We start from the raw sequence: 72,089 nt of genomic DNA, 5'->3' as shown, positions 1-72,089 counted from the left end.
GGAAAACCATTGCAGATCTTGTTAGAGGAGCTAGAGACGGAAATTTCAAAAGGGGATGTAACAAAAATTAGTAAACTCTATGTTCAAGCAATGGGAAAATTTCAGGAAAAATATATGCAATCCGCGTCAAAGAGGAGTAAGTTTGATTCAGAAATTGTTGCTTTAGAAAAAGAAGTTGATGAAATCGAAAAGGAAATGCGTGAACTTGAGCGCGAATTTAATGAATTAGCTTCTGCACCCCTTACAAGAGATTCAGCGTGATTTCTTGGCTTTAAAATATTGTTAGAAGCATGTCCTATTTGCAGTTGTCTTCTTTTTCTTTTCTTCATATTTCCTTCTTGTAATGGTAGAGCCAGCGTTTGCTTTGAAAGTTTTATATTGATCAGTTTCTTTGTTGTTTCCTGCTTGTTCTAACCTGCTTGAGCACATCTTATTTGTTGTCCCGTTAATGTTTGAACACCAATAAATCGATCTATTTGATGACTAAACTGAAGTTTTATTAATAATTAGGGAAAAGATAAAGGTGAGTACAAGCCAAAATGAACTGCTTGATTACATGGATGGTAATGATTTTGTCATGTTTGTCATTGTTGTAATCGTTACCAATCCTAATTCTAATTTAACAAAATTCAAACCATGACTACATATACATGGTCTTACTCATGATCTCTTTCATTTGGATTAATATATGGTAAATGAAATAAGGTATTTTTGCTTAAAGAAAAATCAGCACTTATAATATAGAAAACCTCCTCAAAACATTTTTGTTTGCTTCTGTGCTGCTATGTAGTTCCTTTTTCAAGATTTTGGTATGGTTTCTCTAAGTAGTACGTTTATGCTTCAAAGAATATGTTGACAAGTATTTTGTCTAGCGGCTTAACGCAATACGATCACTAATATGATATCAGATAATATGATATCATAAATGTAACGTAATATAATTGATGCAATATGATGTAATACTATATAATATGATGATGTAATATTATATAATATGATGTAATATGATATAATTTAATATAAAATAAAATAATATAGTATAATATATAGCCAACTATAATATATGATAATTTAATAAAAAGTTTATTAATTACTAATTAATCAACCACTTCTAACACATATTTAATTTACATGATAATCCATCTATATGTAGAATTTAATAATATTAAAGAATTTAATTATGACCATTTAAACAAAGCCCAAAATAGTATTAGTGTAAATTATATAATATTCATTTTAAGAGAACATTAACGTTGATTAATAAATATAGTCCACATATTCATGGAACTTAATAGTATTGAAGTTATTTTAAATTCTACACATATATGATACATTTTAAATTTTAAATATTACATTACACACAGATACACATACACACACACATATATATATATATATATATATATATATATATATATATATATATATATATATATATATATATATATATATATATATATATATATATATATATAGGGTAAGGTTCATGCGAGAACCACTCTTATTGCGAGAACCGCGAGAATCAATGTGAACACAAAATAAAATCTAAAAAACTAAAAAAAGCACTCAAAATTTCTTTTAATATTTTTTTAAAAAAAATCGCTATATTTCGTTACCATAAAAAAAACTTTTTTTTTTCGAGTAACACTTATCCATGCACATGTGCATATGTATCATTACTTCGACAAATTCGGTAATACGTTATCAGGAATAGACAATTGTACTTTAATTTACAATACCATTCATAATACACTACTTTTTACATTACCAATATTCAAAATGGACATGTGCATCATTAGGTATAACCATGATATAACGTATTTTTGGTACAAAAAGTTTGTGATTTTCAATGGAGAAGTAGGCCCATATACATGTTTTTTTGGTTAGTTATATCTAGTGGTTGATGGTTTGGTTATAGTTATCAATTTATGATGTAATATGTTGATTGGATGGTATAAATGGTGTTTACCTATATGTAATAAAGTGAAAATATTGGTAATGGTATTGTATTATGGATGGTAGGAGGTAATGGTATTGTATTATGGATGGTAGGAGGTAATGGTAGTGTATTATGGATGGTTTGATAGATGAAAGAGAAAGTGTATTCAAAGTAGTGTACCAAAACACCTTATTTCATGTTGATACATATAGATATAAATGCACATGTGCATTTCTAATATTGGTAATGTAAAAAGTATTGTATTACACATGGTAGTGTAAATGAAAGTGCAATTGTCTAATAGTTGTAATGAATTACGGAATTTGTCAAAGAAATGACAAAATGCACATGTGCATGTTTGTGTATTATGGATGGAATAATAGATGAAAGAGAAAGTAGTGTACCAACACACCTTATTTCATGTTGATACATATAGATGCACATGTGCATTTCTAATATTGTTAACGTAAAAAGTAGTGTATTACACGTGGTAGTGTAACTGAAAGTGTAATTGTCTAATATTTGTAATGAATTATGGAATTTGTCAAAGAAATGATACAAATTCACATGTGCATGGATAACTGTGACTCGAAATTTATTTTGTTAATTTTTTATTGTAAACGAAATATAGCAATTTTTACAAAAAAAAAATAGTAAAAAAATATTTTTGGTGTTTTTTAGATTTTTTTATGTATTAATCTTTGTGTTCACACTGGTTCTCGCGGTTCTCGCAATAAAAGGTGGTTCCTAACGGATCCTTCTCCTATATACATACATATATATATATATATATACATATATATATATATATATATGTATATATACATATATATGTATATACACATATATATATGTATATATACATATATATATGTATATATACATATATATATATATATATATATACATATATATGTATATATACATATATATATATATATATATATATATATAGTGTGAGGTTCATTGGGGAATACTAAAAAGTGGGGAACCGGAGAACAATTTTAAAAATTTAACTTAACACGTTAAAAATTATTTTTTTGTGTTCGACGCTTCTCCTTATAAATACTTGTAGAAGCATATTTAATAAAAAAAATCAAAACTAAAAATATAAAAAAAACAATTAAAAAAAGGCTAATTTTTTTTACAAAAATTATTTTTATATTTCGAATAGTTTCTACCCATTTTTAGAAGAAAATGCGCCAATTTTTTTTTTTAAAAAAAAGTGCTCTTTAACTTGTTAAGTTAATTTTATAAGATATATATTTTTTAAACATTTTTTTATATTTTTAGTTTTTGATTGTTTATTCAAAATGTTTATACATGTATTTATAAGAAAAAGTGCCAAAAAATTTAGAACAAAATAATTTTTAACATGTTAAATATAATTTTTAAGAGTGTTCTCTGGTTTTCCACTTTTTAGTGTCCTCTAATGAACCCTCCCATATATATATATATATATATATATATATATATATATATATATATATATATATAGATAAAGTATAATGTAAATCAGGGCTTAACCTACATTAACATACATGACAAAAAATATAACGTGCGTTATTATCATAGAACGTGCGTGATTATAGTCCCATGCGTGATTATGTGGTCCCATGCGTGATTATGTGGTCCCATGTGTGATTATGTGGTCCCATGCGTGATTATACCCCTGATCCAACGGTTACCATTGTCTCCTACGTGATGTATGATAAGGCTTTTTGTATGTTAACCTTACTCTCTCTCTATATATATATATATATATATATATATATATATAAACTAATTGCTAAAGATATTAAAATACATGATAAAAAACACAAATCATCGCAAAAACAATATACATATAAAAATTTATTGCTAAAGATGTTAAAATTAAGAGAAAATAATATAAACTTAATGGTAGTTATTATTTCTCACTTCTCTTTCAAAATATATAATAAATTAATTTAAATTGTTGCATATGCCTAACATGGTTCAAACGAATATAACATATAAATTTATGTGTATTAAGAGCAAATTGGTTAATCCCATTAATGTTCCTTCTTTTTGTATTATAAATAGAAGTTAATAATAAAGATATTTTTATTAGTTGTTTATATATATATATATATATATATATATATATATATATATATATAGGGGAAGGTTCAAATGAAAACCAGTAGTTATTGTGAAAACTCGAAAACTAATTAAAAAAAGGCCAAAAAAACATACAATTTTTTTTTGGCAAACCAAATTTCGCAGGTTTTTTTATATAAAAAAAATTTTCAAAAAAAAAAAATTTGTCTAGTGCACATATGTAATACTCCACATGTGTATGTGTACTACACATGTGCACTACACAATTTTTTTTTTTGAAAATTTTTTTTTTTATATATAAAAACCAGCGATTTTTATTAAAAAAATTGAAAAAAAAAATTTTTGTGTGTTTTTTAGGCTTTTTTTAGTTAGTTTTCGAGTTTCACAATAAAAGTGGTTTTCATTTGAACCATCCCCTATATATATATATATATATATATATATATATATATATATATATATATTACCTTTTTACAAACAGTTGTGGATGTTCTATACATAAAAACACATTTGATTAGTTTTTTATTTAAATTTAAACTACACATGTATTAGAGTATGTGTAGGTAATATTTCTACGCATAACTTGAACATGTGTCGGTTGTAAAAATGAACGAATTTTGTAAACAACATGAGTTAGTTATCTTCTTCTAATATTTTCGCATTAATTTGTGTTCTGAATGAAATCTTTCCACAGTTCACTATTAAGGGGGTTGTTCACAAATGTACCTAACCCTATATGTATATAATTTGTTGATTGTTCGTGTATTTTACACATGTAAACAAAAAAAAAAATTAAATACATAATTCTTTCATAAAATTTAGTCAAGTAAGATTTTTTTAATAATTTTGTTTTAGGTGATGGTCCTCACACTCATATGGGGTTAGATCATATACGAAGTGAATTTGAGCACAAAACATACACACAATCTATGATTCGGCACGTGTATTTTTGCGTGGTTAAAGAGTCTTAATATGGCTAATTAAAGTTTTATGTAAACGTAAACTTGACCAGGACCTAAATTGCTAGTTATGATGAATATATATATATATATATATATATATATATATATATATATATATATATATATGTGTGTGTGTGTGTGTGTGTGTGTTGAGAAAATGTGGTCAAACGTATTGAACTAAGTTGTTTTACCATATGTGTAATTGCTCGCAATGTCTCAAGTTATCGCATACCAAATAGGATAGTCAAGAATAATAACCCTAGTATGCTTATATGTAGGGATGCAAATGGGTCTGTATGGGATTGTTTTTGTAATTCGTGTCACATACCCAATTGTTAATCCGCGTCTTGTTAGCTATTGTTCGCACAGGTATCGAGCATACTTTTATATGACCATATTAGCCAAAAAAGAATCATCAAAGATTTTATCTAATGAATTCTATAACAACAATACAATCCAAAACATACTCAATAGGTTTTAAACTTGGAACTTTTGTTGGTGCATGCATCTGTCGACTTCGTCTTGTATCGAGTCTTGTATTAGGAATGTTAGATCAGGGCATGTAGTTCCAGAAAATAGGATGTTTATGTAATTTCGCATGAAGCTATGTAATTCCGCTTGAAAGTGTCATGTGTAATTCCGTGCGGAAATAGATTCCGCTTGGAATCTAATTTCGTTTGGAGCTGCTTCAAGCGGAATTAGAACACTATATATAGGGTTGATGCGAAATCATTTGTAACTTTTGTGATTCCGGTACCGAAGTTGTGACAACCGTCAAATTTGTGTGTATCCGTACAATTAATTAATATTGATTTATGCTTAATGACTGTGCTTAATTATAACTAATGATTTAAACTGTCTTGTGATTTCTGTATCGTACATACATGTGCATCACATTTCATACTGTCACACCATTTATTACATACAAACTTTAGTGACATACTTGATGCACAAAGCACAGTTAGCACAGTGAGCGGATAATTCAGTAACATGCTGACAATGCCAGCACATAGACAGACAATGTTTTGAGGCCCAGTATGAGCCAGAGCAAGGTACTACACTAGTATGGAGTGTAGGGAAGTAAGGGCAATAAAACTGCGTCACTAGGTGATAGTTTAAGTGCCGGAAAGTGTCTAAAACCCACTCAAAGTGTAGAATTCTGCATTAATTAACAAAATTCAGCATTTTTAACATGCTAGTAGTGTGCAAAAATATGGCAAATTGGTCCTGTATGCTTTCCTAAGTGCCGGAAATTAAAAGTGTCACAAAAGGTTACATAAAAGACACTATACGGTATAACATAACACTTTAATATATTGGTCCTGTATGCTTTCCTAACCGAACAACCGCACATTACCCGGAACACTAAAATATTACCAGAAACATTGTTTCACTTTTTTGAGCTAGTTATGGTTCCCAGGCACACTAACATATTACATAATATATGAAACACACAAAACACTAACTTTTACCTTTAAGCTCCACTAATTAAATTAATTAACATCATTTACCATTTAAATTACAATTTACCTTTCCCCCATGCCAATTCACGGCTCCCTTAAGGCCCCACCATAAGATTTCTAAATCTTATTAAAATCTTCCACAATCTTGCATGGGGATTTGTTGTGATCTTGCATGTACTTAAGATGACACAATACCTATTGGATAATAACATATAGTGGGATATAAGGAACTAATCAACTTACCATCTTCAACTCAAAATCACTTTCCTCCTCCCATATAAAGCTACGGCCGAACTACCATCCATACATTACCATTATTCTAATTTCCACTCATCCATTCAAAGCTACATTCAAGGTGCTACAAGGTGTTTTAGAAGGTTTGGTGTGCTCGGATCTTGAAGGACCTCTACCACAAGCTATTATCCACTCATTTTTCTCCATTGATCTTCCCTAGCTTTAAGCTAGTTGCAAGCTTCTTGTTAACCCTTGTTTACTTCATATTTTTGGTGGTTAATAGGTATAATATGTTGAAATCATATGAACACTAAAAGACATGAATCTTGAATCATGAAACATAAGCTTAAAGATGAAGGAACAAGATGAAATAATGATAGTAAGATGTTGTTTGAATGTGTTGATGATTTCTTGATGATTACTAGTAATATGATGGTTAGTCATCATATGAAACTTGTTAAGTTATGATTAAAAACATAGTTTAACAAGTTAAAGATGATTATGAAATAATCATCCACTAGTGAAGACCTGAACTTGAAAGTAGGATGATTTTTCTTGGAAAATAATGAACCAAGTGAACTAGTAATCTTGTAAATCCAAGACTTGAGAATGATTTTTCTAAACAAACCAAGTTAAAAAGACGGGTTTTGAAGAATCGTAACTTTTCTTGCACTTACATTATTTTTTTTTTTTTTGGAAATAAAATGAGTATAAGGATGCAAGTGAAACAAGAAAATGTTGTAAATAGATATTTTTGTAAAATAAGTTCACAAGTTGTGAACATCTAAAAATCCCGAGAATGAGATTTTAACAAAAGTAAACACACTTTGGATGGTAACTAAACCCACTAAACACCCCACTAAGTTACTACGCGTTTTTATAAAACATCAAGTTCATGTTGTATATTAAATAGGAATAGTTTTGCACTTGGTAAGTGTAATATTGCTTAGTGACTTGTTGTTGATTGATTTGAATGATTTTTCGAAAAGAAAAACGATATGCTTATTAGCATGGACACCTCCGTTTACAAAGGAGACTATGGCGAAATTTTCTAAAAATTCCAACACTTAGAAAATATTTTCTAGACAAGTGTTTTCTAGTGCATTTTAAACTATGCTTTTCAAATATAAACCTCGCCATAATTTTTGTAACAAAATACAAGTATCGGAGGTTGGTTTTTGTAAATACAAATGGATAAATATATATATTTAGAATATATATTTTATACTAAGACACTTGTGTGGATATTTGTTTATTTTGTGGAATATTTATATTATTTTTGGGCAAAATAATATAACTTAACAAAATACCATGACATTTACAACTCCAAGATAATACCAAAAATCACAAGGAATGAAATATAAGTTACACACTTAATATTGTAAAGCCGAACGATAAAACGTAACTTATGAAATATTCCGGAAAATACTCTTATAAATATATTTTTGGCAAGTATTATTTTGGAAACCAAAGGAGTGAAAATATGATTTTCGTACATATTACCAAGTATATCATATTTTCGACATAGAGAAAACATATTATTTTTGGGGAGTTAAAAATATATTTTCCTAGGTATATTAAGAAAATATATGATTTTTGGGAAAAATATATTTTCTTGGAATACATTATTTTTGACAAATACGTTATATATATTTTCTAAGTGAGACTTGAAAATATATTGTTTTGGAAATATATATTGGGAATATATTGGTATATTTTTAATTAGGAATAATACACCGGAATACGACGCCAATACAAGGCTAAAGACACACATACAAAAAAATATATGAATACACGTGTATGAGATACCCCTATCCTTGGGAAGGAAATACGTATACAAATACATGAGAAGTATTACTACACAAAAAAAATGTTTAACAAATTATTCCAAAAATTCAAGTTAAAATATTTACTATTTTAACAAATAATTATAACTTGGAATAATATTGGGAACACAAGAAACGTAACTAAAAAACCTTCATACTAAGCAAAGGCATGGCCCGTTCGTTTAATAGACGTTAGTATACTGTAGGTAGTCGTGTTTGCTGAGGAGACTTGGGTTACACATACTGAAGACGCAATACTGTGAGTTCATGTCCCCCTTTTCTTTTAACTGTTTTTAGTTTTACAACTTCGGGGGTGAAATACATGTTACATACTGATTACAAACGTTTTATACATGGTATGATTAGCTAAGGAATGTACTGTTAGATCACGTGAATGGGTAGGCTATTGTCTTAAGACCATTAATCCTTGTATAAGGACCGAGGGACATGAGTGATAGATCTATTGGGTGTTGCGAGCCCCACCCATGGGCCTGCGAGTTGGCTGCATGTGGTGACTATGTCGTTCCGCCGGAGGGGCCGGTACGAAATACGCATACATGTTTGAGTGCTTCCTAGGCCATGTCACTTATTAATGTATTAGCTACACATTAATTGATCTCTTTTTCCTTAATTGCTACATACCAGGGACTTTCATATATACAGACATACTTTAAAGGTTTATACATACTCACAATACACATGAACTCGCTCAACTTTTGTTGATTTTTCAAACTACATGTATTTCAAGAAACTAGTGGATCTGGAAGGGTATGCATGTGTCGTCAAGCTGCGTTTGAATAAAAGATGTTATCCATGGTTGTCGAGTTTAGAGGGTGTATCTTAATCCTGGACGGGATACACGTCTCTAAGCTCAGGTTTTATTTAAGTACTTTTGTTGAGTCTTGTGAACTCGTTTAAACATGTCACGGTTTGTAACTTTATTTGGTATTGATATTTTCAACAATGGTATTGTGGTAGTTCTCTAAACTCTTTTAATGGGTAAGCATCTCATATTTTTATCATATAGCATTGTTGTGATTGATTGCTATGGTATTAAGAAGTAACACCAAATAACCACGCTTCCGCAAAAGTCAGGGTGTGACAGCTTGGTATCAGAGCCTCGATCATAGCGAACTAGGATTCCTTCTCGAGTCTAGACTATGATCATCAGGGCTCTCACGAAAATGTTTTCAAACATTTTTACATTGCATACACTAAACGTCCAGATCCAGGAAACAAACAGTTTTACAAACAAAAGGCACAAATACACATTTCAAAATTTATGTTTATAAATCAGTCTTAGAGACTGAGGGAGGTCAGTCTTAGAGACTGAGGGAGGTCAGTCTTAGAGACCAGGGATTTAGTCTTAAAGACTAGGGAGATTTGGTCTTAGAGACCAGGGATTTAGTCTTGGAGACTGGGGAGATTTGGTCTTAGTGACCAGGGATTTAGTCTTAGAGACTGGGGAGATTTGGTCTTAGAGACCAGGGATTTAGTCTTAGAGACTGAGGAGATATGGTCTTAGAGACCCGGGAGTTAGTCTTAGAGACTGGGGAGATTTGGTCTTAGAGACCAGGGATTTAGTCTTAGAGACCAGGGAGTTAGTCTGAGAGACTAGGGAGTTCAGTCTAAGAGGCTGGGTGGGATAGTCTAGGAAGACCAGGACGAATATGTGGATACATGATTACATTATGACTTGTCTTTATTTGCAATACACAAAGTGTTAAAGATTACTGTGAATATGCATGCTACAACTATTATGTACCGGCACACACGTCACCTTCCTCAGGGAACGAATTGTCAGGTGATGACGACCCTACGGCCACCGCCACAGATGATGCGACTGTACCTGCGCGGGAGATATTTACGTCAGACACTGAGAGTGACCCTGACATGCTGACCAAGGACGCGGACGACTTCCAACCGTCCGCGCTGCCAGACTTTGGCGAACTACCCTTGCTGATGGCTTCCTCAATGAGAATCTTCCTGTCATTCTTGTTTTGGTCCACGACCACCTTACCATTTGGACACTTCGGTGGAGAGCACCTCCTAGCTCCGATCCTCGACGTCGTGCCTCTCGTGGTGATCCCCCCCCCCTAGGATTTGCCTCTTGACAAAGTGTTTAATGACGACATTAATTTGCTTGTTGATGATCCTCCCGTTGACACCCAGTATGATGGAAAGTTAGATGAGAACGTTGTTATTAATCTTACGTTTTGAGATCCCTATTATCAAGCTATCCTCTGATTCTAGTATACAATCGATTTCAGACTCCTTTGAGTCTGCGACATTTACGGCTTTACGGACAGGCAGGTTACCACTTTTGCTACAGACACGGACGACGACACCGCTTTGACTACTGCACTAACACCTGCTCAAGATCACATACCCTCACACAACCCAGAACCTGCCCCTGAGGCAGCTCCAGTTGCTTGTGGGCCAGCTTGATGTTGCACTTACTGATCTTACGCCCTTGCTCAATCATGACCTTATTCCTTTTGGTTTAACAGACATTGCGCCCCTTGTACATGAACCCGTACCCGCACCTGCTGATTCTCCTTTCGTTGAGGCATTTACTGCTACACCTGCACCCGCTAATGTTACTCCTATGAAGACCAACGTCCATTGCACCGACATGCCTACCGCTTTCTTTCAGGACATGCCCGCACCCCGGGAAGGTACTCCAGGTCAGCACCCGCATAACGATTCTTTTGCTACTGCAGCATTTTTCCCGACTTCACAAGTCGCACCATTTCTTCACCTCTACAATGCTGGACGAGCCATTTCGATGGTTCCTATAATACACTATGTTGAGTTTAGACCTTTTCCATCTCTCACATTATGGAGGCTACACACGGAATGAGTGCTCCTGTAACATCAGCTACAGTTTGAGGATATAAGTCGCAAAGTTTTGGAGCTTGAGCTGACACCATAACCTCCACCCTGTTTATTGCCAGCATACTTTGATCCTCCACAATTGTCAAAGACTTCTTTTGCGCTCTCACCTGCTGCTATAACGCCTTTCCCAGGTTTTTGATGCTCACTTCTTTACTATCGAACGGCAGATCAGTTAACTACTTCGATGTATATACGAGCTCGATGAGGAGTTTACGCATGCCAACCGTTTACTTTTCTTTCCTACTCCACCTCAGTCACCGGTGTAGTTGGTTTCTGGATTTATGCGGATTACATTACTCTTGGGTAAAGACACTACAAATGAGTTGGGATTGCGGAGACTTTTTAAAGGACTACTTATGACCACATGATTATGATGCACTGACAGACTTATTGGGCAAGGGTAGGGTGACCTGTGACCCATTTGATGTGATGCAATTCGTAGACAATGTGATTGTGGTTGGTAAATAATGAAGACTCAGTCGCTATATTCTCACTAGACACATTATTGATTTGCATGATTGTACATTAATTGTAATGCTACGTGCTTGCTTGTTGTGTTCTCATTAAATGTGTTCCTACCTACAAGTTGTACTATAATGATGCCGTTATATGATTGCTTATATACGTATGTAAATACACTTCTGGAGTCTTATTCGTTAAGTAGAGGCTTGTGTGCTCGTGTCCTGAATAGGACCTGTCCTAACCAACCTTTTTCTAGGAAGATGTCGACTCAAGGGAACACCGATACCAGCAACCCTCTGCCGACGACAGAGGCGGAATTTCAAGAACGCATCTTACAGGTCATCGCATAGTACGAGGCCCTTCGCTCCAAGCGCAGCGGAGGTACCTCAGGAAATAACCCACCCAACGGTAATGTTAGGTCACTTAAGAAAGATTACAAACCGTATGGACATCTCTACGAGTGCTTTGCTAATGCCTTACGCGAATGATGTTGCTTATGTCACAGGCTGCACCTAAAAGCAGTTCTTGGGCTGCAAGCCCCTGAATTTCGATGGCACTAGGGTGCCGTAGCCTTCGTACGCTGGGTTGAGAAGACGGATTCTGTTTTACGTGTGAGCAAATGCGCCCCAGAGCATCAGGTTAAGTACGTTTCCGGACTATTCCAAGATGGGGCTCTGTCATGGTGGAAACTCCAGGTTCAGACAATGGGCGAGGCTACTGCGTATGCTTTGACATGGGATCAACTGAAAGAACTATTGCATAAGAAATACTATTCGAGAGCAGAAAGCCAGAAGATGGAAACTGAGTTCTGGAACTTGAGGATGGAAGGACCAGAAATAGCTGAATACGTGGAGAAATTCCATGTTCTATTGCGTATTGTCCCCTACATGATAGAACCAGAATTTAAAAAGATTGAGCGTTTTATTTGGGGATTAGCACCCCAAATCATGAGCATGGTGACGACATCAAAGCCTGCAACGATCGCTGAGGCCATTGATCTAAGTGTGACCTTGACTGAAGAGGCAATCAGGTTGAATAAATTTTCAACCTCTGAGGAGAAAAAGGAGATTCATGTAAAGTCATCTGGAGACAACAAGAGGAAGTTCGCAAACTTCAAGTAGGGTACTCAGACAAATAGCAACAACAAGGCCAAAAAGGGAAAAGAGTACATGGGTAAACTACCTCAATGCGACAAGTGTCAACGACATCATACCGGGCGATGTAAAAATGGAAAGTGTGACAACTGTGGTAAAGTGGGGCACAGCAGGGAAACATGTTAGCATGAGACAAAACGTGGAAAGAAAGGTAAGGGATGTTATAACTGCGGTGATATGGGGCACTTTAGGAAAGATTGCCCAAGGGAGATTAAACAAAATCGTGGGAAGAACGTCTAACACCGGAGCTAGGGAAGCACGCCATGCAGGGCTATCGGTACGCCTCATAGTAGTCAATGTTATGCGTCTGTGCTATTTGATATTGTTGTCAAATTTTAGCTTCAGAATATACTTGTTTTAATAGTAAGCAAGATAGATATCCAGTATTCGGTAGAACTAGCTTAAGGGAAGCTTTGATGTGATAATTGGGATGGACTGGCTGTCAAGCAATCAAACGAAATTGTATCCGCATTTCGATTACGAACGGAGAAACGATCATAATTCATAGAGCAGGATATGCCCCTACGGATTATCAGACATTGAAGACACGAAAGTTTTGCGTAAAAGAATGCAACGCCTTCTTGCCTCATGTCGTAGACAGGGAGCCGAAGAACCAAAACTTGAAGATATCCCTGTGATGAGGGGATAACCTGAGGTCTTCCCTGAGGACTTGCCAGAATTATCTCCTCAACGAAAAGTCGAATTTCGCACCGATTTGGTATCATGCGTCGCACCTGCTGTTAATGCACCATAGCGACTTACACCTTTGGAGATGCGAGGAATGACAGTGCAACTTCAGTAGTTGATAGAGAAGGAAGATAACAGACCAGGTTTCCTGTTTTGGGTAACCCCATATTAGCTCGTCAAGAAAAAGGACGATGATTACCAAATGAGCATCAACTACCCGGAGCCGAACGAGCTAACCAACAAGAGTCGGTGACTCTTGCTAAGGATTAACGAATTACTTAACTAACTTTGAGGATTCAACTACTATTACATGACTGATTGATGATTGAGTGCCATTAGCTGTGAATTCAGGAAGGAAGTGTACCGGGGAAATTGTGGGACAATAACTTGTTTTAAACGTACACAAAAATGGTGTTTCCTACACAATGCACACAACCGCCTTACACAGAATTCGAAACTTTGAGAATCTAGGAAACATGTACTTAGGATCTTTGGGAACCTAGGTCCAAACTCGTAAAGATTGTTATTTAGAAACCACACCGGTTAACTCGAGCGAACCCCGTTATCTTGACATTTATGCTATTTCAGTTAACCAAACGGGAGATATTCAAATCTCTTACATTAAAACTTCCATTTTTGCTTTCAGCGAGTAGATGTTTGCATCTCTACTCCCCTCAATGGTAGTTGCATCGCGTTAATTTTTCTTTGCTGAGAGCGAACACGCATTTGCTTCGACATTTGGTCATTTCCTCATACTCATTGTTTTAGTACCCGGAAACTTATATGTCACACATGCACCATTTGCTACGCGGGCGGTTTTGTTTCGAATAAACGCTTCGTTAAAACTCAAATATTATTTTGCTTGCTAATTCGTGATTCGAATGACCTACATCATTGTAATTGTTGGCTCTTTTGTTACCAAGTCAACACACTGTCATGAGACTTCTTTTCTTTCAACTTACATTCATGGTTTATCTGTGTGACCATGCCGAGATTCCTTTGTTGATACATATGTTGGTTGTCGAGTTACGCTGAAAACAAGTTCAATTGCTTGAACTTATCCATTTCACATATTCAGTTAAAAATGCCATATGATATATTGAGAGCATCATATTCGAATTTATTCTTGCAAAGGTTCTCTTGCTTCAAGTCGTAGTAGGTTTGTTTGGTCTACGACTCCACTAAATCGTTGTTGGTTTTGTCACCTTGTGGTGATACCTTCACAAAATTAAAGCTCGCGCTGATTTGGTTACACCTTTCATACACGGATTTAGTTGTTTATTTATTGACTTGCTATAAATCAATTTTGTTTATCACAATTAAAGCAGTCTCAACACAGTTGCGTGTTAAGACAATGGTACCTATATTCATTTCATGACGCGGTGTACCCCCCCCCCCCAACGATACTTTCCTTATTGACTGAATGCCTTGTGGTACTCATTACCTTTTCATCTCCGATCGGAAACTGTGGTTCTTTGATATTCCACGTTTAACTAAAAACTCTGTGACATTGTGTAAATCAAATCTTCAAATTGTGTTAGTGCACTTTCATTTAATTTCAAACACGGTGAACTTGTTCGGTCACCACTATTATTGGAATATGTCAATTACGACACCTTGTGGTGTCATTACAAATTTGTAGCTTGTGCTAATCATGGTCAACCGTTTCACACAAAACTACATATACTTTTGATTTGCTTATCATTCAAACTTTCCGAATGCAACTACGAACTAAGACAAAAAAATATACACCAGATTCGTTTACATTTCATTCGGTGTATCTTCGAAATTCAAGAATGTCAACACACTAATCCTTGCCAGATATCTATTCGAAAGTTGACAAATCATTTTCATATTCAAGTTGTTGATGTTGAGTTCATATAGTGGATGCTATGGTTTGTGAAAACTCGTTTGCATATTGTGACCGATTGTTTGAGAATCCTATTGGTTAAAACTCTTCCTGTGTGGAACCCCTGTAACTAGATTACAATAGACTATGCGTCTATACACCTCATGTCCTTCGACATCAAATGCTTAAAGCACATACCTTCTAACCATTGGACTCGTGTTGTTATATAATCTTGGATTCACCCGATGTGAATAAGGTTTGATTCGGTTTTGTGATTACCTACCTCAATATTAACCATATACATACACGCTTAACGTAACCCTAAAGGGGTAAGGGAGTATAAATTTCGAGGACGAAATTTTCTTAACAGGGGGAGAATGTGACAACCGTCAAATTTGCGTGTATCCGTATAATTAATTAATATTGATTTATGCTTAATGACTATGCTTAATTATAACTGATGATTTAAACTGCCTTGTGATTTCTGTATCATACATACATGTGCATCACATTTCATACTGTCACACCATTTATTACATACAAACTTTAGTGACATACTTGATGCACAAAGCACAGTTAGCACAGTGAGCGGATAATTCAGTAACATGCTGACAATGCCAGCACATAGACAGACAATGTTTTGAGGCCCAGTATGATCCAGAGACAAGGTACTACACTAGTATGGAGTGTAGGGAAGTAAGGGCCATAAAACTGCGTCACTAGGTAATAGTTTAAGTGCCGGAAAGTGCCTAAAACCCACTCAAAGTGCAGAATTCTGCATTAATTAACAAAATTCAGCATTTTTAACATGCTAGTAGTGTGCAAAAATATGGCAAAAAGGTCCTGTATGCTTTCCTAAGTGCCGGAAATTAAAAGTGTCACAAAAGGTTACATAAAAGACACTATACGGTATAACATAGCACTTTAACGGAACGGTATCTAACCGAACAACCGCACAGTACCCGAAACACTAAAATATTACCAGAAACATTGTTTCACTTTTTTTGAGCTAGTTATGGTTCCCAGGCACACTAACATATTACATAATACATGAAACACACAAAACACTAACTTTTACCTTTAACCTCCACTAATTAAATTAATTAACATCATTTACCATTTAAATTACAATTTACCTTTCACCCATGCCAATTAACGGCTCCCTTAAGGCCCCACCATAAGATTTCTAAATCTTATTAAAATCTTCCACAATCTTGCATGGAGATTTGTTGTGATCTTGCATGTACTTAAGATGACACAATACCTATTGGATAATAACATATAGTGGGATATAAGGAACTAATCAACTTACCATCTTCAACTCAAAATCACTTTCCTCCTCCCATATAAAGCTACGACCGAACTACCATCCATACATTACCATTATTTTAATTTCCACTCATCCATTCAAAGCTACATTCAAGGTGCTACAAGGTGATTTAGAAGGTTTGGTGAGCTCGGATCTTGAAGGACCTCTACCACAAGCTATTATCCACTCATTTTTCTCCATTGATCTTCCCTAGCTTTAAGCTAGTTGTAAGCTTGTAGGATCGTTTGCTGACCCAATGAGTCGTTCAGAAGAGAACTTAGACTAGTTCAGAGGCGGAATTCATTGAATTAGTCTTTGTAAAGCTTGATTTCACACTTTAACGTCTCCTTTATTGATTCACTGACTGATTACAAGCTCATGGAGACAAATGGACAGGGCTTCGCCTTTACGCACACTAACTTCTCTACCTGGATCGCTCATATGGACCACTATATATAGACATTGGGGATCGCTTATAAGGCCTGGTCCAATAAGCGACCCATACACTTGCCACATAAGCGGTCCAGCCCAATGACATATTAGCGGTCCAGCTCAAATGCCATATGAGCGATCCTGCCATCTAATTGGGCCACAAAAGCTATCTAAAGCCCAATAAGCAACATGATTTCTCGTTTACTGTTCACTATACAATTTGCCCTATCCTAAGACTCGAACGAAGATGTAGTCGACAGACAACTGCACCAACAGACTCCCCCTTGAATGTTGACGGAATCTTCAGTGAGAGTCTTTGATCATTTCCAGCTCTTCACTCTTGTTCGGTCTTCTTCAGGAACTCAGCCTGGAATCAAATCTTCTTCAAGAATTTCTTCTTGGAATCATATGCCTGGATCTTTCTCTGGTTTTAACTTTCGTCAGACTTCCCCTATCATCAGGCTGGGATCTCTGTCTGGAAATCGTTATCACCATTGAAATCAACTCCTGGCTTTCTCTGTTTAAGCTCTCCTCTGGTTCTGATGTATCTCCTGGCTATTTGTAGCAACAGGATCAGAAACCTGCAAAACTCAACCATACTATTACAAACTAATACAATTTGCAATTCAACTTAATGAATCAGCAAATCATATAAGAAAAATTATGAAGATCAAACTGTAGGTTACCATTCAACTTATTCATCAAGTTAATGAACCAATTTTGCATTTCAAATCTTCACAATTTAACACTCTCAAACCACAAGTTCAACATGTTTAGCACTTGAAATGTCAAATATCAGTTCTTCACACTCTGTTGTCGAAAATCTTTTTGTAGTTTTCAAATATCTAACAAACAAACAATATTTTTGAATTTTTGAATTTAAAGGAAAACAGAAATAAACACTATTTTTGAGAGATTATGCAAGAGGATCATATCGGTTTTTGAGACATATCACCAACACCGTTGATCTTGATTAATCAGCAAATGTTAAAAACAAATTTACTTCTGATTGTCAGTATTGTTGTCCACTTAAACCTCTACACAAATTTTCAATTGATTCAAGATACGTATTTAATGTTTTAGAACTTAGACTTATTTGAGTGTCCCACCTCTTGAATATACTCCCGTATCCAGATCCCAATATTCTGATTTACAGGTAAGTATAACTACAAATGATATCTGTATATAAATTAGGGGAAAAATGCGAGAACTGAGGGATCTCAGGTCAGAACTTCCGTTCAGCAGAGAGATATCAGCTTCGACTTAGCAGTGGGTCCCCTTTAGAGGATCTTTTCAGCTACAACAACTGATCATCAATTTTATTGTCTAATCAGCTGAGGGCTTTATGCTATGTTTCAAGCATATTGAAGCAAGTATTAGCCAGGGACTAGGTCAGAACCACCGTTCAACAGAAGTCCCGGAATAATACCCCAGACATCATTTGAGAATAAGAACCTAGTATTCCAGAATAAGAAACCTTTCAGACGAGATTTCAGGGGTTACCTATATATCCAAGTAGTGTTCCCCACAAAATAAGTAAGTTTGATTTTATGTTTATATCTCGAATACAATTTACTAACTGTGTGAAGCCTACTGACACATCATTAGTAAGACTTGTTTAAAACAATTTTGAATTTACAAATCTCTAGCATGCTGTGATAATCCACCAATGTACTATCATCTCCTCTTTTTGCAACAAAACTCATTTTCATTTTTCACTTTTTTTAAATTTTTCAAAATTTTCTTACTCCCCCTAAAATCAAAATATGTTTCAATTTTGATTTTCCGAGGAAAAAATTGAAAAAAATAAACTATACAAAAATTTGACAACATTATGTAAATTACCTCAATTCACCATTCTTGTGCAAAAACAATCAGAACTCCCCCTCACAACAAACTATTTTCCCATAATGATTTCAAACACTTAAGTTTGTTTTAATCAAAATGGTTTTTCCGGAAAATTAGTTTGTGTTCCAACTATTTGTAGGTTCGGGGTTATCTCATCACCTTGTTTTCTTCAAACCTTTTAAAGATTTAACATTTCCAGTTTTAACATAAACCATTTGTAGAAAATCAAGTACAACTTAATGTCCTTGATTTACCACATTTTAGGCGAAAAATCACCAAAGTGAAATTTCTCAAGAAATGTGCCGATTCATGATCCATGATACCATCTTGGGATCTCCGGCAAGTCAGGTTTTTCTATTTAAACAATTTCACCCAAGCCTGACTGACCTTGGGTGATTTTGAATTCTTGCTCAACAATGGTGGAAAATTTGCATCATCCATTGCTAAACTAGAATTCTCAACTTTTACCTCAACCAATGGCTCCTCTGGTTTTACCATACCAGAATCATTGCCTGCAGGTGGCTTGTCTGACTTTGACCTGTCAGATTCATCGCCGACCATTTTCTTCTTTTTCTCTCTTTTTTCTGTCCTCAGATTTGTATCTGATGAATCTGTCTTGCTTGACTTTGCAATCGAGGAAGTTGATTCATCAGAGCTCTTATTCTTTCCAACAGATGAACCCGAGGACAAAATCTTCTCAAGATACTCTCTTGCCTTCTTCCTCTTTTTTCTCAGTCTGTCTTTCTGCCCCTGTGAAAGTTTTACTTTCTTTTCTTGAGTTGACTGTTCTTGAACTTTAGGTTTCAAAACCTTCTGTTCCTGGGGCTTGACTTTGACTGGAATCTTTGCCATTTTCTGAGAATTAACCCTCAATCTTTCACTAGATTTCCTTGGGCAATCTCTGGCAATGTGACCTTTGATGTTGCAATTAAAGCACCTCCTGGTCTCATAACTCCAATACCGGCAGTTAACAGCAATGTGTCCATGATAGCCGCAGCTGTAGCACACTCTGTTATCGTACCTATCACCATTTTTAGTCCAAACGCTCAGATCAAAGCATTGTTTGGCTTGGTGATATTCTTTTCTCAAACTTGCTGGATTTGGCTTTGAAGCACTGTGGTCCGACCTGCACCACTTATTACCAACAATTTTTGAATTTTCATTTTTTATATTTTTTAATTTTTTCTGTTGATTGGATGATCGATCTGATGAACTTTTATTATCTTTTTGTTTCTGTTCCACTTTCTTCTTCAAAGGTTTCTGTTTAGAACATTCACCTTTTTCAGTCGATTTTAGAACAGTTTTCTGAAATTTTTCTTTCAAATTTAAAAACAATTTTTGTTTTTCTTTTTTAATATTTTCATCATCAGGTGTCTCATCACAATCTTCAACTTTGACAGAGTCAAAGTTTGTGACATCGTCACTTATTGGAACAGAGTTGATTGGTTTTGGACAAGGAATATTCAACTTGTCAGATGAAGTCACAAAACCGATCAACTTCTTTTCAAGTTCATCAATTCTGTTCCTCGAATTCTCAGCTTCACTTTCAAGCTGAGATATTCTCCCAAAATGAGACTTGATTGTATTTTCATTTTCATGTTTCAAATTTTCAAAAACAGATTTTTCATTTTCCAAAACTTTTATCTGTTCCTGAAATTTTGTTTCATTAGCTTTCAGATTTTTGTTTTCCAGCTTAATCCAGAAATCTTCATCTTCTGATGATTTCTGTTTGCATTCAAAAACCTTTACATTTTCTTTCAACTTCTTGTTTTCCAATGTCAAACTGTTCAGATTACTTAACAGTTTGTCATTTTCAATTTTTATTTTCTCACAATCTTCTTGTAACATAAGAATCTGTTTAATATCAGCTTGCTTCTCGTCATCCAACTTCTTGACTTTAGATGTCAAACTTTCCGCATCCTTCAAGAGTTTGTCATTTTCAGTCTTGAAGTTGTCGCATTCAAAGCATACTGTTTCAGAACATGAAGTTTCATTCTTCACAGATTCTTCAACTTTTGGAGCATCCTTCGTTTCCATCTTGTCGATTCCTGCACGAAAGAGTTTAACAAAATCAAAAGGATTCATATTATCATCAATATAACATTTCCTTTTGATATCATATTTCAGAGTACTCTTTGTTGCAAGAAAACCACAAACTCTTTTATCAACTTCAATGAGTACATCCAGCTCCAATTTATTTAAATTCTTTTCCATCTCAGACAAAAATTCCCTCCGTTTCTTTTCTTCCTTATACCACTCTGCTCTAACTTCATTAAAGAACTGATGTGGAAAAAGTTCTGGAAAGAAATCTCTCTGTTTTAGTTCAACCATAAACTTATCCCATTTAGCAGGTAAAGCAGTTGTCAATTTTGATAGATATTCATCATTTGACATCCTAATACCCCTATAACACATATTGTCCGTTAAGATTTTAAACCTATTTTCTATCTCCTTCAACGTTTCCTCCTTTTGGCATATGAATAGTTCAAAACTTTTCGTCCAAATATCCAAGCTCACATTTTTATAATCGGTATCCATAGTTCTCATATACCAATTATTAAAATCCTCAAGCTTATTGTTTTCTTGTTCATCGAATAATATCGTCATTTTTCACAAAATAAACCCAACACGTATTAGTTGACTAATAAGCGAAACAACTGTTGATCAGATAAGCGGCCAAGACAAGTTTGTCGGATAAGCGGTCCAAAGGTTAGTTCGAGCGGTTCACAATACTTTGTCCACTCGAGCGATCCACAAAGTACACAAAAGCGATTCACTAAAAGCGATCTAGATGAGCGATCCAGATGACTTTGGAGCGGTTCAGACACAAAAATTGGAGCGGTCCACAACTTTAAACAACAATTTCGAGCGATCCAGCGAGCTTTCGAGCGATCCAAGATTTTTGAGCAGTCCGATCGAGCGAACCAGCCTAATATGTTCACAAAAGCGGTCCAGAGTGTAATTTTGAGCGATCCAGACCTGTTTCCTTCGCGATTTCGAACCAAAAAACCTCGATATCTTCCAAACGGCTTGGAATTTCGAGCTGAAACTTGGTAGGGTTTTTAATCAACACATTTCGCACAACATGCTCAAAAATCAGCCAAAACGGACCGTGAAATCTTGTCGAACCAGAAAAAGAAGGTGTAGAAGTGAGAATTTCGAGTGAAAATCGAGCTAAACGGCAAGAACTCTTCCTCCTGAGCTCTGATACCACATGTAGGATCGTTTGCTGACCCAATGAGTCGTTCAGAAGAGAACTTAGACTAGTTCAGAGGCGGAATTCATTGAATTAGTCTTTGTAAAGCTTGATTTCACACTTTAACGTCTCCTTTATTGATTCACTGACTGATTACAAGCTCATGGAGACAAATGGACAGGGCTTCGCCTTTACGCACACTAACTTCTCTACCTGGATCGCTCATATGGACCCCTATATATAGACATTGGGGATCGCTTATAAGGTCTGGTCCAATAAGCGACCCATACACTTGCCACATAAGCGGTCCAGCCCAATGACATATTAGCGGTCCAGCTCAAATGCCATATGAGCGATCCTGCCATCTAATTGGGCCACAAAAGCTATCTAAAGCCCAATAAGCAACATGATTTCTCGTTTACTGTTCACTATACAATTTGCCCTATCCTAAGACTCGAACGAAGATGTAGTCGACAGACAACTGCACCAACAAAGCTTCTTGTTAACCCTTGTTTACTTCATATTTTTGGTGGTTAATAGGTATAATATGTTGAAATCATATGAACACTAAAAGACATGAATCTTGAATCATGAAACATAAGCTTAAAGATGAAGGAACAAGATGAAATAATGATAGTATGATGTTGTTTGAATGTGTTGATGATTTCTTGATGATTACTAGTAATATGATGGTTAGTCATCATATGAAACTTGTTAAGTTATGATTAAAAACATAGTTTAACAAGTTAAAGATGATTGTGAAATAATCATCCACCCACTAGTGAAGACATGAACTTGAAAGTAGGATGATTTTTCTTGGAAAATAATGAACCAAGTGAACTAGTAATCTTGTAAATCCAAGACTTGAGAATGATTTTTCTAAACAAACCAAGTTAAAAAGACGGTTTTTGAAGAATCATAACTTTTCTTGCACTTACATTATTTTTTTTTTTTGGAAATAAAATGAGTATAAGGATGCAAGTGAAACAAGAAAATGTTGTAAATAGATATTTTTGTAAAATAAGTTCACAAGTTGTGAACATCTAAAAATCCCGAGAATGAGATTTTAACAAAAGTAAACACACTTTGGATGGTAACTAAACCCACTAAACACCCCACTAAGTTACTACGCGTTTTTATAAAACATCAAGTTCATGTTGTATATTAAATAGGAATAGTTTTGCACTTGGTAAGTGTAATATTGCTTAGTGACTTGTTGTTGATTGATTTGAATGATTTTTCGAAAAGAAAAACGATATGCTTATTAGCATGGACACCTCCGTTTACAAAGGAGACTATGGCGAAATTTTCTAAAAATTCCAACACTTAGAAAATATTTTCTAGACAAGTGTTTTCTAGTGCATTTTAAACTATGCTTTTCAAATATAAACCTCGCCATAATTTTTGTAACAAAATACAAGTATCGGAGGTTGGTTTTTGTAAATACAAATGGATAAATATATATATTTAGAATATATATTTTATACTAAGACACTTGTATGGATATTTGTTTATTTTGTGGAATAGTTATATTATTTTTGGGCAAAATAATATAACTTAACAAAATACCATGACATTTACAACTCCAAGATAATACCAAAAATCACAAGGAATGAAATATAAGTTAAACACTTAATATTGTAAAGCCGAACGATAAAACGTAACTTATGAAATATTCCGGAAAATACTCTTATAAATATATTTGTGGCAAGTAATATTTTGGAAACGAAAGGAGTGAAAATACGATTTTCGTACATATTACCAAGTATATCTTATTTCCGACATAGAGAAAATATATTATTTTTGGGTAGTTAAAAATATATTTTCCTAGGTATATTAAGAAAATATATGATTGTTGGGAAAAATATATTTTCTTGGAATTCATTATTTTTGACAAATACGTTATATATATTTTCTAAGTGAGACTTGAAAATATATTGTTTTGGAAATATATATTGGGAATATATTGGTATATTTTTAATTAGGAATAATACACCGGAATACGACGCCAATACAAGGCTAAAGACACACATACAAAAAAAAATATGAATACACGTGTATGAGATACCCCCATCCTTGGGAAGGAAATACGAATACAAATACATGAGAAGTATTACTACACAAAAAAAATGTTTAACAAATTATTCCAAAAATTCAAGTTAAAATATTTATTATTTTAACAAATAATTATAACTTGGAATAATATTGGGAACACAAGAAACGTAACTCAAAAACCTTCATACTAAGCAAAGGCACGGCCCGTTCGTTTAATAGACGTTAGTACACTGTAGGTAGTCGTGTTGTTTGCTGAGGAGACTTGGGCTACACATACTGAAGACGCAATACTGCGAGTTCATGTCCCCCTTTTCTTTTAACTGTTTTTAGTTTTACAACTTCGGGGGTGAAATACATGTTACATACTGATTACAAACGTTTTATACATGGTATGATTAGCTAAGGAATGTACTGTTAGATCACGTGAATGGGTAGGATATTGTCTTAAGACCATTAATCCTTGTATAAGGACCGAGGGACATGAGTGATAGATCTATTGGGTGTTGCGAGCCCCACCCATGGGCCTGCGAGTTGGCTGTATGTGGTGACTATGTCGTTCCGCCGGAGGGGCCGGTACGAAATACGCATACAGGTTTGAGTGCTTCCTAGGCCATGTCACTTATTAATGTATTAGCTACACATTAATTGATCTCTTTTTCCTTAATTGCTACATACCAGGGACTTTCATACATACAGACATACTTTAAAGGTTTATACATACTCACATACACATGAACTCGCTCAACTTTTGTTGATTTTTCAAACTACATGTATTTCAGGAAACTAGTGGATCTGGAAGGGTATGCATGTGTCGTCAAGCTGAGTTTGAATAAAAGATGTTATCCATGGTTGTCGAGTTTAGAGGGTGTATCTTAATCCTGGACGGGATACACGTCTCTAAGCTCAGGTTTTATTTAAGTACTTTTGTTGAGTCTTGTAAACTCGTTTAAACATGTCACGGTTTGTAACTTTATTTGGTATTGATATTTTCAACAATGGTATTATGGTAGTTTTCTAAACTCTTTTAATGGGTAAGCATCTCATGTTTTTAACATATAGCATTGTTGTGATTGATTGCTATGGTATTAAGAAGTCACACCAAATAACCACGCTTCTGCAAAAGTCAGGGTGTGACAGAAGTGCTGCCGATGTGTCTACTGATCTGAAAAGCTGTGAAATCAATAAACCAAGACAATTAAGTGTGAAACAAGTTGTTTTCCAAGTCTGTTTCATCGTTTCCGCCTTTGAAACAGATTAGAACTCTTCTGATTGACTCGTTTGGGTCACAGATCGATCCTACAAGTGGTATCAGAGCTCAGGAGGAAGAGTTCTTCCAAAACAGCCTTAAAATCTGTCTTCTACACCTTCTTTTTCTAAATTCACAAGATTTAACGGTCTAAATGTCTTGAATTTCACATATTAAGTGCGAAACAGTGTTTTAATGAATCCTTGAGAGAATTGGACCTTAATTCAATCAAAAAGTGTTAAAATTAATAATTCCGTTTGAAAATCATATCGAATTTGATAACGTCAGCATAATTCCGTACGGAATCACAGCTTGATTTCAAACGAAATTACCTAATTCCGCTTGAAATTTCTAATTTCGCATCAAAGTGTAATTTCGTTTGAACCGTTCCACACGAAATTACCTAATTCCGCACGGGATTAACTAATTCCGCTTGAATCTGTAATTTCGTTTGACATTTTCACACAAAAAATTACCTGATTTCTCTTGAAATAGTTTATTTCGTTTCAAAGTATAATTTCGTGTGAGTAATTCCGCGTGGAATTACTAATTCCGTTTGAGAGTGGTATTCCGTTTGAAACTTATAATTTCGTTTGAAGTGTTGTGCAGGTAATTTCGTTTGAGAAGTATTTTCGCTTGGATTGATATTTCGTTTGAACGTGTGATTTTGTGAAAATTTTGCCGAAACATAGAAGAGGAATTTTACAATGCGTTTGCGACACCGATTACTCCTGTTACTGCTGCCAAAACATTGTACAGTGAGAATGAGACAGGAACTTACCAAAAACCACCTAAGCTAATGTTCATTGAAGATTTCAAAGGTTGGCAGAATCGATTTGAGAACTGGGTGCAAGCATATAAGTTTGACGCATGGTGTGCTTTAAACAAAGACTACGAGAAACCGAAAAATGAGCGTGGGCTTGAAAAAGCTTTTTGTGATTTTTCAGAGAGTGATAAATTGAACTATACAAGTGAGAAAATGATGATTAGTCTTCTACAACAAGCGGTAAAGGAAGATATCTTTGTTTTGCTTCAACATGATGGTACAGCCAGGTCAATTTGGAATGCGTTGATTCAGAAGTTCAAAGGAAGTGCGGATATGATTAAAAACAAAAAGGCTTTATTGAAGAAATCATTTGACATGTTTGTAGCTTTTGATCATGAAACAACAAAAATGACGATTGATAGATATTGTCATCTAGTTTTGGAAATGGGGAGGTTGGATATCAAGAAGGATGATGATGAATGGGTTGATAAACTTGCTGATGCATTACCACAGCAGAAATGGGGTACTTATTTGTTAATCATAAAACATATGAGAAAAACTCATGATATGAATCTGGCACAGTTTATTCAAAATATTGAAGAGCATGAGTTGGATATTCAGAAAACGACAATCATGAAGAATCCAAATGCTCAACAAGATGTCAGTTTATATTACAGAGGAAACAAATTTGAAACCACACCAAGTCCAAAGATCCAAACTGGTTTTAGTGCTGACAGCTCATCCGGAACAAAGGGTAGTAATGTAACTCAGAGTGGTGGATCTTCGTCTTCGTATTCAAGCTTTGATCCAAATCATACAACACCAAGTCCTCAACGATAGAATTCGACAAATCTTCAATGCAACGTCACTTTGAACACATCAAAATGGTCAAAATTTGTCTCCAGAAATAGCCAAGCAACACATGGCATCACTCGTTGCTATGTTGGAATCATACGAAAGCTTGATTGCTAGCAAGATTGGAAATCTGATGCTTACAAAAGAAGATTATGACCAGATTGATGCTGAAGAACTTGAGTTGATGGATGTAAAGTGGTGTTTAGCCAGTGCTGTTCGAAGAGCAGAAAAATTCACACAAGTCACTGGAAGAAATGACCTTCATGAATTGTCTAATTCACCGATAGGTTTTGACAAATCAAAGGTTACATGTTTCAAATGTCGAGAAAAAGGTCATTTTAAACGTGAATGCAAGAACAAAGAAGCTGATGGAAGACAAGATCAGTCTGGAAAGAACAATTATTATCAAAAGTCAATCTTTCATCAGATTACTCAATCACCACAATATGTTCCTGCTCAACCAAAAACTACTCATGCTAGAATGATCGAAGATGCAAATAAGAAAGCTTATTTTGGTATCATTGATCAAGATGATGAGAAAGTGGCTGAAGGGTTTAGCTGGGATAAATACATTCCACCAGGTTCAGGTCTTGTTGCTAGAATTCTGGGTGAAGATGAGGTTAATTCTAGTCAGAAAAGAATCCCGATATTTCCAGATCTAGGAAGTGATATTGATACCGATGATGAGGAAGAATATCTTAACAAAGCAAGAAAAGGTATAGATCCTGACAATTTCAATTTGTTTTTTGCAGATAAAGTTGAGTTGCTGAATAAGAAGAAGATTGCCAGATTGAGGAGAGAGCTGGAAGAAACAAGAATACTAGCTGATGAAAAGGAAAAGACAGTAGCTAGAGAAGCAAATGTTGAATCAGTGACTGAAAAAGTAGTAGAAAAAATCGTTGAAGTAGAGAAAGTGATAGAGAAAATTGTTAAGGTTGAAAAATTAGTAGAAGTGGAGAAAATTGTCGATGTTGAGAAAATCGTCGAGGTAGAAAAAATTGTTGAAGTTGAAAAGACTGTCGAGCTTGAAAAGATAGTTGGAGTCGTTAAACCTTGTCTGAAATGTTTGGAGTCTTGCAAACATTGTGAGGAGAAAGACAAGAAGATCTGTGAACTGGAAGTGTTGAAAGAAAATTTGTTGTCTGATGTGAAGTATGTGAAAGAATCATATGATGTGCTGAACAAAACAGTTGATAGTCTGAAAAAGACAAACTCAGAAATTGATGCTGCTATGTCAAAAATGAGCTCAACATTAATGATGAAACAGAAGATCATAAATGAGTATATTGAAGACTGTGCTAAGCTGAAGCAGGAGTTGGAACTTGAGAAGATTGAGAGTGAAAGGATTAAACGATTACTGTTGAGTTATACAACGTGTGATTATTTGATTGATCGTGTGTATCCTAATGTTGCAGGTCTTGAAGCATTCAAGGAGGAAAAGACTGAAGATACTGATACTGGTAAGAAACAAAGTGTCAAGTATAACAGATGTCCGCCCCCGATCTATGAAAGTTATTCTCTTAGAAAGCCAAATGAGGAACGTGTAAATAAGGCTCTCAACTTCAAGTTAAAGTCAGAAATCATTGATGATTATCAGATAATATTGATGTCACATTCACAGCGTCTGACACTAATCATGAGTCTGAGTTGTTAAAGAAAGTGGTCGATCAGGTGTTGGATATGAATGAAGAGTCAATGTGACAACTCGTAATTCGAGCCCACTTCTGTGTAACATTATGCGCTGGTGTGAACTATTACGAATGATATGACGTTATGATTTTGTGTTTTGTGTTTTATGAGTGCACGTATGTATGTTATAAACAACCCAACCGCACAACACACCCACTCGAATCACATAAGGCCTTTGGGCCGTAGAACTTGTAACCGGAACTTAGAGGCAACCCATGAGAGGGTTCGGCCCACCCCTTATACCGTGTAAACACCTTAGGAACTTGGCTCTTGTCTCATTTGTTACAATTCACATCTCACACACATAACCCTAGCTCTCCTCTCTTTCGTCTCTTTCTCTCTCGAAGCCGGCTCGCTGTGTTGGAATTGTTCTTACATCATCTAGCATCGGTTAGTGGTTTATGATCTTGTTTGATGATATTATAACCTCTGTTTGTTACATGAATAACTAGTAAAATTGTATGATTGTCGGCTCACATGATTAGATTGAATGAGCATAAAATCGGCTTGTTGTGAATGATTAGAAAATGGTAGATGTTAAATCGGGTTTGCACGATGTTAACCAAGAACCGAATGCTTAGAATAATCGGCTATGAATGTGTTCTAATCAGTCTATGTATTTGATAGTCTTGAATCCGCTTATGTATTTGAATGTGTATGAATGTTGTAGTTGATAGTTTATGTAATTGTCAGCACATGATCCGATCATATGTTCTGTATAATGATGACAAATTGTTCCTGTTGATGATGTTAAGATATGCATGAATTTGGAATAATTGCCATTTGATTCGAATTGTGAAACTGCCTTAGATGTTTGCTAAAATTTCGGAAACTGTTAAGAGCTGTGAATTATGGAAAGTAGGAAATTGGTTACATTCTGATCTGGACACGGGTTGCGAGTCGAGACCAGCCCTTGCGACTCGAAACCTCAACACTAGCACAAGCAGCACAAGTCGCAACCGAGGTTGCGAGTCCGGTTGCGACTCGTAACCAGACCATGACAAGCCGAGACCGGGGTTGCGAGTCCCGTTGCGACTCGTAACCGGATCTTGCCTAGCCGAAACCCCTCGTTGCGACTCGAGATCGCTGGTTGCGACTCGGGACCTTTCTTTGTTGCGACTCGAGACCATGTAACCGTACATGCTGTTATTGGGCCTGCACAATACGAGCCCAACAGGTTGGGCTGAACACTTGGACACTGTCTGTTTACGTGATGCCTGTTTACGTGATTGTATATGCTGATACCTATACGTGGAATGCGATGTCGAATACTTGTACAACTTGTTACGATACGTGTAGAACAAACATGCAATACTTGAATACAAACCTGACTCGTATGATAAACATGCTAGGACGGGGTTGATCACTTTGTAGCTTAATTGAACTATTGTGTATCATACCGAGCAACCCCAGGTGAGTTCATTGCATTTTCTCAAGCATGCGTCCCGGTGGTTTGGGACAACTGGTAAACATTTGGAAGGGAAACATTGGGTAAACAACTTAATCGGTTTTGGTTATTGCCTGGAGGGCAATGGGGGTAATTAGTTGATAGCGCTATTAGGTACTAATTATCTGGGTTCACTATGGTTGTTTAGAGGCACACTCCTCGGTTACGTAAGGGCGGTTCCCCTAGGGTAACTAACCGAACAACATAGTGGGTTGCTAAGAGGCACACTCCTCGGTTACGTAAGGGCGTAGTCCCTAGGGTAATCTATCTTGAGCAACATCGTAACATATCATTGAATCGTATTAACATATATCCGGTAACACAACGCGTAATAACACCTTGAACTCACCAGCGTAGTCTGACACACTTGTTTGCATGCTTGTAGGTCATTAACACTTGGAACATGGACTTGCTATCTGGGAGTGCTGGAGTGGTCATGGATCGAGGCTCTTGGATTTATTTACATTGGAAACTTTGGTTTTAATTATTATGAAACAATTGCTAAACGATTTATTAAATGCTTCCGCTACACAATACTTTGGGATTTGATATTATATTTTATTTAAGTATTTACTATTGGTTCAATGTGATTGGTGGCTCGAACTCTGATGCGTAACACGCCTCGCGGGATTTCCGTAAGTGGGATTGCGGGGGTGTTACAGTTGGTATCAGAGCCACTGGTTATAGTGAACTAGGTTTTAAAACGTTTTGTAAAACCAGACTATAACCGAACGTCTTCGAAAATCGATCATGACACTCAGCACCAGATTGCAAGGTTCGTTTCTCTCTCACTTTATACATTACTAGCTTAGCAGTCACACACTCACAACGTATATGGACTGAAACGTATAATACCATAGTGACTTGATAGTGTGACACTACCCTTTGACTCATGTAGATCATAGACCTGTAATACCGTCTGTTGTGTTATTTGAATGGGGGAAACTTCGAGCGCAAGCTAAGAGGCTCTGAGATGAACATGCAAATCGCCTTATTATTATGGGTGCACACTTAATAATAACGCGGGGTGCATGCAAGTCCCAGTGAGGCTTGTCGAGCGTGAGAAGGGTTCTGCCTTACTATGTGTGAACTAAGTAGTACGTGAATATCAGTATGATACTTGACTCCTGTTCCGTTTCAATTTCTAAATCGGTTTATTCCCAACTATAGAAACATGAGTGGACGAGGACACGGACGTGGCAACATCAACATGACTCAGGCTGAGTTGAATGACCTAATCAATACCCGCGTGGCTGAGGCTTTGGCAGCCTATCAAGCTGGTACGGAATGTACCAAGTACTCTTTACTCTTATACCACGTACACGTCTTTTCATTCCTATAATGTGTTTCCTCCCGTTAATTAGGTCAACAAGCGCAACCTCAACCTAACCAGCCTGCGTGTACATTCAAAATGTTTATGGACTGCAAGCCACAGACCTTCACCGGGACTGAAGGGGCTGTGGGACTTCTAAGATGGTTCGAGAAAGCAGAGTCTGTGTTTGCTATCTGCAACTGTCCTGCTGGGGACAGGGTGAAATATGCTGCGGGTACCTTGGCTGATGGTGCCCTAACATGGTGGAACGCCCAAGTACAGTTGTTGGGCATCGAGGCAGCGAATGCCATAACTTGGGAAGACTTTAAAGAACTGATCAGGGAGGAGTACTGTCCTCGGGACGAGGTCCAGAAGTTGGAAAACGAATACTACGACTTGAAGATGGTTGGATCTGAAGTCGAAGCGTATGTGAAGCGATCGTACGAGCTGGCCGACATGTGCCCGAACTTGTCTCGGCCTATGTCCCGGAGGATTGAGTTATTCATCAAAGGGTTGCCTCCGCGTGTGAAGAGCTTGGTCACTGCAGCCTATCTCAATGATTTGACACAGATCGTTCGTCTGACTCATAAGATTGTGGATCAAGAGGTGGAAAGCGATTCGTTACCTCCGCGCATTTCAGCCACTGCTGCTGCGACACCCACTGCTACTACATCTGCCAATGATAACAAACGAAAGTGGAGCGACTACGACAAAGCATCCAGTGCTGGTCAGACTCAGAAAAGGCCAGACAACAGCAACCGCAACGTCAGCCAGTCGTCTTCTGTCAATCAAGGCCAGGGAAGTGGCCACAGCCAGGGTTCATATGCAGGGAGAAAGCCACGGTGTAACAAATGTGGCTATCATCATTGGGGGCCGTGTGGTCGGACGTGTAACAAGTGTGGTAAGCCAGGCCATGAGGCCAGGGATTGTAGGACCTCACAACCCAAACACCAGCAGCAACAGAACCAGCAAAACCAGAGGCAACAGGGGCAACCACCCCAGCAGAACCAGGGTTTCAGAAAGGGGTGCTATCAGTGCGGTGACGAGGGTCACTTTAAGCGGGATTGCCCTCAGTTAAACCAGAACGCTAACGACAACAACCGCCCGAATAACAACAATGCTGGGAACAACAACAACAACAACAACGGCAACAACGGGGGTAATGGTGCTCGGGGCAGAGTGTTTCAGCTTGGAGCAGGGGATGCCAGGAATGACGGCAACGTTGTAACTGGTACGTTTCCTGTTAACAATCGTATTGTTTCTGTATTATTTGATTCGGGTGCCGATTGGAGTTACGTGTCCCTAGAGTTTAGTCAACGATTAGGGATAACCCCAACACCCTTAGAGGTTAAACAAGTAGTAGAACTAGCAGATGGTAAAACGATAGAAGCCTCGAACGTCCTTTTCGGGTGCAAACTAGATCTCGTGGGTCAGGTGTTTGATATTGACATCCTTCCCGTTACGCTCGGTAGTTTTGACATAGTGGTAGGCATGGATTGGTTGTCTAAGCACCAAGCAGAAATTCTATGTAAGGAGAAGATTGTGCGTATTCCTCTCCCTGATGGAGAGTCACTGTTAGTTCAAGGGCATCGTAGTGGGACGATGGTTGGGATTATCACGGCCATGCGTGCACAACAGTATCTACAAAAGGGGTATCCTGCACTGTTAGCGCTAGTTACCAACACTCAGTCTGAAGAAAGTAAGATCGAGAATCTACCAGTGGTGCGAGAATTCGCTGATGTATTTCCAGAGGAGCTACCAGGATTACCTCCTCACCGTCAAGTAGAATTTCAGATTGATCTTGCACCAGGAGCGGCTCCAATTGCTCGAGCTCCTTACCGGTTAGCACCAGGAGAGTTACAGGAATTGTCTAATCAACTGCAGGAGTTGTTGGACAGGGGCTTTATTCGACCCAGTTCTTCGCCTTGGGGAGCCCCAGTTTTGTTCGTAAAGAAGAAGGACGGGTCATTCCGTATGTGTATCGACTATCGAGAGCTCAACAAGGTGACCATTAAGAACCGCTATCCGTTACCACGCATCGACGACTTGTTCGACCAGTTACAAGGGTCGAGTTTCTATTCAAAGATCGACTTAAGGTCGGGTTATCACCAGGTAAGGGTCAGGGAAGAGGATATTCCCAAGACGGCTTTTCGAACGCGCTACGGACACTATGAGTTTTTGGTCATGCCGTTTGGATTGACCAATGCACCAGCAGTTTTCATGGATCTCATGAACCGCGTATGCAAGCCATACCTCGACGAGTTTGTTATAGTATTTATTGACGACATCTTAGTCTATTCCAAGAACAAGGAAGATCACGAGCGTCACTTACGTCTCATTTTGGAACTTTTGAGAAGGGAACAATTGTATGCGAAATTTTCTAAGTGTGACTTTTGGATTCGAGAAGTACACTTCCTTGGGCATGTTGTTAACGAGAAAGGGATACATGTGGATCCTGCGAAGGTGGATGCAGTTAAGAATTGGGCGGCACCAAAGACTCCGTCTGAGGTGCGTCAATTTCTTGGTCTCGCTGGATACTATCGAAGGTTTATTAAAGACTTCTCAAAAATCGCGCAACCTCTCACTTCACTAACACAGAAGAACACGGCGTACTCTTGGGGAACGAAGCAGGAAGAGGCCTTCCAATTGTTAAAACAGAAACTTTGCAGTGCACCGATCTTGTCTTTACCAGAGGGCACCGAAGATTTTGTGGTATATTGTGACGCGTCAATTCAGGGTCTTGGTTGCGTGTTGATGCAACGGAGAAGGTAATAGCTTATGCTTCTCGTCAGCTGAAGGTGCACGAGAAGAACTACACGACACACGACTTGGAGTTAGGAGCGGTGGTGTTTGCGTTGAAGATTTGGAGGCACTATCTGTACGGTACCAAATGCACCATCTACACCGACCATAGAAGTCTCCAGCACATCTTCGACCAGAAAGAGTTGAATATGCGACAACGACGATGGGTGGAATTATTGAACGATTATGAATGTGCCATCAAGTACCATCCGGGCAAGGCGAACGTTGTAGCTGACGCCCTCAGCAGAAAGGATAATGCACCTAGGCGCGTGCGAGCATTACAACTCACGATTCAGTCCAATCTCCCTTCCCAGATACGGGATGCTCAGTTAGAAGCATTGAAACCAGAGAATGTTCGAGCTGAAGCTTTACGTGGCTCGAGACAACGACTAGAACAAAAGGGAGACGGCGCCTACTACGTAACTGGACGCATTTGGGTTCCACTCTTTGGCAACTTACGGGAACTTGTAATGGAAGAGGCACACAAGTCACGTTACTCCGTACATCCTGGATCAGATAAGATGTACCCTGACTTAAAAACTACGTACTGGTGGCCTAGCATGAAGGCTCATATAGCAACCTACGTCAGCAAATGTTTGACTTGTGCTAAAGTCAAAGCAGAACATCAAAAGCCCTCAGGTCTACTGCAGCAACCAGAAATACCCACATGGAAGTGGGAGCAGATCGCTATGGATTTCGTAACAGGACTACCAAGAACTCAGGCTAGGAACGACACTATTTGGGTGATTGTTGATCGCCTCACGAAATCAGCACACTTCCTAGCAATCAAGGAAACAGACAAATTTTCTCAGTTGGCAGCAGTGTATCTTAAGGAAGTGGTTTCTAGGCATGGAGTGCCAACTTCTATCATTTCAGACCGTGATCCGTGTTTCACTTCAGAGTTATGGCAGTCAATGCATAAATCATTTGGTTCCCAACTCGACATGAGTACCGCTTATCACCCGCAGACGGATGGTCAAAGCGAGCGCACCATCCAAACACTTGAAGATATGCTTCGGGCATGCGTACTCGACTTTGGAAAAGGATGGGAGAAGCACCTACCGTTGATAGAATTCTCCTACAACAACAGCTACCATTCAAGTATTAAGGCAGCTCCGTTCGAAGCACTGTACGGACGAAAATGTCGTTCACCTCTCTGTTGGCATGAGGTGGGTGATAGCCAGATTACAGGCCCTGAGTTTGTTCTTGAAGCATCGGAAAGCATTGTGCAGATCAGAAACCGTATGGCCGCAGCTCGTGACCGACAGAAGAGCTACACTGACAAGCGTAGTAAACCGTTGGAATTTGAAGTTAATGACCGCGTTATGTTAAAGGTTTCACCCTGGAAGGGTGTGGTGCGTTTTGGGAAACGCGGCAAACTAAACCCTCGTTATGTGGGACCGTTCAAAATTCTAGAACGAATTGGAAAGGTGGCTTACAGGTTGGAATTACCGGCTGAGTTGGGTAATGTCCATGATGTATTTCACGTATCGCAGCTAAAGAAGTGTTTGGTTGATGAAACACTAGTAGTACCATTTCAAGAGTTGAAGATAGACGACAAATTGCAGTTTGTCGAAGAACCAATTGAGATTATGGATCGGGAAGTTAAAGTTCGTAAACACAGCCGTATACCGATTGTGAGAGTTCGTTGGAACTCAAGACGTGGTCCAGAGTTCACGTGGGAACGCGAGGACCAGATGAAACTTAAGTATCCACATTTGTTCCCCGAAGACCAGTCAAAACCTAGCGAACCTAGTGTTGATGCAACTAGCGAATTTCGGGACGAAATTTCCTTTTAGTTGGGGATACTGTGACAACTCGTAATTCGAGCCCACTTCTGTGTAACATTATACGCTGGTGTGAACTATTACGAATGATGTGACGTTATGATTTTGTGTTTTGTGTTTTATGAGTGCACGTATGTATGTTATAAACAACCCAACCGCACAACACACCCACTCGAATCACATAAGGCCTTTGGGCCGTAGAACTTGTAACCGGAACTTAGAGGCAACCCATGAGAGGGTTCGGCCCACCCCTTATACCGTGTAAACACCTTAGGAACTTGGCTCTTGTCTCATTTGTTACAATTCACATCACACACACATAACCCTAGCTCTCCTCTCTTTCGTCTCTTTCTCTCTCGAAGCCGGCTCGCTGTGTTGGAATTGTTCTTACATCATCTAGCATCGGTTAGTGGTTTATGATCTTGTTTGATGATATTATAACCTCTGTTTGTTACATGAATAACTAGTAAAATTGTATGATTGTCGGCTCACATGAATAGATTGAATGATCATAAAATCGGCTTGTTGTGAATGATTAGAAAATGGTAGATGTTAAATCGGGTTTGCACGATGTTAACCAAGAACCGAATGCTTAGAATAATCGGCTATGAATGTGTTCTAATCAGTCTATGTATTTGATAGTCTTGAATCCGCTTATGTATTTGAATGTGTATGAATGTTGTAGTTGATAGTTTATGTAATTGTCAGCACATGATCCGATCATATGTTCTGTATAATGATGACAAATTGTTCCTGTTGATGATGTTAAGATATGCATGAATTTGGAATAATTGCCATTTGATTCGAATTGTGAAACTGCCTTAGATGTTTGCTAAAATTTCGGAAACTGTTAAGAGCTGTGAATTATGGAAAGTAGGAAATTGGTTACATTCTGATCTGGACACGGGTTGCGAGTCGAGACCAGCCCTTGCGACTCGAAACCTCAACACTAGCACAAGCAGCACAAGTCGCAACCGAGGTTGCGAGTCCGGTTGCGACTCGTAACCAGACCATGACAAGCCGAGACCGGGGTTGCGAGTCCCGTTGCGACTCGTAACCGGATCTTGCCTAGCCGAAACCCCTCGTTGCGACTCGAGATCGCTGGTTGCGACTCGGGACCTTTCTTTGTTGCGACTCGAGACCATGTAACCGTACATGCTGTTATTGGGCCTGCACAATACGAGCCCAACAGGTTGGGCTGAACACTTGGACACTGTCTGTTTACGTGATGCCTGTTTACGTGATTGTATATGCTGATACCTATACGTGGAATGCGATGTCGAATACTTGTACAACTTGTTACGATACGTGTAGAACAAACATGCAATACTTGAATACAAACCTGACTCGTATGATAAACATGCTAGGACGGGGTTGATCACTTTCTAGCTTAATTGAACTATTGTGTATCATACCGAGCAACCCCAGGTGAGTTCATTGCATTTTCTCAAGCATGCGTCCCGGTGGTTTGGGACAACTGGTAAACATTTGGAAGGGAAACATTGGGTAAACAACTTAATCGGTTTTGGTTATTGCCTGGAGGGCAATGGGGGTAATTAGTTGATAGCGCTATTAGGTACTAATTATCTGGGTTCACTATGGTTGTTTAGAGGCACACTCCTCGGTTACGTAAGGGCGGTTCCCCTAGGGTAACTAACCGAACAACATAGTGGGTTGCTAAGAGGCACACTCCTCGGTTACGTAAGGGCGTAGTCCCTAGGGTAATCTATCTTGAGCAACATCGTAACATATCATTGAATCGTATTAACATATATCCGGTAACACAACGCGTAATAACACCTTGAACTCACCAGCGTAGTCTGACACACTTGTTTGCATGCTTGTAGGTCATTAACACTTGGAACATGGACTTGCTATCTGGGAGTGCTGGAGTGGTCATGGATCGAGGCTCTTGGATTTATTTACATTGGAAACTTTGGTTTTAATTATTATGAAACAATTGCTAAACGATTTATTAAATGCTTCCGCTACACAATACTTTGGGATTTGATATTATATTTTATTTAAGTATTTACTATTGGTTCAATGTGATTGGTGGCTCGAACTCTGATGCGTAACACGCCTCGCGGGATTTCCGTAAGTGGGATTGCGGGGGTGTTACAGTCAAAACCGGAGTCTAAGTCTGAAAGTTCGAGTTCGTCAGAAAAGAGTCAGAGTTCACCAGTCAAACGGGTTTACAATAAAGAATTCTTGTTATCAAAATCTAATTTGAATGATGGATCAATCAAAGTAGCTTATACTTTGAATGATTCAGACAAATTATATTCTGATAAGGAATTTCCAATAAGAAGTGTCAAAATTGAAATGATCAAACAGGTTTTCAAATTAACAGAAATTAACATTTCTGAAATAAAGGATTTAAATCTTGATGGAAAATCTAATAAGTACACTTCTTCAAGAATTCAACAAAGAGTAAACAAGAAAATGGGTTACGGTTCTAGTTATGGTTTTCAAAAGAAACCAAACCATAACAGTAATTTCAAAAAGAAAGGTTTGGGTTTTAGTTCTTCGGAAAATTATAAAAATGAGAAAAATTATAAACCAAAAACAACATTTGTTGGAGGAGGAAGTTCTGATGAAGAGCAGAAGAAACCATTCTGGAAACAGTCTAATCAAGAGTTTCTTGCTGAAATAAAGAAGAATGTGAAGAAATTTTCTCCAAGAGTTGACAGAAGAACCTGTTTTAAGTGTCAAAAAGCTGGACACATTGCTTGGAACTGTCACGAGTCCAATTATACAAAACAGGAAGTTTCTTCTAACTCTGAAATAAGAAGGAAATGCGTTGGTAAATCAGAACAATCCAAAGAAAAGGTTAAAATGTTTGATAAATCGACTTTGGAAGTTGGTGAGACTTCAAAACGTTTTTACAAAAGAAGAGTTGATGAAAACAAACAAAAATGGGTTGTTAAATCTGATTTAAGTTCTAACAATGAATCTGATTCCATAAAATCAGAGAAGTCATTTGTTGAGAAGAAGAATGAGAATTTCGTTCCAAATGTGAACGATGAAAACTTTCCTAAATTGTCGAAGGAAAATTTGAAGTTGAAAGTTGGTAAAACTGAAATTTCAGGTCAATTCTTTGCTGGTAAGAAAGAATTTGATACTGAAAAGGTGTTTAATGGAAAAGTTAAACATATTTTCGGTAAGATGGTTGATGGGAAAGTAAAAGGTGCAAAAGAATTTTACAAATCAAAATGTTGGTGGGATAGATGTGTACCAGAATCACCCAAGGCTGGTCAGGCTTGGGGGAAAGTATTTCCTAACTGAAATCCTGACTTGCCGGAGCTCCCAGGTTGGTAAGAGTGGAGCAGGAATCGGCATCATTCTTTGTATCAAGTTCAATTGTGCATACCTACAAGTGGTAAATCAAGGACATTAAGTTGTAATTGATTTTCTACAAGTGGTATTTGATGGTGAAAATTTTAAAATTGTTAAATTTTTCAAGAGATTGAAAGAACAATGTGATGAGTTGATCCCCATTCCCTACAAGTCGTAAAATTCAACAAAACTTATTTTTCGGAAAAACCATTTTGATTAAAACAAACTTAAGTGTTTTGAAATCTTAATGGGAAAATAGTTTGTTGTAAGGGAGAGTTCTGATTGTTTAAGCAAGTGGATGGAGAATTGAAGTTTGAAACATCATGTTGTCATTTTTCTTGTAAAGTTTATTTTCAAATTTTCGTTAGATTTTGAATTTTAGGAGGAGTAAGAAAATTTCAGAAAATCCAAAAACATTAGAAATTTTGAAAAAGACAAAAACATGATAAATTCAAAAATTGAGTTTTTGTTGTAAAAAGAGGAAATGATAGTACATCAGTGGACTATCACAACATGCTAAAGAATTGGAAAGTTAAAATGTGATAAACGGTCTCACTGAGGATGTGCCAGTAGGTTTTTGCACATTTAGTAGATTGTTTTCGAGATATAAGCATAAATTCAGATACTTACTTATTTCGTGGGGAACATCTCTCGGATATATGGGTAACCCCCGAAATCTTGTTTGAAAGATCCCTCTTTCTGAGATACTAGGTCTTTATGCTTAGTGATATCTGGGGTATTATCCTGGGACTTCTGATTTTGCGGAAGCAATGGCATAGTCCCCGTATAATACTTTGCATTTGCTTGAAATATAGCATTGCCCTCAGTACAAAAAATGATGAAACATTGCAAAATGCTAATCATGTGCTGTTGAAGAAAAGATTCTCTAAAGGGAACATACCAAAAGACGAGCCGTCATCTCTTTGCTGAACGGAAGTTCTGACCTGAGCTCTCACGGTTTCGCATTTAACCCTTTTACAGGTATCATCTAGGTATACTCACCTGTAAGACTGAATATTGGGATCTGGGTATGGGCCGGAGGTGGGACACGCGAATAAGTTTAAGTGCTTAAAACACTAATCTCGTATCTCGAAACAGTTGAACTTTGTGTGAAAATTTAAGTGGACCAATATACTGACAATCTAAGTGAATCGTTTAGAACTTAAAATGTTTAAAGCTTAACAGTGTTAGTGATTTGTCTCATAAACTGATATGATCCTCTTACACAAACTCACAAAAATAGTGTCTGTAAATATTTTTGTACTGCATTTCATCTATTCAAAAATCCAAAAAGATTTTCGGTGTGATTTAGCATAAGTTTTCAAAAATCCAAAAGGATTTTCGACAACTAATGTTGAAGAGCTGATATTCAAAATTTCAAGTGCTAATCATGACGAACAGGTTTGGGAAGAGTTTGTTTGAAAGTTATATTTACAAGTGGTCATCAGAATTTTTTTTAAAAAAATGTTAAATCATTCTTGATATGTTACCTACATGTGGTTTCTAAAATTGTTATAGTTTAAATTTTATAAAACTTATGTTTTGGGTAGAGGATGTGCAGGATAGCCAGGATTCGGACCCTGAGCAGACAGAAAGTCAGGTTTCGATCCTGATCCTGTGAAAGTTGGACTACGATCCCAGCACAAGTTGAGGGGGAGTTTGTTACAAAGAGAGAGTCTGAAGATGCAAGAGCTAGGAGTTTGATTCTGGACAATACAAGAGAGTGTTAGAGCAACATCTGAGGGGGAGAGTATCTGAAGAAAGAATTAGAGTGAGATAAGAGCCAAATCGAGATGTTGGAAAAAGCCCGAAGACTGATAAAGACTGAAGACGTTGAAGACTCGACACTTAAGACTCGTCAACATTCGAGGGGGAGTCTGTTAGTGCATGCGTCTGTCGACTTCGTCTTGTATCGACTCTTGTATTAAGAATGTTAGATCAGGGCACGTAGTTCGAGAAAATAGGATGTTTATGTAATTTCGCATGAAGCTGTGTAATTCCACTTGAAAGTGTCATGTGTAATTCCGTGCGGAATTAGATTCCGCTTGGAATCTAATTTCGTTTGGAGCTACTTCAAGCGGAATTAGAACACTATATATAGGGTTGACGCGAAATCATTTGTAACTTTTGTGATTCCGGTACCGAAGTGCTGCCGATGTGTCTACTGATCTGAAAAGCTATGAAATCAATAAAACAAGACAATTAAGTGTGAAACAAGCTGTTTTCCAAGTCTGTTTCATTGTTTCCGCCTTTGAAACAGATTAGAACTCTTCTGATTGACTCGTTTGGGTCACAGATGGATCCTACAACTTTTATACTTTTGAATGCTTTACATATCTAATTAATATACAAATGATGCACATTTGTTTGTTGGTAATTGCCGACAAATTTCTAATGGTTTCCTTCTGTTAGTAGGAACTAGGTTGCTACTGAATTCTTCCTTGCGTGAATAGGAACTCTCTTACTACGAATGAATCTTTCACCTACTATCAATGGACTTTTTATGGCACTATAGGATAAGATCAATATAAGATCCCAACCCAAGCGTTTTAGTTGTTTCATCTTACGTTTTCATTTCCGTCATTCCTTAGATAATATATTTCTTATAAGTCAAAGTGTACTCTTTTATTTCTTATGGATATCACAAAACCATCTTAGTAGATGTGGATGGGGATTTTGTAGATAATGAACTAGCATGCATACTACATACGCGATCTATGATCCGGTATAAACATGAACACACATTAAGCTTCCTACTATGAGGAATAATGAATGACCTCGTTATCTCATGTTTAGGCTCATTTTTGACTTGTAAATATTAAAAGACAAATGAGGTGAGCCTTGTTACATATTGAACCTACTAAGTACACATTCAATATATAAATATATATATATATGCCATTTACAATTTCCTAATGCCCTATTGGTTCGTTCATGGTAAAATTCAATCCAAGTACATATAAAGCATCATCAAGGTTGATCATTCATATTATAGTAACTATAACGAACAAGATTTGTCTCATACAACAAATTAGCATTATTACTTGCTACAAGTATGGCGTAATCACAAAAACATGTATGGCATAAACATAAAACACATGTATGATAAAAGTGCATCAACAACTCTTTCATTTCTTATATGGATATCACAGAACCTTCTTAGAAAATGTGGATTGGGATTTTATAGATATTGACCTAGCATGCATACTACATATGCGATCTCTGATCGAGTATAAACATGAGCACACGTTAAGCTAACTACTATGAGGAATAATGAATGACCTCGTTATCTCATGTTTAAGCTCATTTTTTCAGACACTTGATGTAGACTTGAAAATATTAAAAGACAAATGAGGTGAACATTGTTACATATTGAACCTACTAAGTACACATTCGATATATATGATATATATGCCATTTACAATTTCCTAATGCCCTATTGGTTCGTTCTTGGTAAATTTCAATCCTAATAACATAAAAAGAATCATCAAGGTTGATTAGTCATATTAAAGTTGCTATAACGAACATGATTTGTCTCATACAACAAATTAACATTATTACTTGCTACAAGTATCGCGTAATCACAAAGGCATGTATGGCATAAACATCAAACACATGTATGATAAAATTTCTCCTAGTCATCGATCTTGAGGTGTCTGTAGGGAACTGTGTCTTCGTTACTTCAGAAAATTTTAGATACTATCAACAATATATATTATTATGGTTTAGAAACCTATGTTGTAAAAACCTTTATAACCTAAGCTTTCATATTGGATCATAAATACACCTTCAAGTAAATCTCCAAATTAAACAATTTTGACTTTCATTTGATGAACCCTAAGTCAAAGTGAGCTACAACGGCCATTACAATCCTTATGGACTATTTTCTAGACTGGTGAGATATATGAATGTTACATTTGGATCTTTAGTTAATTAAAACAAGTACTTATACTGTGAATACTCATAAGCTAACGAATGATTTATCTGCACAATAAGTGCACGTATATCATTACTGATTACTTCTCTACTTCACGTGGCACATTTCTCTTATTCGCTTTGATCATGATCATTTTAGAATATACAGACATTTCCCAAAATCAAGATAAGTTAAAACTTTGTCTATCACGAGTTGTGCATTTAATCTCATGAAATATCCCAAGGTGCACATAAGATGCTTAAGACTGTTATGAACATACCTTGCTAGAAAGAGTGTTACAGTACTAATGATCAAAGAATGAACAGTCCAAAAATTTAATGCCAAGGTCAAGAAAAGGACGGATGCAAAAGAGTTGGCCTAGTTGATGCCAAACATGAATAAAATTTCTAAATCTCGCTTTTTTTATTGTGATGTTATTTTCATTAACATTGGATGATAACAAAGATTCTACAAATGGTTATCTAAATAACATAACTTGAAGAACTATACCAAAGTAATTCATGGCCAACAACATTTACTTAGAGACATATATCAAACGTTTAGTCATACTTGGTATGTAGAATCATTAAGGTAATTACACGACAATTTAAACAATTACATTCAAGATATGAATCCATAACAAAAGAACGAAAACAATAATTTGTCTAACTCCCTAATGTGTGAATGCTCGCCAAGAAGGTTAACGGAACGAGAAGGAGCATTAGGGCAAGTGCGTCAAATTACTATAAAAATGTATGCAATTCAAGTCTGCAACTTTTAACTGGATCATGCTTGCAAGATTTTGGTGTCACAACCCCTTCCTAGCTAAACTTCAAATTCCTAGTAAAATGTATTATTTTACTCTATTTATGTGGCCTCAATCACAAAATTAGCTCTATTGGATACAAGAGTTGATATGATAATTTTGATTGTTATGGAAGCAACATATTTCTACCTTCTTTTGTTTTACACGTTGTTGTTAACCCATAACCAATCCATATGCCGTATTAACTAAAGTGAAATGTAACCGCTAATTAAGGCAGTGATTAGATTTGATTATGTGGTATAACCACATTATGTTTAGGTTTGATTAGGTGGTATAATAAAAACCATTTTGGCATGTTTATCAATTTTCGTCAAGAGATTCTTAAAATGATCTAGTTGCAACTAGATTGAAGAAACAATGGGGTATATGAGTTCATTAATGGTTAATGGCTTAGTTAAGATTTTATTAAACAAGTTGGCTTCAGAGTTCATCAACTGTTTCATTATGTGAGTGTAAAACTTAATCTACCGGATCAGTTCATCTGCAGAAGCACATATATGGGATGTAATAAATTAATAATATGTTCATAGAATCAATCAATTGACCCACAGAATCAACCCAAATGCAGAAAATCCACTTGAAAAGATAATAAATCGAGGGTTTTGTTACTTAGAGATGCTTGTTTTAGTTAGATCTGGTGCTTCATTTCGGCTCTCTTTCATGCATTGTAATTTCTAGCTTCTCACGTTTTTTCAATGAACAACTGACTTTTGTTCAAAAGATCAATGAGATATCGTACGAAATGCAAATCAAAATACCAAAGAATATGTTGAGCATCAGTTTACAAGATGTGTACGTGTTAATTGCACCTGAAAGTTTTAGCCTTTTATCTGCTAAGCACAATGTTACATTTCATCCAATCTGCGAATCTAACTGATAAGTGAGATAGGTTGCTAAAAATGTACGGTTTGTTTTATTAAAAAGATCATTTGTGTAATTAAAAGCAGTGATTCGTGATCAAGTTTTAGCTTGATCATGATCATGATGCATTTCTTTTAGCGTAGGAAATGAACGCGTGACCTCCTTTAGCGTCAAAAGAAGCGAGTTCTAGTCCTTGTCCTTCTTCTTGGAATAGGCGCGTCATTGTTTTCCGCGGTAGAATTAATCTGCTTATGAAGCTACCCAATCCCTATTACTATTTGATCCAAATTTAATATGTAAAGGGATTTTATTTTTATTTTTATTTTTTACTTTTGGTGTAAATCCCACATCGGTAGAATTAAAGGTAAGTAGTTGTCCTCTTCTTTTCCTATAAATAGGGGTCCTGGGGGAGTCATATTTTGTCATTAGATACCAGTTGTTAAAAAGTGTGAGTCTTCTCAAAAGCTTTAAAGGTTTATTGTAGCATTTGTTTTTTAATTTCAAAATTCTAACTGTGTTTTATTTCTTATAACAGGCTTGAATTGCTTAGTTCTTCAATTTCCTAAGAAAAGGAAAGAAAATGTCGAAGGATGACTCGCTCAATGAGCAAATCAAAGAGAATCTGCTAACTCGTTTGCAACTTTTGACATATCAGAAGAATATCCTTTTACAAATTACTACTCTAAAGGAAGTTAAGGGATTCTTTGAGGACAAGCTTGAAGAGCTTGTTGGAGACCGTTTGGAGGCCATATCTGAGAAGAAGGTTTCAGAAAGTGATTATATCAAAGTACTAGTTGCTGAACTGGAAGAAAAGAGGCTTAAAGAGCTTATTGGCGAACTTGTTGAGGAGAACAAGGACGCTGAGATTTCTGCTCTTAAAGAAGAGCTCAGCCGACTCGACAATGAAATTCGTGAAACCCAGCGCACCTATGATAGCATAGCTTCTGAACCATGATCTGTTGGTTCTGATATGATGGTTGGAAGCATGGGTAGATGGAAGTCCGATTTACATTTCTAGTTTTCTTTGTTTAATGGTTGTAATAAGGGTGCCTTTAATGCTTTATTAATAATCAGATTTTATGTTATTCCCTTCCGTTTTTAATAAATCATTGCTTTCCAACCTATTTGCGCACATCTTTGTTGTTCCTTCCATGTTTGATTACGCGTAACTTGATCTGTTTAACTAGCAAACTGAAGTTTTGTTCTTGCTTAAATTTATGGTGATGATTCGGCATGTATATCATAGTTGTAATTGTTACCCGTATATAATTTAACAAATCCAAATCTATATATACATATACATATATATATATATATAAGGTTTTATTCAAGATCGGTTTCACTTGAATTAATAGCAAGTGTAATAAGTTGTTTTTGCTTTGTTCAGGATGGCCACAATCTGCTAAAAAGCATTTTTCTTTGCTTCTTCCTTGCTGGATTTTGGTGTGGTTTCTCTTGATAATACATATGTGGTTCAGAGGAACCTTTGATGAACTAGTTCAAAAATTTAGTCTTAACAAAATGCATACAATAAATCACAATTAATACAACAACTAATACGATGATATGATCTCATAAAACTTAACATAATGCAATAAAATAAATCACAATTAAACAAAATGTATTAATGTAATAATTAAAGTGTAGTGCAACTTCATGTGATGTAATGTGATATGATGTAATACGATGTAATACGATATAATACGATATGATATAATGTGATATGATACGATAAAATATTTAATAATCCAACCTATGATCCATCGCCAGGTAATAACCCATTACTAGCTAGTATTGTTATCAATAACACTCTTAACTTTCACTTTCCTTATCAAGGGGAATGCCACTAATAGTATAACTGTTTGCCCCTAATAAATAATTTTATTTGTCTAAATCAAAATATTGGAAATTGTTTAGAAACGACATAAATGTACTTTTCCTTAGAGTGAGATTGCCTTTAGCGAAGAACTGGAAATTAGGATTGTCACTGCTTTTATTGTTAGTTGGTTATAGTTTAAATTATTAATCTTTCAATACAATACAATACAATATAATATATCATAAATTTATCGTATAATATAAATTTACATAATTATCGTTCTATAGAAGGAAGTTAATATTATCAAGAAAAATAAAATTTTTAACATCACACTCATGGGCGTAGCATAGTGGGGGCGGGAGGGGGCGACTGACCCCCCGAACTTTTCGATCAGTAGTGGAGAGTATGTTGTTTTCGTATAGAATTTTTTGGGTATACATGTTTTTGCCCCCCCCCCCCCCCCCCCCCCCCCCCCCCCCGATTTTATAGAAATTTTTGGGTATATACGTTTTCGACTCCCCGGTCGGAAATCTCAAGCTTCGCCACTGATCACATGTAAATTATTAAATTTTCTATTTTTAAGAGAAACATCAGACGAATTTACTATGTATATTTATAAAATTTAATAGTGGTGAGATTTTAAATTCTACTCTAACTCAATACTGAGGTACGGTACAAATTGATTTTCCGTATGAAGCATATGCAGGATTTCGATACAAGTGTATTTTAGGCCTTGGCGTATGCATCCGTATATTAAAATAGCTTTTAGACACATAGTTATTTGGACGCATCATTGTAATCATACACGTATTTTATGTGTCAAACCCAGACACTTTGGATGCACTTGTGTATTTTGTTTAGGGTTGAAGATCAATTTACATAAGTCCACACTATACGGTATTGGTAAGATATCTGAAGAGGTTAAGTCGAAAGCTGATGATTTGGGATGTGGTTCGGGTGAAGCGCCTTTCGTCTATTTGGGTATTACGGTGGGAGTGAACATGAATAGGGTTGCCAATTGGGAGGTGGTAGAGAACGTGTTTCAGAAACGTTTGTCTAAGTGGAAAGCGGATACTTTATCTATTGGTGGGAGGGTTACTCTTATAAAGTCGGTTCTTGAAAGCCTTCCGGCTTACTATTTTTCATTATATAAAGCGCCTGTTGGTGTTATTAAGAAGCTGGAATCATTGGTTAAGAAATTCTTATGGGGAAGTGGTACAAATGTTAACAAAAAGCATTGGTTGTCATGGGACAAGGTCACTCGTTCCAAATTTGAAGGTGGTTTGGGTCTTAGCAAGTTACAAGTTTGTAATAATGCTCTTTTGTTGAAATGGTTATGGCGGTACTGTATTTAAGAAAAGGCGTTACGGAGGAAGATTATTGATGCGATTCCTGGTTCTAGGCGAAGGTGGGATCCGGTTGCTTGTTATAAAGGTATTACGGGTACTTAGATAAGGTTGGTTAATGCTGCTAGTAAAATAAAAGTTGGTGATGTGGTTTTTAATAGTATGATTAGGGGGAAGTTGGTAATGGCTCGCAAATCAGGTTGTGGATTGATCCATGGATATCGCCGGTTCCTCTCAAAATTTTGTTCCCTTCTCTGTTTCATTTGGAGGTGAACAAGTGGTGTTTAGTGGCAGATCGGGTGGGGACTGGGAGTAACGATGGTGTTGTTTCATGGGATTGGACTTCATATCCGACGTCTGAGGTCAGTAAGAGAGCTAGTTGAATGTCAGAGATTGATCATTTATCGATGAAGGACGATACGTGGAATGGAATGATGGTTCAAATGATGTTTTTTCGGTTGCTTTGATAAAAAATGGTTGAAAAGTGGTGAATCATCCAATACAGGTAACAAATTCAATTTCCCAAATAAATGTAACATCTTTATGTTGAGGGCAGTGCTAGATCGTATTCCAACTAAAGTGGCTTTAAGTAGGAGGAACATTGATGTGGGGAATACTTTGTGTCTCTTTTGTGGAGATTATGAAGAGACGACGGATCGTAATTTTTCGTCTTGTGGCATTTCATGTGGTGGTTGGCATGGTGTTGCGGCTTGGTGTGGGATTCCAAATCCATACCTTTTTTCAGTTAACGATGTATTGGAATTACATAATCATTGGGCGACAAATAAGGTGAAGAAAAAGATTATGTATGGTATTGGAATAATTACATGTTGGAGGCTATGGAAAGCAAGGAATGAGTTGTTGTTTTCTTTTAAGAGAAGGAGTGCGGTCGAGATTGTCTCCGATATTAAAGTTTTTGGTTTTTTGTGATATAGGTATAGATCAAAGTTAAGTTATGTAGATTGGAAAGTGTGGTGTAAATTTGAGATTATGTAAGTTTGTTTGGTTTGGGGCTTGCTTGTCTCCGTCTTGGATATAAGTCGTCTTTGGTGTTTTTATTGAAGGTGGCTATAAAAAAAATCAAAGGTTTATGATTTGGTAAGTTTTGTCAAATGACAAAAATGTGCAATCGGTCATCAAAATGATGGAAAAATTAGATACTTATGATAATGGTCCTAGTAGAATCTAGGTAATGATCAACTTGTGTATTGTGGGTCAGTGGTTAATAAAATTCAAAGTGAGTACATACTTTAAGGGAGAAAGTACACATAAAAAATTTCTTTATAATTTCAAATAACCACTATTTGGTAAACTTTCTACCTAGTTAAAATTGTCAATATGGTCGATTGATGTTTTGTGAATAGTTTACGAACTCCTAAATGCCTAAGCATTTTGAATATGTATGTAGTGATATGTGTGTTAAGAAAATGTATGTTAGATAGTGAGTTGTATTTTGTTTTACCACATGTGTAATTGCTCAAAATGTTCCGAGTTATGGCATACCAGAATCGGATATGTTGACAATAATACTCTACTATGCTTACGTGTATAGCTGTAAATGAGAGGGGTGAGTTTTGGTAATTTTAGTCACATATCTCATAGTGAAACTATGCCTGATACCGGTATTAGTATTCCTTACTCATTAAAGGGAGGTTCATAAGTTTCCCCACGGGCATTGAGGATACCTTTTTCCCCGATGATATTAGGCAAAACGCAGTCATCAAATATCGCATCTCTTAATTCTGTAACTATATTATCTGAAACATAATCATTTGGTTCTGTAAGGTAGAATTTATAAGTATTGGAATGCTATATGTGTCTAACTAGGTTAGTTCCCCGTGTGTTATACGGGTTAAACAATTTAAACTTTATAATAAATATTTCTTGTAAATGCAAATCAAAGACGAAGACATTTACATACTAAATTGACATAAATGATTTAATATAAAGATGATGTATATTAGTATTATAAAATTCATCAAAAAACATGTAATCAAACTGTTATTGAAAATAATACAAAAATAAATATATTATATAATACTTATTATTGTATTTACGTATTACATTACATTTATTAATGAGAAATAAAATGTTACAATTATAACTCGTATACAACTTTTCTCTCTTTACTCTCTCTCTCTCTCTCTCTTCTCTCATTGGCTTTTCGGTTTGTCTCTTTTTTAAATTTGTAACACTCCGATTTTTTTTCAAGCATTAATATTAAAATAATAGTTTTCTTTTTGTATTATATCATGATAGTTTACTAACCAGTTAACATGGAATTTAGTTAAATAAAGGTGCTTATTAAAATGTTAATTAAATAGTAAATTAGTTGTTTCAAAAGCAATTTGAATGTATCCGTTATTGTTTTTTTATGTTTGATTAATATTAATATTTGTTTATAAAAATATGTAACATTTAAAATGGATTTTTTATGTATTGATTAATATTTGTTTATATGTAATACTTAAAACAGATTATTGGATTCTGTATTTCAGAAAATTTAGATTGATTTTTAAATAATAGTTATAAGTTAATAAAGTAAATAAATAATCTACTTTTGTAAATATTAAAACGTAAGTTAATATGATTCTGTTTAAATGTTTACGGATGATGATTTGTTTATATAAAAATAATGAGAATTGATGATAATCAATAATTTTAGTATTATATAATAATGATTAGATTTGATTTAATATTATCTTTTAATTGAGAATTGATGATCAACATTTATCCTTAAAATTGTAAATTATTTAATTTAATAAGAAAACAATAAAAAAAATAGATAGTCTCAATGAATGACAAGTGTCCCATAATTGGTTTCTTTTATTATATAGTATAGATGAAACAATGTTCTTTTCACAAAGTTTTTTTTTTCCTTTTGGGTTTTTAGCATGCAACCCTAAACTCTTAATGGATCTTTTCTTGAACCAAATCTCAAATGGGATAGTTTTGATCCTTTCATTAGAAAATCTTTTTGATAATTAGTAGGTTGTTAACATAGCTTCTCCCAAAATGGTTAACTTATAAGATTATTCAAGGCTAATATTTACCAACATTGTACCAAGTTACTTTTGGTTTCAATGAATAGGCTTTTGTACTGAAGATCAGATTCAATGCTTATAATCATGTTTCAGTTCTAATGAGTATGTCTGGTACTTAAGACCATGTTCAATACTATAATATCCCAAACTCTTGTCGTTAACCTAACTATATGAATGTGTTTAATGAGATTTTACCAAACGATTCAGTAAACGAGTCTTGGATGTGATGATCTTGAATTAGCGGTCTCAAGGGACCCGGTTGTCATTCTTTTAAAGAAATAATAGTGTAACATTGGGAACATAGAGTAACATTTCAAATTGGAGGGGCATGGATGATGATTTGTTTTTAAACACCTCGTGAAAAAAGCCCGTGATAGCTCAAAACACTGATCCAGGGTTGTGGGTGTGCGATGGGAGCGAGGAGGAGAAAAGGAGCAATCAGTGATCTCCAAACTGATTTACGGTAAAGGTTTCACAAATGGAACTTCCATTTAATTGTTATTTGCTCATTAAGATGGAAAGGATTGTGAACTAATGATTAGGGTCTATGTTTTTTAGCTTTAAATATGGTATAGAGCAGTGGCGGATCTTGACCTAAAACTCAGCATGGGCCGAAGTTACTCTTTTTGTAACAAACATCAAGTAGAAATGCCGAATATGAACGCTCCTTATACTTCTTCATGGTTTCAGCCTCGAAAAAATGATCTTCAAGTTACTTTCGAACACTTTTATCGTGTAGACTTGTTTACAGCTACATTGGACACATAGATACAAGAGTTGAATAGTAGATTCAATGAACAAGCGATGGAGTTGTTATCTCTTAGTTCGACTTTGATGTCGAAAGAGATTAACATTTATCAGATTTGTACTCTAGTTGAGAAGTATTATCCAAAAGATTTTACGACGCACGAAAGAGTTCAATTATGATATCAGTTTTGGAGATTTTTAAGATTGATATAACCACGAATCCCAAGCTAGGTGATGTCTAAACTCTTGGGAGTCTTTGTGAAAGTCTTGTGGAAACTAAGAAACAGGATACATACTATTTAGTTGATCGAGTAGTTCGCCTAATCTTGATGCCTCTTGTTTCTATTACAACAACAGAAACCGGATTTTCAGCAATGAAAATATTCAAGAATAGACTTCGCAACAAGATGGGAGATGAGTTTCTTGAAAATAGCTTGGTAGTTTACATAGAAAGGAGATTGTTGAAAGCTTTGATACGAACTCCATAATTCATGAATTCAAGAATCTCAAAGGTCGCCGGGTGGAGTTGTAACGAGGTAATCAAGTTTATTCTTGTACTTTCATAGTTTCACTAGTATTTTAGATAGTTGTTTCTTCGCAAAAAATGTTTTCTTATAATTTTAACGAACATTTTGGTTTGAGCCGACCCGAATTGGATTGTTGATCCGGCCAAAAAAACCGAACATAGCGAGAGGGGAAAAAATTTTAGGTCTCTTGACTTTCGGCCCATGTGGGTTTTAGGTCAAGATCCGCCACTGTTCCGAGCAGAGGTTCAGAACCGCTCGTACAGATAGATATTGTTGGTTTTTTCACATGTTTATCAAAGTCTTTTATCCTTATAAAATAAAAACGCAGCGGGAAATATTATTTAAAACATGTTACTTACAAGATATAAAACCTATTTTATATGTAAAACCCAATTCCGGATACATATATGAACATGCATGCTATCAAAAATTAAAACACAACCATAGGGTGTTTAGAATACTACCTTCCAAGGCGTAAAGAATATGAAGAAGATGATGCTTCTTGAACGGTTGCCTTCAAGTGTAGAAAACCTGAAGCTCGTATACCCCAAGCCTTCTAACAAACACTTTAATTTTAGCTAGGATTTACACTTATGAACTCACTTGAAAAATCCCTTTCTTGGAACCAACCCTTGGCCGAAAATGAGAGGAGAAAAGTAGAGTTCTTGCACTTGATAAATTGAACTTGTAAAACCCTCTTGGTTAGCATACTTGGCCGAAAATTGAGAGAGGTTTTTACCAAGTTCTTCTTTTAAATTTTGTCATAAAAATTCTCTATGAGAAGTATGAGAGAATGATCAAAGTTTAAAAGTCTTCCACTTATTATTTTTGTCATACAAAATATAATAAAAGGATGAGAGAGACTGCCACCCACAAGACCCAATCAAAATTCATCTAACTTTGAAGATTGCATGTAATGTGATTGGACCATAAGGTCTTGAGAAGAGGGGGCCGGCCCACCCTTTTTTAATTAAAAAAAATAAAATTTTCTTTAAATAATTTATGTCTTGTATATATAATTTTATAACTTTTATAAAATTATATCATCACATGTTGTAAGACTTATACAACTTTTATTATGTTATTTAACCCATTAAATAACAAAATAAAATAGTCTCTCAAAATAAATTATCCATATAATTTATTAGTTTGTCAAGTGCCATTATTTAGAAAACCAATTTCTAAATATTATAAGTGTTAATATTTATTTGTTTGATCATATCATAAATAAATATTATAAGTGTTTGTCTAGCTTGTTATTGGGTATGACTCGACCACAGGCGAAAAGGTCTCATCATAATCAACCCCTTGAGTTTGAGTGAAACCTTTTGCTACAAGTCTCATTTTACAAGTATCCAAGTTACCATGTGTCACACCCTGGCTTTGCGGAAGCGTGGTTAATTTGGTGTGACTTCTTAATACCATAGCTTAATCATAACAAAGCTATATGAAAGTAAAACCATGCAAGATCATCCATTGATTAAGTTTCAAAATAAAAGTACCACAACATTGTTTTAAAGTACCGACACATGCAACGGAAGTTACAACCTAATTCATAAAAACATTGTTCAGAATCACAAACATAAAGCAGACGTGGTTTAAGAGCGGTGGCTCGTCCAGGCAAGAGACACGACCCCTAAACTTTGGATGACCTTATTTCTCATACGCAGCGTGAAAACGTATCATACCATGCCAGATCCTTAATTACCTGAAATACATGTAAGTTGGAAAAAAATCAACAAAAATTGTTGAGCAAGTTTATGTGTAGTGAGTAAGTAAAAACCTTTGTAAGTATAAAATCCTGGTATGTAGCAAATAAGGAAAAAGAGATCACCAATGGTTTGCAAGGCCATTGATATGTGTGAAATGCAAGTAGGAAGGCTCAAACCTAGCAGATTTATGCGCCGGGTACAAAGTCATCCCGAGGTCCGTTACGCTGGGCCTGGGCCTGGGCTCGCTACACCCAAATAGATCTATCGCTCCTGCCCCTCGGTCCTACCCTGAGGATTAATGACCTCAAGTTTCCGCCTACCCAGTTCACATGATCTAAATAACAACCCTCCTCACGCTAACCATACCATATAAGAAATATTCGCAAACATAGTAACATGTATTTCACCCCCGCAGTTTAGAAAACTGAAAACAGTTAAGAGAAAAGGGGGACATGAACTCACAGTCAGTGCGTCGCTATACCAAGTACTCCAAATGTCCGACAGCTGTGCAACGACCTACATGTGCTAACTTTATTAGACGGATGGCCGTGCCTTGGCTTTATAGTTTACATTTTTGGGGAAACAGTTAGACAACCGTTCCTTGTATGTACTTGGTAATTTAATTTCCTTCCCAAGGATGGGGGATTTAATACATGTGCGTTCAATTTATAATATTAAGTCTCACTTAATATATCTTTACTTCTCATTCCAAAATATAAATATTTTTCTCAAAAATACTATATTTTCACTTCACATAATATTTCCAAAAATAATACGTTGACAAAATACGCGTTCATGAATATTTCCGCCTAATGCGTAAGTTACGTTTTAGTAATCGGGTGGTAATGGTAATTACCGTTGTAACTTATATGTTTGTCGTGTAAGCGTTTGCATTATTTTGGGTTCGTCAACGTTTGTAAATATTATTTTTACTCTAAAAATAATATTTATATATTTTCACAAAATAATCATAAACAGTGTGGTGACAAATATATTTATCGAATAAATATTTATCACGTTTAGTTTCGTGAAAATCCCACCTCCGATTATTTAGTAAATAAAGTCATGGCGAAATATATTTGAAAATATATCAAAAATAGTTCTAACACTTGTAAATAATTCTAAGTGTTAGATTTTAGAAAAATTTCGCCAGAGTTTCCCCTGTAACTGGAGGTGGCCACGCTTTCAAGCGTATCATTTTCTTTTACAAAAATCACTTCAACAACCTTTTGATTCAATCAAACAATTTCCAATGCATTAAACTAGTTTTCAACACATCAAACTTGCCGACTAGTATGTAAATCGCATTATTACATGAACTTGTAGTTTTTCCGAAAACTATTGTGTAGATCCCCTTATATTTGGTGGATCTTTGTATGAAATAGTTTAATCTTGTAAAAACCCCGTTTTTAGAATAAATCATTCTTTACAACTTCCCGTCATCTTTCTCAAAGATTGATATTTTGTCGAAAACTTCTTATTTCACAAGTGTTTATACACTTGTGGTTTGTAAAATCACATTTGTTAGTATGTCATCCGACTTTTATAAAACATGATTCTCTCGACACTTGGTTCTACGAAAATACCACTTGCAGATACGTAGATCCGCTAGTTTTAAACACCACTTTACTAGTAAAATTACTTTTACACAAGTTCATGTCTTTCGTGTGGTAGAGTTTCACCTTTTAACCCTTGTACCGATAGAAACAAGCTTATGTCAAGATTTGTGATCTTAACAAGGTCGGGTTAAACGATGATCCGAGCCACCACAACGTAGATCGGGCCTCAATAATCACCATATTCAAACACTACAACTTTTACACAAGTTATGATCTTTTATCCAACAAAATTCAAGTTTTAGTAAACTTTAAAGATCCAAAAGATGGGTTTCCGCATTTTAATCGTTATAAATCATATTAACCACTTTAGATATGTTCGAGAGTGAGTTTTAAACATTATACCTCTAGCTCAGGGCTAGGGAAGATTCTAGGCGAAAATGAGGTGGATAAAAGCTAAGTAATGAGGTCCTTCCGCTTCCGTTTGCTCCAAGGCTCCTAATACGTGACCCGTAAGGCTTGTATATACTTGGAATGGATTGATCAAAGCTCGACAATGGTGGATGGTGGTGGGGAGTCTTCGGCCGAGAACCAAGAGAGGGAAAGAGAGAGTGATTTTTTTGGTGAAGTGTGGTGTGAGATCTCTTGTGTTAAGCTCATGTATTTATAGACAAACTCATGTTCCAAATCCAATGGTTTTTATGTCTACTAGATATTAGACATAACTTAATTTAATAATCAAATGTGTACTAGCTAGTTACAAGAGGACCAAACCGGCCCAGGGGGGGGTCACTTGGTTTGATTTCAAGTGTGTAGTTGGAGCTTAGTTACGTTAAGTAGGTTAACTTTAGGGTTTAACTCCGTTAGTTAAGTGTTGCGTTATATCACGGGCGTTAGGGTAATCAGGGACCCTGACTGGCTCAGAAAAAGACTAATGATATTTCTGGCAATATTTTTATGTTCCGGGTATAGTCCGGTTGTTCGGTTGGATAGTAATCCGTTAAAGTGCTTAAGTAATCTTTTAAGCGTCGTTAATGATACTTTTAGTGACACCTTTTGTTCTGCAAAGTGTCAGGAATATTTCCTCATGTTTTGGCACTTTATTAGTTAGCTAGAAGCTAGTGTGTTAAATAAAGTGCTGTGTTTTGTGCTTAGAGTACGTTTTAGGCACATCCAATCATTGTATCTTATTCCTAGAGACGCAGTTTTACAACCCTTGTATCCCTACACACACTATGGGTGTAGTAAAATATTTCTGGCTCATACAGGCCTTTAGAGGCAGTGTTTGCCTGATGCTGGCTTTATCAGCATGTTCAATAGGTTATCCGTTCATAGTGCTACTGTGCTTTTGTGCATTATGAAAATAATGTAGTGACAGTATGTAAGGTATGATGCAGATATGTACAAGTATCAACAGTCAAGTAGCAGTCTATCCATAAATTCAAGTAAGCACAGTAATTAAGCAGTAAATTATTATTAATTAAGTCGTATGGAAACCTGGTTTAGTGAGGGTTGTCACACCATGCTTATCGTTTTCTTCCTGAAAACGCACTTACTTCCAACTACTTTGGAGTTAAGAGGTAGCACAACCAATTCCCATACTTGGTTGTCATACATGGATTGCATCTCTACGTTTATGGCTTCAAGCCATTTGTCACAATTGACATTGCATCATGGTATGTGGTTGGTTCACCTGAATCTACCACGTAGCATCCATCCATGAAAAATCCATACCTTCCAGGTGGACTAATAATTATACCAGATCTGCGAACGTTTTGTGTGCTTTGATCAACCACTTGATCATTTTTCAACAACCTCTTGTTGAGTGCTAGTTTTAACCAAACGTGTATCGGCTTGTGTTTTCTTGATCCTTATCAAGTTCCACTGTTCTACTAATTCCTTCCAAAAGGAACTTAGCTTCCAAGAACTCAGCCTTTCGAGCAACAAATACCTTTTGCTCTGTTGGATCGTAGAAATAATATCCTATACCATCTTTAGGATATCCTACAAAGATACACTTAGTGGATCGTATTTCCAATTCGTTTGGGGTGTATCGCTTCACTTAAGCTTCACAGCCCATACCTTTAAATATGATAATGATGAAGCCATTCCATGCCATATTTCAAAAGGGTGTCTTATCCACTTTCTTGGTTTTGGGCCATATTTAATATACGGACCACGGAGAGCAAAACGTAACCCCAAAATGATAGAGATAATGCGCTCTTAGCCATCACAGATAGAACCATATCCAAATAGAGTTCGATTCCTCCTCTATCGGAACGAAGAACTTTGATTGAGTTGATGTTATACTTCTCCTTTTGAAGATTTTGAATGTTTTAAAACTTCATCTTTGTGTCAAGTACACATAACCATAACTACTATAGTTGTCGGTAAAAGGTAATGAAGTATCTTTCACCATTCCTAGTCATTGGCTTAAAAGGATCACATACATTCTAATGTATGAAACCTAATAAATCTTTTGCCATTTCCCATTAAGGGATTATTTGGTCATTTACCCTTGTAAACAAGATTCACATATATCAAATGAACCAATTTCATTTGTTTCCAAAAGACAATTCTTTCGAAGTGTTTACATGTGATATCTGTTTATATCACCAAGGCGATAATGCCAAAGATAGGTCTCACTCAAATCCATTTTGAGTTTCTTGGTGATTGCTTGGTACATTGAACTATCAAATGACGTATTATTATGAACCAATTCATAAATACCATTTGAAAGCATAGCTTTAAATTAAAACATGTCGTTCATCGAAATATAAATGTCATTGTTTTCAAAATTTAAATCAAAACCATATTGTCTTATAAGGGAAACTTAAATAATGTTCCTAGTCAAACTAGGAGCAGTGAAAACATTTTAAAACAATTTCCAAACCATCTGGAAGTTTCAAAACATAGTCTCCTTTCTTGTAATGCTTATTTCTTTTGCAAACATGAGTTCCACATCCGGTATCTAATACCCATGCGTTTGAAGAAATAACATTAAAGTCAATAAGTATAATAAAGATTGTACCTGAGGTTTGCCCAGCATCCCTCTTGTTTTTCAACTCTTTGAGACAGGTTGGACAATTCCTTTTTCAAATACCCTATCTCACCATACTCAAAGCATGGATTGTTCTGTGACAACCCTCACCAAACCAGGTATCCGTACGAATTAATTAATATTTAATTACTGCTCAATTACTGTGCTTGCTTACAGTTGTAAATAAACTTCTACATGATTTCTGAAATATATATAACCATGCCTCATACTGTATTTGCTGTCACTCCATTTACTTACACAAAAACCTTAGTGACAAACTTGATGCACAAAAGCACAGTAGCACAATGAACGGATAACCCAGTAAACGTGCTGACATAGCCAGCACCAGGCAGACACTGCCTCTAAGGCCTGTATGAGCCAGAGATAGTTTACTACAACTGTAGAGAGTGTAGGGAAATGAGGGTTGTAGAACTGCGTCACTAGGTGATAGATATAGTGACCGGATGTGCCTAAAACATATTCTAAACACAAATTCTGCACTTTGATATAAAAATTCAGCATTTAAGCTAACTAGTAAGGTGCAAAAACATGGGAAAATAATGCTAGACACTTTCCAAAGTGTCGGGAATTCTTTGTGTCACTAAAAATAGTAATAAAGACACTTTAAATGCTTATGAAGCACTTTAACGGATCAGTATCCAACCGAACAACCGGACTTAACCCGGGACATAAAAATATTGTCAATGGCATTGTTTTTCTTTTTCTGAGCCAGTTAGGGTCCCCGAATACCCTAACACCCGTTATAACTTACAACACACGTCTTGCACCAAATAAACTCCTAACTTAACTAACTAGCTTAACCATATAGTTAGAAACCAACCCATTTACCCCCCCCCCCCCCCAACGAATTCGGTTCCATGAGGGGACACCCTCTTACACACTTCAATATTTTATTCACTTGTGCCTATTATCTAGATGACACATTATCTGTTGGACAATCAAGTCTTATTGTTTATAAATAAGACTTTTGGATTACAACCATTCCATCACTTAACAAAAAAATGCAACTCTCTTTCCTCTCCCTCTCTTGATCGGCCGAAGATATACCCACACCCACATCCATTTTCGAGTTTTGATCTTACAATTCCAAGCTCATACAAGGGTGAAGGATCACGTATAAGGAAGCTCGGTGCTTACGGATTGCCAAGGACCTCACCACAATGCTATTAACCACCCGTTTTTTGTCTAGTTTCTTCCCTAGCCTCGAGCTAGTAGTAAGTGACTCTAATCACCTTCTTAATCTTGTCTAAAGTGGTTAATAAGAGATTTGTCGGTTGAAAATCATAAACACTCAAGAACAAAACTAAAAGTCTACTAAAAATGAGGAACTTGGTGGATAATAAGTAAATATTAGTGTAAAACTCTTGGATCTTGTTTTGTGATGATTATTTCATGTTGTTTGATGCTAGTAGTAGTTCGGATCATCATCTAACCCGGCTAAGTCATGTTCATGGAACATGACCTAGTGTATGTTAAAGTATGAAAGCGATTAGATGATGAACACTACTACATATGAACATGAACTTGTGTTAAAGTGATTTTTCTTATAAAATGGAGTTCTAAACTAGTAGATCTAAGGATCTACAAGTGGTATTTTCGAAGAACCAAGTGTAAAATGAAAACATATTTTAAAGTCGGATCTTTCATAAACGAAAGGTGATTTTGTGAACACACAAGTGTGTAGGCACTTGTGTAACGAAACGTTTTAACAAAGGATTATTTTTGTAATTTTTGACTAGAAGTTGTATAAATGCATTTTCTGTAAAAATAAGATTTTCGAGAAACCGATTTCATTTATAAAAATAGAAAGATCAATTAAAAATAATGGAAAGTTACTACACACTTTTACATAACCCACAAGTTCATGTGCTTGCGATTTATGTATATTTTCGACTAGTTTGATGTTGGAACATTGTTTGTTGATGTTGAGAACATTGTTGATTGGATTTTGAAAAGAAAATGATACGCTTGTAAGCGTGGCCACCTCCAGTTACAGAGAAAACTCTGGCGAAATTTTTACAGAAATATAACACTTAGAAAATATTTTTACAACAAGTGTTATGAACATTTTTTTAACTTGTTTTCCCAAATAACTTTCGCCACGATTTTTATTACAAAACTTCCAAGTGTCGGAGGTGTGGGATTTTCACAAATAAAACTTGCTAAAATATATATTTGGGATATATATTTTTCATAACAACACTTGTGTAAATTTTATGATTATTTTGTGAACTACATGAATATTAATTTTAGGGTAAAAATAATATTACTAGAATACACTGAATATTAACGGCTCTAAAATAATACGAACGCCTTCACAATAAATATTTAAGTTACACTGGTATTATTAATACCACCCGAACATTACAACGTAACTTACGTATTTTCAGAAAATACTCATAAGTGTGTATTTTGACAAGGATACTATCTTGGAAAATTATATGAAATAAAATATAATATTTTTCGGTAAAATATTTATATTTTGGAAGTAAAGTATTTTGGACAAATGAAATAAAATATATTACATTAAGTGAGACTTAATAATATATTTGAAGTTATACGAACGCACATGTATTAAAACCCCCATCCTTGGGAAGGAAAATGCTTACAAAATAATTACGAAGTGTAATTACGAAATAGTTGCCTAACTATTTCCCAAAGACATTAAACCTTAAGCTAAGGCATGGTCGTCCGTCTAATAGAAGTTAGTACGTGTAGGTCGTCGCATAGCAGGTTGACAGGGAGATACTTTTTAGAGACGCACTACGGTGAGTTCATGTCCCCCTTTTCTCTTAACTGTTTTCAGCTTTCTAAACTACGGGGGTGAATTACATGTTACTATGATTACGAGTACTTTTACACATGGTATGGTTAGCGTAAGGAGGGTTACTACTTAGATCATGTGAGTGGGTAGGCGGGAACTGAAGGCCATTAGTCCTCATTGTAGGACCGAGGGACAGTAGCGGTAGATCTATCTGGGTGTAGTGAGCCCAGCCCTAGGCCCATTAGAACGGACCTCGGGGTGACTTTGTACCCAACGCAAAATCTGCTAGGTTTGAGTCTTCCTACTGCACATCACGCATATCAATGGCCTTGCAAACCATTGGTGATCTCTTTTTCCTTATTTGCTACATACCAGGGATTTTTATACTTACAACGGTTTTACATTCTCACTTTACATGAACTCGCTCAACATTTTTGTTGATTTTTCTAACTTACATGTATTTCAGGGAATTAAAGGATCTGGCAAGGTATGCTACATTTTCACGCTGCGTAAGAGAAATAAGGTCATCCAAGTTTAGGGGTCGTGGCTCTTGCCTGGACGAGTCACATTTCTTAAACTGCGTCTGTTTTATGTTTGTGGTTATGTCTTCTAAACAATGTTTTTATTTTGTTATTTCGTTGCATGTGTCGACATTTTAAAACTATGTTGTGGTATTTTGCTTTTAAGACTTTAATCAATGGATGATCTGCATGGTTTTACATAAATATAGCTTGTTGTGATTAAGCTATGGTATTAAGAAGTCACACCAAATAAATCCACGCTTCCGCAAAGCCAGGGTGTGACAGCTTGGTATCAGAGCTCTGATCATGGCGAACTAGGATTCTTTCTCGAGTCTAGACTATGATCACTAGGGCTCTCACGAAAACCATTTTTACATTGCATACCGCTTAAGTCCAGATCCAGGTCACAAAACGTTTTTATAAACAAAAGTTGAGCACATTTTATTTGTTAGTTATGGCTCAGTCTGGGAGGCTGAGGCTCGGTCTGGGAGGCTGAGGCTCGTTCTGGGAGGCTGAGAAAATTGTCTAGTGGGACTAGGGAGTCAGTCTGGGAGGCTGGGAGAATTGTCTAGTGGGACTAGGGAGTCAGTCTGGGAGGCTGGGAGGTTAGGCTAGTGGGACTAGGAGGACTATTTGATTGCTTATTGGTGACTAATGTGTTTATTTGACTATGTGATTGATTATTTGTGCATATGTGTGTTTGTATTACAGACGACATGCCTTCATCCGGCACTGGAGGGTCGGACACCACAGACCCCATGCCCATAGTATCAGGCGGCATAGTCTCATCAGAGCACGAGGTGTATACCTCAGATACTACCAGCACGGACGATGCTGATTTCCAGCCATTTGCGCTGCCCGATGTCGTGGCTGAGCCCGCTGATGGCCCTATCGCTGGGGAGTTGCCGCTCGCGGTGATCCCTGCCCCTGTACCCCTTGCCGCTTACTCTATTATTGATATGCCCCTGGACGTAATCCCTGACGACAACATCGACTTGTTTGATGAGGACCCACTCGAGGATGACTTGGAGGGCGGGGCCCTTATTGCTGCTGGTGATCTCCTACTTCTCGCTGATGCTCCTGCGGAGGAGGCACCCATCCATTCACCTGTCCCAGACTCCTTTGGGTCTTTGGAATCTACACCTTCACATGCGCTGGGAATGTAGCATCATTCGCACAACACGGACCCTGATATGGCATCATCTGCTGCACCTGCACCTGCCCCTAGCTTTGAGTTTGGTCATGACATTGATGATGATTCGGATCCTGTTTTCCCACCGGGCTTTGATCCCGATCATGACATTGAGTTTATTCAATTAGATCAGCCCATGGAGGATCCCGTAGCCCCTGTTGACCCTATGTTTACTGATCCCGCTGATTTCGAGATGGAGTTTGATGATTTGGAGCCTGCTATGGCCCCTGAGCCAGTTGATGCTCCTGTCCTCGCCTTAGAGCATGACCTTGATCATGCCGATGCACCAGCTGTTGCTCCCTTGGTTGATGACGTACCTGTCGACGATCAACCTATTGTTGCTCCACTGTTGGGGATGATCATGCTGTTGATGCTCATATTGATGCCCCTCACATTGCTGACATTCCTGCTGATCCTGTTGTTGCCCCTCTTCCTGACCCTGTGCCTGTGCAGTTCGATCATGCACCTTTTTGATCATCGACACGCGCACACCCGAAGTGGGCGGATAGACGATGCTAATGGTTACCCACCTTTCGAGTTTCATGTGACACCCCCTTGTGGCTCCTGTTTTAGCCCCTGTTTCAGTTCCTATGGATGCACCTTTGTTCCCACACTCACCGCTGATGCTCACCACACCGTTACACGACCCGGAGCCTGCACTCGAGCTAGCTTCTACACCATTTGGGTCAGCTTGATGTTGCGCCTACTGAACCTACACCTTTACGTGGTCACGATCCTGTTTCTTTTTAGTCTGCCAGACGTTGCACCCCTTATATCTACCTGCATCGGGCAATCTCCTCATTTGTTGAGATGTTCGTTTTTACACCCGCAACCACTGACATCGCTCCTTTCCCTTGTGAAGATCGACGCCCTTTGCGCCATCATGCCTATCACTTTCTTTCAAGACATGCCCGCACCCCGTAGAGATGCTCCAGGACGGCGCCCACATAATAATCCTTTTATTACAGCAACATTTTCTACAGGCCACACCGCTTGCTACATTCACCTCTACAACGCTCGATAAGCCGATTTGACGGTCCCTATAAACGGACTATGCTAACTATAGACCCTTACCATTCCTCGCATTATGAAAGCCACACACAGGATACGTTGCTCCTGTAACATCAACTGCAGTTGAGGATATGAGTCGCGGAATGTTGAAGCTTGAGCTGACGCCACAATGGGCAACTTCAAATACAAAACATTACATAACCAAAAACATGAGTTAAGTGTTTACATCACAAGACAGCATATTGTCTGAAAATTTTAAGTAAAACACCACGTCCTCCACCAGCATGCTTTGATCCGCCACGTACATCAAGATCCCTTGTGTGCTCTTGACCTTTGCTATTTCACCGTCCCCAGGATTTCGATACTCGTTCCTTTTACCATTGAGCGGCAAATCAGTTGACTACTTCGAGGAATATACGAGCTCGCGGAGGAATTCAAGCATGTCGACAGTTTACTTTTCTTTCCTCCCCCACCTCAACCACCAGTAATGTTGGTATCTGGATTACGCAAATTGCGTTACGATTGGGTAGAGACACCAAGAATGTGGAGATTTGTGAAGACCATGTCTGACTACGTAATTTATATATGCGGATATACTTGTTGGGCAAGGGTAGGGAGACCCGGTGACCCTGATAATGTGATACATTTTGTAAGACAATGAAATTGTGGCTGGAAAACGATGGGAACCAATTGTCATTAAGCATGCACCAATACCTTGTGGCCAATAACCAACGAAAGCTCAGTCGCTATGTCATTGCTAAATGCGATCAGTAACGCTTATGTGCATACTAAAATTTTAATACTACGTGCGTACTTGCTATACTCTCATTAAACATAATCCCCAAATTCCGTGCTGATGTTATCATTTTGATGCAATGTGCTTACCCGTTTAATGAAAACCTAATCATAAGACATGTTACCCCTTGCCGCTTACTCTATTATTGATATGCCCCTGGACGTAATCCCTGACGACAACATCGACTTGTTTGATGAGGACCCACTCGAGGATGACTTGGAGGGCGGGGCCCTTATTGCTGCTGGTGATCTCCTACTTCTCGCTGATGCTCCTGCGGAGGTGGCACCCATCCATTCACCTGTCCCAGACTCCTTTGGGTCTGTGGCATCTACACCTTCACATGCGCTGGGAATGTAGCATCATTCGCACAACACGGACCCTGATATGGCATCATCTGCTGCACCTGCACCTGCCCCTAGCTTTGAGTTTGGTCATGACATTGATGATGATTCGGATCCTGTTTTCCTACCGGGCTTTGATCCCGATCATGACATTGAGTTTATTCAATTAGATCAGCCCATGGAGGATCCCGTAGCCCCTGTTGACCCTATGTTTACTGATCCCGCTGATTTCGAGATGGAGTTTGATGATTTGGAGCCTGCTATGGCCCCTGAGCCAGTTGATGCTCCTGTCCTCGCCTCAGAGCATGACCTTGATCATGCCGATGCACCAGCTGTTGCTCCCTTGGTTGATGACGTACCTGTCGACGATCAACCTATTGTTGCTCCACTGTTGGGGGATGATCATGCTGTTGATGCTCATATTGATGCCCCTCACATTGCTGACATTCCTGCTGATCCTGTTGTTGCCCCTCTTCCTGACCCTGTGCCTGTGCAGTTCGATCATGCACCTTTTTGATCATCGACACGCGCACACCCGAAGTGGGCGGATAGACGATGCTAATGGTTACCCACCTTTTGAGTTTCCTGTGACACCCCCTTGTGGCTCCTGTTTCAGCCCCTGTTTCAGTTCCTATGGATGCACCTTTGTTCCCACACTCACCGCTGATGCTCACCACACCGTTACACGACCCGGAGCCTGCACTCGAGCTAGCTTCTACACCATTTGGGTCAGCTTGATGTTGCGCCTACTGAACCTACACCTTTACGTGGTCACGATCCTGTTTCTTTTTAGTCTGCCAGACGTTGCACCCCTTATATCTACCTGCATCGGGCAATCTCCTCATTTGTTGAGATGTTCGTTTTTACACCCGCAACCACTGACATCGCTCCTTTCCCTTGTGAAGATCGACGCCCTTTGCGCCATCATGCCTATCACTTTCTTTCAAGACATGCCCGCACCCCGTAGAGATGCTCCAGGACGGCGCCCACATAATAATCCTTTTATTACAGCAACATTTTCTACAGGCCACACCGCTTGCTACATTCACCTCTACAACGCTCGATAAGCCGATTTGACGGTCCCTATAAACGGACTATGCTAACTATAGACCCTTACCATTATGAAAGCCACACACAGGATACGTTGCTCCTGTAACATCAACTGCAGTTGAGGATATGAGTCGCGGAATGTTGAAGCTTGAGCTGACGCCACAATGGGCAACTTCAAATACAAAACATTACATAACCAAAAACATGAGTTAAGTGTTTACATCACAAGACAGCATATTGTCTGAAAATTTTAAGTAAAACACCACGTCCTCCACCAGCATGCTTTGATCCGCCACGTACATCAAGATCCCTTGTGTGCTCTTGACCTTTGCTATTTCACCGTCCCCAGGATTTCGATACTCGTTCCTTTTACCATTGAGCGGCAAATCAGTTGACTACTTCGAGGAATATACGAGCTCGCGGAGGAATTCAAGCATGTCGACAGTTTACTTTTCTTTCCTCCCCCACCTCAACCACCAGTAATGTTGGTATCTGGGTTACGCAAATTGCGTTACGATTGGGTAGAGACACCAAGAATGTGGAGATTTGTGAAGACCATGTCTGACTACGTAATTTATATATGCGGATATACTTGTTGGGCAAGGGTAGGGAGACCCGGTGACCCTGATAATGTGATACATTTTGTAAGACAATGAAATTATGGCTGGAAAACGATGGGAACCAATTGTCATTAAGCATGCACCAATACCTTGTGGCCAATAACCAACGAAAGCTCAGTCGCTATGTCATTGCTAAATGCGATCAGTAACGCTTATGTGCATACTAAAATTTTAATACTACGTGCGTACTTGCTATACTCTCATTAAACATAATCCCCAAATTCCGTGCTGATGTTATGATTTTGATGCAATGTGCTTACCCGTTTAATGAAAACCTAATCATAAGACATGTTACTCCTTGCCGCTTACTCTATTATTGATATGCCCCTGGACGTAATCCCTGACGACAACATCGACTTGTTTGATGAGGACCCACTCGAGGATGACTTGGAGGGCGGGGCCCTTATTGCTGCTGGTGATCTCCTACTTCTCGCTGATGCTCCTGCGGAGGAGGCACCCATCCATTCACCTGTCCCAGACTCCTTTGGGTCTGTGGCATCTACACCTTCACATGCGCTGGGAATGTAGCATCATTCGCACAACACGGACCCTGATATGGCATCATCTGCTGCACCTGCACCTGCCCCTAGCTTTGAGTTTGGTCATGACATTGATGATGATTCGGATCCTGTTTTCCCACCGGGCTTTGATCCCGATCATGACATTGAGTTTATTCAATTAGATCAGCCCATGGAGGATCCCGTAGCCCCTGTTGACCCTATGTTTACTGATCCCGCTGATTTCGAGATAGAGTTTGATGATTTGGAGCCTGCTATGGCCCCTGAGCCAGTTGATGCTCCAGTCCTCGCCTCAGAGCATGACCTTGATCATGCCGATGCACCAGCTGTTGCTCCCTTGGTTGATGACGTACCTGTCGACGATCAACCTATTGTTGCTCCACTGTTGGGGGATGATCATGCTGTTGATGCTCATATTGATGCCCCTCACATTGCTGACATTCCTGCTGATCCTGTTGTTGCCCCTCTTCCTGACCCTGTGCCTGTGCAGTTCGATCATGCACCTTTTTTATCATCGACACGCGCACACCCGAAGTGGGCGGATAGACGATGCTAATGGTTACCCACCTTTCGAGTTTCCTGTGACACCCCCTTGTGGCTCCTGTTTCAGCCCCTGTTTCAGTTCCTATGGATGCACCTTTGTTCCCACACTCACCGCTGATGCTCACCACACCGTTACACGACCCGGAGCCTGCACTCGAGCTAGCTTCTACACCATTTGGGTCAGCTTGATGTTGCGCCTACTGAACCTACACCTTTACGTGGTCACGATCCTGTTTCTTTTTAGTCTGCCAGACGTTGCACCCCTTATATTTACCTGCATCGGGCAATCTCCTCATTTGTTGAGATGTTCGTTTTTACACCCGCAACCACTAACATCGCTCCTTTCCCTTGTGAAGATCGACGCCCTTTGCGCCATCATGCCTATCACTTTCTTTCAAGATATGCCCGCACCCCGTAGAGATGCTCCAGGACGGCGCCCACATAATAATCCTTTTATTACAGCAACATTTTCTACAGGCCACACCGCTTGCTACATTCACCTCTACAACGCTCGATAAGCCGATTTGACGGTCCCTATAAACGGACTATGCTAACTATAGACCCTTACCATTCCTCGCATTATGAAAGCCACACACAGGATACGTTGCTCCTGTAACATCAACTGCAGTTGAGGATATGAGTCGCGGAATGTTGAAGCTTGAGCTGACGCCACAATGGGCAACTTCAAATACAAAACATTACATAACCAAAAACATGAGTTAAGTTTTTACATCACAAGACAGCATATTGTCTGAAAATTTTAAGTAAACCACCACGTCCTCCACCAGCATGCTTTGATCCGCCACGTACATCAAGATCCCTTGTGTGCTCTTGACCTTTGCTATTTCACCGTCCCCAGGATTTCGATACTCGTTCCTTTTACCATTGAGCGGCAAATCAGTTGACTACTTCGAGGAATATACGAGCTCGCGGAGGAATTCAAGCATGTCGACAGTTTACTTTTCTTTCCTCCCCCACCTCAACCACCAGTAATGTTGGTATCTGGATTACGCAAATTGCGTTACGATTGGGTAGAGACACCAAGAATGTGGAGATTTGTGAAGACCATGTCTGACTACGTAATTTATATATGCGGATATACTTGTTGGGCAAGGGTAGGGAGACCCGGTGACCCTGATAATGTGATACATTTTGTAAGACAATGAAATTGTGGCTGGAAAACGATGGGAACCAATTGTCATTAAGCATGCACCAATACCTTGTGGCCAATAACCAACGAAAGCTCAGTCGCTATATCATTGCTAAATGCGATCAGTAACGCTTATGTGCATACTAAAATTTTAATACTACGTGCGTACTTGCTATACTCTCATTAAACATAATCCCCAAATTCCGTGCTGATGTTATGATTTTGATGCAATGTGCTTACCCGTTTAATGAAAAACTAATCATAAGACATGTTACCCCTTGCCGCTTACTCTATTATTGATATGCCCCTGGACGTAATCCCTGACGACAACATCGACTTGTTTGATGAGGACCCACTCGAGGATGACTTGGAGGGCGGGGCCCTTATTGCTGCTGGTGATCTCCTACTTCTCGCTGATGCTCCTGCGGAGGAGGCACCCATCCATTCACCTGTCCCAGACTCCTTTGGGTCTGTGGCATCTACACCTTCACATGCGCTGGGAATGTAGCATCATTCGCACAACACAGACCCTGATATGGCATCATCTGCTGCACCTGCACCTGCCCCTAGCTTTGAGTTTGGTCATGACATTGATGATGATTCGGATCCTGTTTTCCCACCGGGCTTTGATCCCGATCATGACATTGAGTTTATTCAATTAGATCAGCCCATGGAGGATCCCGTAGCCCCTGTTGACCCTATGTTTACTGATCCCGCTGATTTCGAGATGGAGTTTGATGATTTGGAGCCTGCTATGGCCCCTGAGCCAGTTGATGCTCCTGTCCTCGCCTCAGAGCATGACCTTGATCATGCCGATGCACCAGCTGTTGCTCCCTTGGTTGATGACGTACCTGTCGACGATCAACCTATTGTTGCTCCACTGTTGGGGGATGATCATGCTGTTGATGCTCATATTGATGCCCCTCACATTGCTGACATTCCTGCTGATCCTGTTGTTGCCCCTCTTCCTGACCCTGTGCCTGTGCAGTTCGATCATGCACCTTTTTGATCATCGACACGCGCACACCCGAAGTGGGCGGATAGACGATGCTAATGGTTACCCACCTTTCGAGTTTCCTGTGACACCCCCTTGTGGCTCCTGTTTCAGCCCCTGTTTCAGTTCCTATGGATGCACCTTTGTTCCCACACTCACCGCTGATGCTCACCACACCGTTACACGACCCGGAGCCTGCACTCGAGCTAGCTTCTACACCATTTGGGTCAGCTTGATGTTGCGCCTACTGAACCTACACCTTTACGTGGTCACGATCCTGTTTCTTTTTAGTCTGCCAGACGTTGCACCCCTTATATCTACCTGCATCGGGCAATCTCCTCATTTGTTGAGATGTTCGTTTTTACACCCGCAACCACTGACATCGCTCCTTTCCCTTGTGAAGATCGATGCCCTTTGCGCCATCATGCCTATCACTTTCTTTCAAGACATGCCCGCACCCCGTAGAGATGCTCCAGGACGGCGCCCACATAATAATCCTTTTATTACAGCAACATTTTCTACAGGCCACACCGCTTGCTACATTCACCTCTACAACGCTCGATAAGCCGATTTGACGGTCCCTATAAACGGACTATGCTAACTATAGACCCTTACCATTCCTCGCATTATGAAAGCCACACACAGGATACGTTGCTCATGTAACATCAACTGCAGTTGAGGATATAAGTCGCGGAATGTTGAAGCTTGAGCTGACGCCACAATGGGCAACTTCAAATACAAAACATTACATAACCAAAAACATGAGTTAAGTGTTTACATCACAAGACAGCATATTGTCTGAAAATTTTAAGTAAAACACCACGTCCTCCACCAGCATGCTTTGATCCGCCACGTACATCAAGATCCCTTGTGTGCTCTTGACCTTTGCTATTTCACCGTCCCCAGGATTTCGATACTCGTTCCTTTTACCATTGAGCGGCAAATCAGTTGACTACTTCGAGGAATATACGAGCTCGTGGAGGAATTCAAGCATGTCGACAGTTTACTTTTCTTTCCTCCCCCACCTCAACCACCAGTAATGTTGGTATCTGGATTACGCAAATTGCGTTACGATTGGGTAGAGACACCAAGAATGTGGAGATTTGTGAAGACCATGTCTGACTACGTAATTTATATATGCGGATATACTTGTTGGGCAAGGGTAGGGAGACCCGGTGACCCTGATAATGTGATACATGTAAGACAATGAAATTGTGGCTGGAAAACGATGGGAACCAATTGTCATTAAGCATGCACCAATACCTTGTGGCCAATAACCAACGAAAGCTCAGTCGCTATGTCATTGCTAAATGCGATCAGTAACGCTTATGTGCATACTAAAATTTTAATACTACGTGCGTACTTGCTATACTCTCATTAAACATAATCCCCAAATTCCGTGCTGATGTTATGATTTTGATGCAATGTGCTTACCCGTTTAATGAAAACCTAATCATAAGACATGTTACCAATATAACCGGAATGTGCTATGACTGAGAAACACGTGTTTGTTTGTTATACTTTCGGTAAGCATG

This window comes from Helianthus annuus, chromosome 13 (assembly GCF_002127325.2).
Source record: "Helianthus annuus cultivar XRQ/B chromosome 13, HanXRQr2.0-SUNRISE, whole genome shotgun sequence".
Classification (NCBI taxonomy): Eukaryota; Viridiplantae; Streptophyta; class Magnoliopsida; order Asterales; family Asteraceae; genus Helianthus; species Helianthus annuus.
The sequence above is the reverse complement of the archived record's forward strand: the minus strand, read 5'-3'. Positions refer to the sequence as shown.